This window comes from Malus domestica, chromosome 08 (assembly GCF_042453785.1).
Source record: "Malus domestica chromosome 08, GDT2T_hap1".
NCBI classification, from domain to species: Eukaryota; Viridiplantae; Streptophyta; class Magnoliopsida; order Rosales; family Rosaceae; genus Malus; species Malus domestica.
This window is the reverse complement of record NC_091668.1, coordinates 29,472,024-29,531,602: the sequence shown is the minus strand read 5'-3', so window position 1 is coordinate 29,531,602 and position 59,579 is coordinate 29,472,024. Positions and strand designations below refer to the sequence as shown.

General features: G+C 36.6%; 4 protein-coding genes across 4 annotated transcripts; 3 read left to right on the top strand and 1 right to left on the bottom strand.

Moving 5' to 3' along the window:
- Positions 1 to 1,067: 1,067 nt before the first annotated feature.
- LOC114826653 (probable 2-oxoglutarate-dependent dioxygenase AOP1) lies at positions 1,068 to 4,592 on the bottom strand. The gene is made up of 3 exons (XM_029107370.2): positions 4,184 to 4,592; positions 3,680 to 3,998; positions 1,068 to 1,663 (listed from the first exon to the last, which is right to left on the bottom strand). The coding sequence occupies exons 1-3, from the start codon at positions 4,552 to 4,554 to the stop codon at positions 1,418 to 1,420; spliced, it is 936 nt and encodes a 311-aa protein (XP_028963203.2). The 5' UTR covers positions 4,555 to 4,592; the 3' UTR covers positions 1,068 to 1,417.
- A 22,906-nt stretch (positions 4,593 to 27,498) lies between these two features.
- LOC114826652 (uncharacterized) lies at positions 27,499 to 31,110 on the top strand. The gene is made up of 7 exons (XM_029107369.2): positions 27,499 to 27,772; positions 28,691 to 28,790; positions 28,889 to 29,009; positions 29,156 to 29,277; positions 29,594 to 29,715; positions 29,800 to 29,959; positions 30,670 to 31,110. The coding sequence occupies exons 1-7, from the start codon at positions 27,646 to 27,648 to the stop codon at positions 30,800 to 30,802; spliced, it is 885 nt and encodes a 294-aa protein (XP_028963202.1). The 5' UTR covers positions 27,499 to 27,645; the 3' UTR covers positions 30,803 to 31,110.
- A 1,197-nt stretch (positions 31,111 to 32,307) lies between these two features.
- On the top strand, positions 32,308 to 37,738 carry LOC114826651 (kinetochore protein NUF2 homolog). The gene is made up of 11 exons (XM_029107368.2): positions 32,308 to 32,803; positions 33,189 to 33,407; positions 33,603 to 33,693; positions 33,782 to 33,961; positions 34,736 to 34,825; positions 35,647 to 35,754; positions 36,411 to 36,464; positions 36,663 to 36,777; positions 36,922 to 37,079; positions 37,167 to 37,262; positions 37,368 to 37,738. The coding sequence occupies exons 1-11, from the start codon at positions 32,640 to 32,642 to the stop codon at positions 37,416 to 37,418; spliced, it is 1,326 nt and encodes a 441-aa protein (XP_028963201.2). The 5' UTR covers positions 32,308 to 32,639; the 3' UTR covers positions 37,419 to 37,738.
- Positions 37,739 to 55,196: 17,458 nt separating this feature from the next.
- On the top strand, positions 55,197 to 57,382 carry LOC114826650 (NAC domain-containing protein 43-like). Its single transcript, XM_029107367.2, has 3 exons — positions 55,197 to 55,531; positions 55,661 to 55,941; positions 56,134 to 57,382. Exons 1-3 carry the CDS (start codon positions 55,345 to 55,347, stop codon positions 56,860 to 56,862), a joined length of 1,197 nt encoding a protein of 398 aa, XP_028963200.2. The 5' UTR covers positions 55,197 to 55,344; the 3' UTR covers positions 56,863 to 57,382.
- The last annotated feature ends 2,197 nt before the right edge of the window (positions 57,383 to 59,579 follow it).

Below are 59,579 nucleotides of genomic sequence, written 5' to 3'. Positions count from 1 at the left end.
AAACACTTCTAGTAGATATGATCGGTGTGCTTTGGAAAGGTACGATAGCGCGATCGAGGCGAGAATCGGACGATCTATGCACACTTTCACGTTGCAGGTCAAACAGGTAATTATGCACCCTTGGGAAATTACTACTTGTTTATCGAGACAACAATGTGTTGTCGATATTACGGGTTGCAGACTGTGATATTGATAGCTTATTCGTTTGGTTCATTAAGCAAGTGGGCAAGTCGACCCGTCTACGATAGATGTTACTAAGTAGTCATTGTTGAGGCTCGATCCAAAGACAACTTTTCTCGTAGTGCGTGATGTTACGTATGTTTGGGCGAGACCCACTTTCGTTTTTCGGTTTTGACTTTCAGTACGAGTTTTTCAACCTATATGTTAGTACATACCTATGTTGGTGCGATCGTATTTTGCGTACTTATTTTTTACCTGACGTCAATATATGTTTTCGACTTTACATCTTTATAAAGTATGTTTTCCACTTTTGCACTGACGGGGGAAGAAAGTATGAGCCTGGAGGCATGAAAGAGGGAATCATTGCAACCAGAGTGACGAAGTGGCATTTCCCTACGAGATATTTCCCTACTAGTGATATCGTGCCATCCTTTCTGCTTTGACATCGTTGTAATAGCACCTTCCGCTTGTATTCTCAATTAGACGTATGCTCTGAACATGTCATGCATTATCACTATGTTTTCATTGTTGGTAGATGAATATTATTTTAGCAAGTTGTATTTGATTATTACTATTAGTATTTTGAGTGAAATTTATATGCATGTTTCACATATTCTCGGCATATGCATTTATTAAATGGCTTTCGTCATCCCCAGGTGTCGGTCAGCACATGACCATCTCGATGTCCCTTGGACATCTGGAATGGGGCGTGTCATGTGCGGGAGGTGAAAATGGCTCGCAAAAAACATTTTCCATACTAAATCGTTGTTATGTTGTGTAGACAGTTTGAGATAGAGGGAATGTGAGCACCATCTCCATTGAAACAACAGGCTTTTGTATTGATTCCATTTGGAAACAACACAACGCAGCATAGCAAGAGTCATGCATATATAAAAAAGTATAATTACTTTACACGAATACAACCTCAGTTCAACTCCAATAAACTTCGTATGAAGTATTTATAGAGAACATGATACACGTCTTATTGAATACACAAATGTTAAACTGACAAGAACAAGTGAACCTCGGTTCAACTCCAATAAACTTCGTATCCGTAGTTATAGAGAACAAGATACACATCTTATTGAATAAGCAAAGGCTAAACCCACAAGAATAAGTGAACCTAAGTACGAGAATTTTTCCGTTATTATTTTCCAACACCCCCTTTCAAACTCATGCTCGTGGCATCATGATTTTGGTGAGAAGAATCCCTACCTTGTGCCTTCGACCAACAAAATCAAACCCCACAATATTCCTTGACGGAAAAATCAAATCCCACAGTGGACATATTTTCATAATAATATTGAAAATATTCCACTAGGTCTATTGGCTTATACTGCATGGGGTGGTCCCTGTCCGTAAGCTCATTTGGTACATATATCACTCCTTTGTTCCAAAAGAATTGTCCGAACGAGTATCTTACCTTATTTTCCTTCAAAACGACTCTGTGCATACAAGATTTTATTCTGTCGTTACTCCAAACCTAGGCCAAATAAACCACGCATGTAAACAACATCAATAAAGTATAGCTATCAAAAGTTTAAGTTAGGTTGTTAAACACACTTCATCTGTCCCTTTGTTCTTGAAACTTACATTGCCTTACAGTACAAGGAAAAAAAAAAAATGTCATTTAGACACACATAATGCATTCAAAAGTAGTCCCAATGGCCCCCTGAATTGTACTTTACTTGGTAGGAATGCTTGGCCCCGATCATCTTAACGACAAACGATATTGTCATAAAAAATAGAATGGTTATTTTCGAGGGTATATATATTCATGTTGTCGTAATTAGTTCATTATTTTTTTATGAGAAGTATGTCCTCCCGATAATGCCTTCACATTTTTGAAGGATTCGTTAGGAATTGGTCATTAAAGAGTATTTTCAATTTCTTTTTTTAATTTAGTCAATTTGTGCACTTATGATGTTTTTTTTTATTATCATATTTAGACTTTTCGGAGGATTTTCTATAGTCAGTTGGAAACAAACTAAGAGGATGAAGATAGTTGTGTTCAACTTTCATGTTTTTCCATGAAGTCCAACGTTCCAATTTTGCAAATCAATCATGTGAAAGTTACTTTCTTGTCAAAATTGTGCAACTATGGGAGAATGAAGATTTGAAGGCTTCTTCAAAATTTTCAAGTGTCGTGCCTTATATGCCTAGACATAGAGCTACAAGTTTCCTATTTTTCAGAATTCTACATAACTGAAGGTGGAACTACCCCAAATCTAGCATGAAAGATGGATGACATTTTTCCAAGTCAAGAAGAATTCTTTCTTAGTTTGTGTCCAATATCGTTTTGGATTTTGTTTTTCTAGGAGACTTTTTACCAGACTTTTAGTGTTTTTTTAGTATAAATATATGTCCTATGATCTCTCTACATGTCACCATACACACAAATTTGTCCAAAAGAGAAAGGAGTGCTTAGGAGCACATAAATACTACAGCTAATTTGAGGCTTGCTTCTTGTGGTTAAGGGTTGTAATTTTTCTAGGGTAAACACCGTATTCCTAAGGTTTGCATGATTTTCAAGGTTTTCACAAAATGTAATGATTTTCTTTATGTTCATAATTGTACTAAACGCCATAGACAAGTTGCATGTAGAGATATACGGGTGAGCCTAGATACCATATAGTTAGTTTATGTGTAAGGAAAACTATTCAACAACATCAATTGGATTAATCAACGGATAGGTAATATAGAAGCTAGATTGGATTACTAGTGGTGGATTTGATGTCCTAGCGCCTTCACATCTTAATTTTCAAATTTCATCATTGCCTTTGTTTAGTTTATCTTTTAATTTCTCTTGTTAATTTTAGTTTTAATCAATCCTTAAATTCAATTCGTTTGTATAATTAAGTTTGGCGTAATTGTTGGTTTAATTGGTTTTAACGCAATTCCTTCAAATAAACCTTGTACTTGCATATCTATACTACTATTGAGTCGTGCGCTTGCAAGTTAAATTTGGATTAAGTTAATCTATTATTAGGTTAGTTTAAATATACATCAATGATTAATCACATTTTTAGAGAAGCCAACAGGACCGCTTATTGTTTTGCTAATTTGGCACATACATTGCTAACTTCCGTCATGTAATAGTTCTTAGGTTATATATAAACTTCTGTTATCCCTCAAATGAAGCTTGTTTGATTGACATCTTGTGATGACTATTTCATAACTTTTTTTTAAGGCTCCGAATCATTTATATTTTAATTTATTATTCATATATTATCATTCCCAAAAAAAAAGAAAAAAATTAGGCAAATCTAAAACAATTAAGAGATTCAATCGTAGTCAAGAAAAAAGATGAATATAGTTCTTCAAAAAAAACACTAAAATGACTATCATTTAATCCAACGATCATATGGTTTCGGATTTGGTTAATTTTTGGGAGGAACTGAGCCCTACAAAAGTGATGCCTGAACGACATATCCATGAAGAGAGAGAGCTAAAATCCATGAAACTAAAGCAAGATTAATGAAAGGGTGTGTTGACGTACCTGAAGTCCATCACCCGCTAGGAATAATAACGATGAAGGCAGAGGATCATAACCAATCCACTCGTTATCTTTTGAGCGTAGCTCAACACCATACGTATCTTGATGGAGTATGCCAGTAAAACACTTGTCTGTATGATTGTGTTCAACAGTTTCAGTTTCATCTGTCTTGGGTTCATCATCTTTTAGAAGTACGGTAATGGGCATGGTCGATTGAATGTGATCATCGTGGTATTTCTCTACCTTGTAGTTTTCAAATACCATTTTCGTCACAACTTGATTTAATTCTGTGATCACTTTTGAATACAGATCAGCACTCTCACTGCCCAAGATATAAAGAACAAATTATTATTATTATTAGTAAGAACAAGCATAAAATGTTTAAGGACAGATTCGCATTAGCTTGTTGATAAAGAAATCAAAAGTGTTGATAACAAAACATATAGCAGTAGGTATCGAGATGTAGAAAAAACTGCTAAAACTATCGAAATGTGCAGTAATTTATACCGAAACTGGTCATTTCCTTCCGGCCAAAGTTGACGTGTAACGTTCTTTATTTTTTCAGTACTTGAATGAAATGACATGTATTCACGGGTAGGCAGCCTTACGTAACCCTCAACTAGAGGTTTTTCCTGAGGAAATTGCGCTTTAATTTCGTCGGGGAGATCAAACAACTCGTTGAATGTCCCAAACATGGTGTCATTAAGCTCCCGGGAAACTTTGTTGGGAAGGACTGCCAGGAAACAGCCAAACTCTTCGAGAGCATTACAAATGTCTCTGCGTACTGAGAGCCAAGAACTTGTCCCTGACTTCCAGCAGTCCTCTTGGGAGAAATCTACTACGGGAATTTTGGCCGCTGTTTGGGTACTGGAAGCCATCTTTTTCTTCTCACCAGCTAGCTAACTGGTAGGTTTTGAGGCTCTACTATTTAAGGATATACATATACATATATATATATATATATATATATATTGAACGGCAAGCTGTATGTTTCTCTCAATTAATTATCAGATAACGGTAAGGGTGTTGGTTCATCGATCACCATCATCTGCGTGTTGTTTTCTTCAGCACTGTACGTACACTGCTTTTAGAGTCCAAAATGGCGTGCGTGGCGGAGCTAATATATGGGAATCTGGTGGGCATTGAATTTTTATATGAACCCTGTAGTTTTTATAATAGGGAGACCACTATATTCTCAGACCCACTCTATTTGGCAGGAGAAGAACGAATCTTGTTCAGCACACCGGGCGAGGATCAAATGATATTTAAAGATTACAAATATTTTTTCCCATCTGCCTCACCCACCCACCCCCACCCGACACAACACCTCTCCATTTCTCTCCAATAATTCATCCAATTCAGAAACCCTCCTCACTGACCCTTAAACATGCAGTTATCAGATAACGATACTGGTGTTGAACAAAGGGCGTGAACCTCAAATCTTTCACCATCATGGCATCATCTGCATGTGTTTGATATATATGGTTGAGCATGCAGGTTTATGTTTATAAATATTGCTTTTCTTACCCTCCGTAATGGCTGCAACATATTGCCACTTGCGGTCCATATGCTGCGAGTGACAATGGATTAGATCCCAACAACTTATTGCCACTTCCGGACCAAAATATTGAATCTGTGCCATGTAGATTATTTAGGAAGGTTGAATATTCTTGTGCTTATAGATATGAACTTTGATTTCGTCTTCAAAGCTCGCATTGCTATGCAGGGCACGATAGTACTTTGTTATTCGGGTTCATATGTATGAGTATGGAGATGCATGACTACACAAAAATGAATCTATCACCTTCTAGTAATTGTTCAATAGAAGGAGATATCCCTTGGTCCACTTGAAGTTCCATCTCGGAAATCTCTGCTAGAGTAGTTGTTGATCAAGTTATATTTGTAAGAATTGCTTCAACATGAGATGCATCATGGTGATTGTAGATATCTATTACTGTCGGTTTTAGTTGGAACCTAAGAGATCGCACACCTATGATAGCTCTAGCAACGATAACAAGGTGATAATTAGAAATAATTAACTGGTAATTATATTGAATTAATTATCTAGGCTTGTTGGACATGATTTTAATTAAAATAAGCTTTGAGCTTTATTTAATTAAAAGGGGTTTAAGTCATAATCCTAAGTGGGCAAGTGAAAGAGGCTTGTCGCATGGACTAAGCTCATGGCATCAAAACCCTAAAAGGTGCAGCTACGGGGTCTATATATACCCCTTGTGTTCCTCTCATATGTCCCTAATGCTAAGTGCAATCAGTTTTGTCCCTTGGAGAAAAGAGAGAAAAACTAAGCCAAACACACCTTTGTGCCGCCTAAACCCTATTGATCAAAGTGAGGGATATTGGTATCCCATTTAAATCAATCACTCCATCATCCGTTGCTAGTTTATCAGTGAGATACTCTTAGAGGCTCAACACTTGGGGAGCTTCACATGTGTAAACGCTCAAAATTGAGAGGTCAACAAAGGCCAATATGGTCAACTATTAATGGGCTTGGGGCAATGACTTTAAATGATAGAAACAAGATTTAAGTGGTTCACTCTTGAATACCGGTTTGTATGGATGGGTTGTATGTATGAGTTGTCATCCTCACCATAGTTTGTCATTCACCTTACATCAACCTTTCTCCATAGCTTGTCATTCACCAATCACTTTCCATAGCTTGGTCATCCTCACCATAGCTTATCATTCACCTTACATCAACCTTTCTCCATAGCTTGTCATTCACCAATCACTTTCCATAGCTTGTCATTCACCTTACATCAACCTTTCTTAGTTTCTTGTAAAAGTTTCTTTACTTGTAATTTGGTTTTTGCTTTTCCACTTGTTAGGGCAGATTTTAGGGATTGTGTTTGTGTAGTTATCCTACAATCTATTGTAGCTTTCTTTTGGCTCTCTATAAGAGTTTCCTTCACTTTCTTGTAATCTTTATAATGAAATATACAACAAATATTGAAACCAAAACTCAACATGGTATCAGAGCAGGAACCATAGGGTCCTGACTCTGTTCATTTTTTTTACTTTTTCATTTGCTCATCATCGATAGAGATGGCAGAAGAAAATGTGTCTAATGCTGACAGTGCCTCATCTTCTTCCCCAAACTTAACCTAAGGGGTTGAGAACAATCCAAATCAACGACTCTGTTAGGTGATACTGAACGAGTTCAACTACCTTCCTTGGTCAAGAGCTGTGTCACTTGCTCTAGGAGGAAGATCGAAGCTAGGGTTTATCAATGGAAGCTCTGAGCCCCCAGAATCCACTTCACCAACTTACGATGCATGGCATGCTACTGATCAGCTGGTCATGTCCTGGTTACTTAACTCCATGGAGCCAAAACTGTATGAGCTTTTCAGCTACTCAGAGTCTTCCCTTCTCCTATGGGAGTCTGTCAAAGATATGTATGGCTAGTTTAAAGCAACGTGGTCACTCCTTTGTTCAACACCTTGGAAGTATGAAATCCAAGTGGAATGAACTCGATATGTATCGTCCACACACGACTAATTTCGTTGTGCTACTGAAGAGGGCTGATGAAGACAAGGAGTTTCAACTCTTAGCAAGCTTGGGAGAGGAGTATGAAGACCTGCGTAGTCACTTGTTAATGACTCAAGAGCTGCCCTCTTTTACCAGTGTGTGTCATGCAGTCCAAAGAGAGGAAACTCGACGAAGAGTGATGAACGTTGAGCCCAAATCCAACTCTGAAGCTAGGGTTTTCACAACAAATCACAAAGCAACTAGTGATAGGGTGCTTGGCAAGAAAGCAGACTGGAAATGTTCTTATTGCAACATGAAGGGACATTTGAGAGAAAAATGTTGGATTCTTCATCCGGAGTTAAAGCCTAAGTTTGATAGGGAAGGCAAGATGATCAAAGATGGGAAGGGTGGAGTCACTCTAAAAGCATTTCATTCAGCTTGTTCATCAACTGATAGGATGGCCAATTTCTCAACAAATCATGTGTCCTTGATCAACGAGTTTGCTATTTTTCTTCAAAAGAAGCAAGGAAGCACTGAACCTGATGAAATGACACCTGAAAACCCTACTACAATGCTAGGGAAATTTGCTGGATTCTTGGCTGACTCGGAGAACACATTGAAAGGCAATATTCCAGGTATTATCAATGCCATTTCCACTGCTCTTAATGCAAATGTTACACATGATTTTTGGATTATTGACTCTGGTGTCACTGATCATATAACTAATAAACCCTCTAGTCTCCACGATTTTCAAAGAACTATTGATCCAATTCATGTATATGTTGCAAATGGGAAAGGGGAACCTATTCTAGGGAAAGGAAAGATTAGATTGCTAAGTGAGCATACTGATTCCACTGCTCTCTATGTACCTTCTTTTCCTTTTCAGCTCTTGTCAATAGGAAAAATCACAAAAACCTTAGACTGTCTTGCCATATTTTCCCCTCACAATGTTGTGTTTCAGGACCGAGTTACTCAGAAGAAGATTGGTGAGGGGTTCTTCTTGAATTGACTCTACTATCTCTCAAATGAGTCCAATTTTGTCAAAAAACTCAGTGTCAACTTAAGTCAAGTTCAAGAACACCAACTCTGGCATCAACGCCTTACCCATCCCTCAGAACATGTGATGACCAAGTTGTTTCCCTTTTTTTGTAAAAACACACTGGAGTGTGAAACTTGTCAAATGTCAAAAGCCACTAGACTTCCTTTTGTTTCCTCTAATTCTAGAACTAGTAAACTTTTTGAGCTTCTTCACCATGATATTTGGGGTCCTTCTCGTGTAGAATCCTTTGATGGGTATAGATATTATGCTACATTTATTGATGACTATTCTAGAGTAACCTGGTTGTATCTTTTAAAACTTAAAAGTGATTTGTTTGATGCTTTTAAGGACTTTCACAACCTAATCACCAATCAATTTTCATCTAAGTTATATATGTTAAGATCAAATAATGGTACCAAGTACATTTCCAATAACATGAGTAATTACTTGAGCAATCATGGCATTTTGCATCAAACTAGCTGTGTTGGTACACCACAACAAAATGGTGTGGCAGAGAGAAAGAATCGAGACTTATTGGAGAAGACTCGATCATTTATGATCCAAATGAATGTTCCTAAGAAATTTTGGTCTCAATCCCTACGCATTGCCACGTACATAATTAATAGACAGCCAACTCGGGTGTTGAATACTAAATCTTCTTTTGAAGTCATGAAGGGCATGTGATAGGAGCATATTTATGCGATTAAGTTAGCTTGTTCTCATGCATTTATGTTGTTATTTCTTAGTTAATTATGTATTTTAAGCTATTTTCGTGTGTTTGTAGGTCCATAGGCCTTATAAAGTAATAAGGTGCATTTTGGTGCATTTTGGAGCAGTTTTGGGCTTAGAATGGATAGCACATGCATGAAGCAAGGTGGATGGACGAAATTGAAGACTAAAGAGGCTTGGAATGTGTGAAAAAGAAAGAAGAATTAATGTAAAAATGATAAAGAGCTCAGCAACCAAAGAAGAAACATGAGTCAAGATTACCTTATCATCATCCATGTTCCCTCCTTGCACTTAATTGCTACACCATTCCTTGTTCCCTCCATCATTTCAGATTTCATGCATCATTACATTGAATCATTGCACTCAATTGCTACACCATTCCTTGTTCCCTCCATCATTTCAGATTTCATGCATCATTACTTTGAATCATTTCAACACCACTCCATTTTACCCATGCTTTGCATCATTACTTCACTTTCACCTTTGAATCATTTCAACACCACTCCATTTTACCTATGCTTTGCATCATTACTTCACTTTCACCTTTGAATCATTTCAACACCACTCCATTTTACCCATGCTTTGCCTTGCACTTCATCTATAAAAGGAAGTGTGTGTAACATAAATTGAGTTCATGTTTTGTTAGATCATTCACTCCCATTTCAACACAACCTTCATCCAAACACATCCATTCATCTTCACATCCATTCCTCCATACAAACAAACCTTCAAACACTCACCAATACCTTGTGTCGTAGCAAAGGAAGGAAAGGAAAGTGCTTGGACGTGCTTGCTGTCAACTTGGATCGTTTGAGCGTTTAGGTGTTTTCTTTCTTTTGTTTCCAATGTTTAAATTCATTTTCTTTCTTTTGTTTCCAATGTTTAAATTCATTTTCTTTTGTTTTGTTGTGAATATGAGTGGCTAAACCCCTCTTGGCTAGGGGTGATTTCAAAGCCATGATTATGTGTGTAATATGATTTGATAAATTCCAGTTATGAACTCTTGAATTGTAAATGCAATTGGCTTAACTATTTGATTGATAACTTATTTGTATTTGTCGACACTTAATTGGCATGCATAAATCCGTTGCTAGAATATAAGGAAGTTTCACATAATCGTTACAAACTTATATTCACATGTAGTGAAGGTCGCTTATAAACAATCGCGTTAAGTTCAATTCCTAGCATAAGCGACATGATGTCATAGTTGCAAGTGCTTTGTCAATGCTTATGATTTTCATTAAACGTAATGATCTTTGATTGTATCTCTATTATGATGTCATGTAGGGAACTTTTGAAGAATGTTTTGCGTTGTAGAATGATGTCATCCAATCCAATAAAACAAGGAAAATTTGAGAGTTAACTAGTGATGTCACGGTTAATTTGGAGCATTGTCGTTCATAATTTAATGAAGTAGTAACTGGAAATCAAGTTATTTGCATACATGTCATGTGTGGAGAAAAAGCCTCTAGCTATCCCATCCATCATCTTATTTCTCAAATTTGTTTTACAATCTGTCTAGTTTTTCATACTTGTTTGTTTGTTTCAACTTTGTCCAAAACTCAATCCCCCTTTACTTTAGTGTGTCTAATTAGTTAGAATCTGTTTTAATTTGTGTTTTTAAATGTTTTGATTCAAGTAAAAGTCAATTTTCGTCCAAAGTCATTCCTAGTATCTAGTTTAAGTTTATTTAGTTGTTTTAAGCTGTTTTGAGTATTTTAAGTTTGCTTTGAGTCTTGTGAGTCTTGTTAAGTATTTTTAAGTTTAGTTTTATGTTTTTGAGTCAGTTTAGAGGTTATTAGCAAGCCCTCCTAATCCCCGGTCCAGAACGATCCCTACTTATAATTATACTACAGTTGTCAAAAGAGGGTTAAATTTGTGTGTTAAGTTAATTTTCGCATCAAGTTTTTGGCGCCGTTGCTGGGGATTAGCAACTTTGCTAATCCCTTGTTATTTCTTTTTGTTTATTTTCATGTGTTTTTGTTCCTAGTTGATGACTTTACTTGTTTTCTTATTTTAGGTGGTTTATGACTTGAAGTTCTCAACCTATTCATAAGCACATCCTTGACTTTGACGACGATTTTGAACGAACTTTGAGACGAGCAAGGAATCAACAAGAACCCCAACCATCTCAACCGGCTCAGATTTTTTAAGAAGTACAAGACATGGCAGCGAACAATCGAACAATAAAGGAGCTTTCTGCTTCGGGATTGGACAATGCCGCACCACTTTGCATTCAATACCCCGTGGCTGCCCAAGGAAAGACCTATGAGTTCGAATTAAAGTCCAGTTTATTGCACCATATTCCTAAGTTCCATGGGTTGTCCATGGAAGATCCTAATAAACATTTGAAGGAGTTCGAGGTTGTTTGTTCAAGCATGACCCCTGTGACTGTTGATGGGAGCATTCTGAAAATGAAGGCTTTTCCCTTTTCTCTCTTGGAAAAGGCTAAAGATTGGTTATATGAACTAGCCCCCGGAACTGTCACATCATGGGAGAGTATGAAACGGGCATTTTTGGAGAAGTTTTTCCCAACTTCTCGAGTCATTCTACTACGCAAAAGGATTAGTGGCATTCAGCAAAACCAAGGTGAATCCTTTCCCACTTACTATGAACGTTTTAAAACCCTTGTTGCTTCATGTCCACAACATCAAATGAAAGAGGAGCTTCTTCTTCAATATTTCTACGAAGGGCTTCTACCAATTGAACGCCAAATGCTAGACGCCTTAGCAGGAGGAGATTTGGTGGACAAAACACCCATGGCTGCCAAGACTTTAATTGCTAACCGAGCATTGAATGCTCAACAATATGAAGGCGTTGGTCAAATAGACATCTCATGGCAGCAACATGTTAATGAGGTAAGTGTTATTTCCGAACTTAAAAATCAAATGGCTAATCTTACTACACTTCTTTCACAGGTGGTTGAAATACCAAGGGTTCAAAGTGTAGCTACTTGTGGCGTGTGCTTAATGCAATGACATCTCACTGATAAGTGCCCTCAATTGATCGAGAGTGAAGGGTGGGAATCTGCCAATGCCGTGGGTTTTCAAGGCCACAATCAGCAACATAATGACCCCTACTCCAACACTTACAATTCAGGGTGGAGAGATCATCCAAATTTTAAGTGGAGAGAACCACAACAATCTACCAAACAAGGAGGATTTCGGCCACAAACCCCTGGGATGTATCAAGGGCCATATGTACCCACTCAAGTCCAACCACAATCTACCCAAACCAATTCAGGTACATCCATGGATAATGATCAAATTGTTCAATTACTAACTTCTTTAGTGCAGGGGAAGCAAAATCAAAATAAAACAATGCTCAATCAAGCTAAGGATGTGGATGAATTGAAGAAACAAATGGGCCAAATGGCGGAGTTCATGGGGTAAATCAAAGAGCAAGGCAAACTGCCTAGCACAACCATTGTGAATCCAAGGGGATGATTTGAATCCGTAAAGGCCATTACTTTGAGAAGTGGAAAAGAAGTTGGAACGGACCCCCAACCATCAAAATTTGCCCAAACGGAGGACGAGAAGCTGCAACAAGAGGATGATGTCCAACACACACCCACAGCAAGGAAGGAAACAACCTTGCCGTGCACTCCTACACTCCCTAATCTATCCAATTTGTCCACCACAGGTAAGAAAGGTTCCAATTCGGTTAATTCTAACGTTATTCCACCAAATGCACCTTTCCCTCGCAGATTCATGCAAACACATAATGAAGAAAGTGAAAAAGACATCCTTGAAACATTCAGAAAAGTACAAGTCAATATTCCACTCTTAGATGCCATCAAACAAATCCCGAAGTACGCTAAGTTTTTAAAGAAGCTTTGCACAACAAGGAACCGGATTCGGGAGAAAGAGGTGGTATATGTGAATGAGAATGTCTCTGCAATGTTGCAAAGGAAGCTGCCACCCAAATGCAAAGATCCAGGTAGTTTCAATATCCCTTGTGTTATTGGAAATACGAGGTTTGAACATGCTATGCTAGATCTAGGTGCATCAATTAATGTCATGCCATATTCTGTTTATGCATCTATGAATCTAGGAGAGCTTAAACATGATGGTGTTGTTATTCAACTAGCCAATCGATCTAATGCCTACCCGAAAGGAGTTTTGGAGGATGTTTTGGTGCAGGTAGACCATTTGATTTTTCCTGTAGATTTCTATGTGCTTGACATAGAGGATGCAGCCCACTCTCCACCACCATCAATATTACTTGGACGACCTTTCATGAAAACAGCTCAAACTAAGATTGATGTGGCCAAGGGAGCATTAACAATGGCATTTGGTGGTGATATGATTCACTTTAAAATTCCTGAATCTAATGTGAATTTTACTGATGTTCGTTCTTGTTTTGCCATTGATGTAGTTGAAAACATAGGACAAGAACCTTCAGCACCAACCAAGAAGGATGAATTTTCAACCACCAACGAAGAAGAAATTGGAGTGGAGCACAAAGAACACACCACTAACCTTCAAATGCATAATCTGGCCGAAAGCACATTTGGAAAATCTGTTGACAGTGCTGCCACTTCATTGCAACACATTGGTAAACCACCTATTCCAATTTCGATTCCCATTTCAACTAATAGGTTGTTACCTTGTATGGTGCAGGTCCCCAATCGAATCCAAGCTGGTGGGAATGATTACATTAACTTAAGGATGCTCAACACCCTAATCGGGAAGGATTACTATCCCCTTCCATTCATAGAGCCAATGTATGAGTATTTTGAGGAGCATGTCGTAGAGGACATATCCCTCCATGTCGTGGGCCCTATTCAAGCTTAAATGGAGGTATCGTCCGGTTGGAAGACGTTAAAGCAAGCGGTTCTTGGGAGGCAACCCATGTATTCAAATAAGGAAGATTCTTGAATCGCTCCACAATCAGTTTTGCGTTTCTAAAAACCTTCCATTTTCTGCAGTTTTATTTTGCCATGATTGTCATTTTTATTTGTTGCTTGTTTAATTGTTTTTGGTGTGGGTTTATTTTTTTTAAACACTGACAGATATGCAAGGTATTTTTACATTCATTTTCATAAAAAAAAAAAAGACAAAAAAAAGGGAACATTAAGCATAAAAAAAAGCTACAAGAGGGAGCCTTCACAAAGGCTGCTTAGGAAAAGTCTCAGTAGTCGGCGGAGCCTCAGCAGTCGGCGAAGCCCAAGAAAGAGGAAGCATCGGAGGTTGATCATTTGGAGCTTCATTACACGGTACAGCCCTAGAAGACGAAGGCAAATGCTGTTGGAACAAACCCACAAACCTCTGATGATCAAGTAAAATCTAACCATCAAATTCCTGCATCTGGTCAATCTTCCTCTTCATGTTTGTAGCATAGTTATGTGCAAGCTTGTGCAACTGTTTATTCTCATGCTTAAGCCCTCTAATCTCTTGTTTGAGACTCATCACTTCAGCCGCCAATGATTCAACTTGACGGGTTCGAGCAAATAGGCGTTGGGCCATATTAGACACAGAACCTGCACACTACACATTGAGAGCCAGAGAATCCTTAACAGCCAACTCATCAGACCGTTTGGCAAGTAGTCTGTTATCTTTGGGAGTGACAAGGTTCCTGGCCACCACCGCAGCTGTCATATCATTCTTCATCGCCGAATCCCCAACGGTAAGGGGACCAGTAGGGGATATGAAAGATGGGCGCCACATGTTGTCTGGAGAAGGCGAGGCTGCCTCTTCACCAAGGTTCAAGTCAAAACGACGGTCGGAGGGGCCAGACATTTTCAGAGGTGTTAAAGAAAGAAGAGGTAGTATAAGTCAAGATCGTAGAAGTGGAAGAAGGGAGTTTTTACAGGCAGAAATTCAAGTGTGCTTTGAACATCCTACGTACCTCTATAAAAATCAGCACGTGATGGGATTTCAGAGATCGAAGAGGCGAGCTCAAAAATCGAAGAGGCCAACTCAAAAATCAAAGAGACGCTAGCTTTTTCAAAAGCTAGGCTTGCTCAGAAACCACGGCCAATCTTCTTTTCCAGATTTGTCCGCATCTGTCATATGCAGAGAAGTTTTGCAGAAATCACGGGCAGTTTGTCGAAGCGTCGATTCCAAATATCGAAGAGGCAATTATTTTTCCAAACGTGTCAGCATCTATCACATGCAGAGTCAGCTTTGCGGAAATCACGGGCAGTTTGTCGAAGCGCCAATTCCAGATATCGGAAAGGCATCTGCTTTTCCAAACGTGCCAGCATCTGTCACATGCAGAGAAGCTTTACAGAAATCACGGGCAGTCTGTCGAAGCGCCGATTCCAGATATCAAATAGGCCATTGTTTTTCCAAACGTGTCAGCATCTGTCACATGCAGAGTCAGCTTTGCAAAAATCATGGGCAGTTTATCGAAGCGCCGATTCCAGATATCGGAGAAGCATATACTTTTCCAAACGTGTCAGATCCTGTCACATGCAGACTCAGCTTTGCAGAAATTACGAGCAATCTGTCGAAGATCTCTTGTGAAGTAGAAAGCACGTGAAGTTCACTATTAAATCATCCAACGGTTGCTAACAAGAGTGAAAGAATAGTACTGGTTATTAATTCCTATAAATGACACCCTTCACCCTTCATTTCAAGGCAAACATACATAACCCTTATTCTTCTCCAAAAATGCCTTTCCAACAAAGCCTCTCGAGTCACTCAGTGTTCCTTATTCCCTGGGATACCTCTGCAAACAACTTATCCAAAGCAAAAGTATTTCATATCATGAAGGTTGAAAACAAGAGTATCTCATATCATGCTTTCTCCCTGTCATTCTCCTTGTCGTTGTTTTAGGACAAGGAGAAAGAGAGCAATCATCCAGCACTTGGTATCAATCTTCCAATCTGGAACCGACTGCCTGGAACCCCTTTCTGATTGCTTACCTAGCCTTGCTCTCGAGTACTCATCTTCATCATTTTATGCTTCCTCTTCGTCTACCACATCTGCTTGGGGAACAGATAAGGGAAGTGAAAATGATACCTCGAAGCATGTGGAGACAATTTGCCAATTCATCCTCAGCTAGGGACAAGGAGAAAGAAAGAAAGAAGTGGGCACTTGGAAAGATTGAAGAAAGAAACAGACCAACACCTCTACCTCGTGCCTGCCTGCCGTGCATAAGAAACAAGCAGAGAATAATGCAGACTGCACAATCAAATCAACCCAGCAAAATGAGTCTGAATTGAAACCAAGGAACTCTCATATTCCTCGCTCAGAATTCCAAACCAGTTCGAGATCAAAGTTGTGGAAAGTCAAAAAGATCATCTACCTCCATAACCAGATTTGCCTTCCTCAACTCTACTCTTTCTTGTTTTTACCTTGCTATACTTGTCATGTTTGATTAGTTATGTTGTTTGTTTGTTTGAGTATAAATCTATGTTTGAAACATTGAGGACAATGTTTGGTTTAAGTGTGGGGGGGTAAACGGGTTTTATTCACCTATCACTTACAATGTTGTTTTTCACTGTTTTTAAGTGTTTGTAGTGTGTTTTGAAGCATAAGTGTGTTTTGGCATAAAAATCCAAAAATTTGATAAAAATTTGAAAATTTGTTGAAAAAAAAACCAAAAAGAGTTGTTTTTGTGTTATTGTTTGTGTCTTAGGATACCTTCCAACACAGTGATGAGGATTTGGTTTTTAAGTGCATGACTGTTAAAGAAAGTTACAAACATGGATGGAAGTTTGATATGCTCTTTGGTTTATGCTTGGTTGTAATTATAATTTATGAATTCACATGTAATCACAAAGGATAAAATCAGTTTTTGTAACATGCTTGAAAGAAGGAACTCAAACTAACGCTACATCCTTGAGAGACTGGAGCCTAAACGTTTATTTGGAGAGTTATTAATCTGTGCATTTTTTGTTTTCTAAAGTCATTGCATGATCTCATTATTCTTTGCTTGGTTGCTACCTAGAATGCGTTCATCATTATAGATCCAAATACTAGAACTCATGCCCGTTCCATTCAAAGCATGACATTGATTTGCATAACACATATTCAAGATGAAGTTGTTTAGTGAACCAAAGCCAAAATATCCGAACCCACCTTTGTCATTTGTTTTGTAGGTTTAAACCCCGTTGAGCCTTGTTTAGCCTATTTTCTTTGTTAAACCACATCATCTCCACCTAACCTAGAATAGGAATATCCATACCCTTGTTCTTGAAGTATAGTGGAGCATAACTTAGAAAGAATTCATTTTGATCAACATTATTGCAGAAAACAAGTGTGAGGGAATTTAGATTTCAAAGTTGTGTTTGTTTTATGTGCCAAAGAAATTGGGCACGGCAGAGAGAAAAATTCGTGGAAAAAAAAAAGAAAAAGAAAAGAAAAATAAATGCATGAGTTGCATGAATTTTCCCTTGTGTTTAAAAGTAGATTTCTGCATTCTAAGAGAATTCTAAGTACCTGAATCATTACTTTGCTCACTATTGCTTTAAGAACATTTGTTTAACCTTACCTTCTTTGTTAGCCAACGCCCTTAACCCCGTTACAACCCTTGACTTCCATCTTGAGTGTTGTGTATTTCAATATGTGGAGTTTGAAATTGGTATGAGCATATGATATCACTGGTTCTCGCTTCTAAGTAATGGCAATCCGTTCATGAGATCATATATATACATGCATTAATAATTCCAGAAATTGTTTCTTTGTTGAAAAACATATGTGAGTACTAGTTTTCTTGTTTACATCAATCTTCTCACATATACCTAGTATAGGGAGTGTAGTCAGAAATTCTTGTGTGAAAATAAGAGTGTATCTGGTAAGGAACTGAGGGAATTCTCTAAGGCATGTTACTACATTCAAAATGTTGTTTTAATTGATTAAATGTGAGCTAGTGAATGGTGACTATGATTAAGTATGCTCGAGGGTAAGGATCGCTTAAATCTATGTGAGTGGTGATCTTTGGCATGTCATGTTTCATTGAAAATCCCTGAGGCAAATGTTGGAAGGTATAGGTTATATTTTGTTTGTTTCGTTGTTTTGTTTTGCTCAAGGACTAGCAAAAGCTAAATGTGGGGGAATTTGATAGGAGCATATTTATGCGATTAAGTTAGCTTGTTCTCATGCATTTATGTTGTTATTTCTTAGTTAATTATGTATTTTAAGCTATTTTCGTGTGTTTGTAGGTCCATAGGCCTTATAAAGCAATAAGGTGCATTTTGGTGCATTTTGGAGCAGTTTTGGGCTTGGAATGGATAGTACATGCATGGAGCAAGGTGGATGGACGAAATTGAAGACTAAAGAGGCTTGGAATGTGTTAAAAAGAAAGAAGAATTAATGTAAAAATGACAAAGAGCTTAGCAACCAAAGAAGAAACATGAGTCAAGATTACCTTATCATCATCCATGTTCCTTCCTTGCACTTAATTGCTACACCATTCCTTGTTCCCTCCATCATTTCAGATTTCATGCATCATTACATTGAATCATTGCACTCAATTGCTACACCATTCCTTGTTCCCTCCATCATTTCAGATTTCATGCATCATTACTTTAAATCATTTCAACACCACTCCATTTTACCCATGCTTTGCATCATTACTCCACTTTCACCTTTGAATCATTTCAACACCACTCCATTTTACACATGCTTTGCCTTGCACTTCATCTATAAAAGGAAGTGTGTGTAACATAAATTGAGTTCATGTTTTGTTAGATCATTCACTCCCATTTCAACACAACCTTCATCCAAACACATCCATTCATCTTCACATCCATTCCTCCATACAAACAAACCTTCAAACACTCACCAATACCTTGTGTCGTAGCAAAGGAAGGAAAGGAAAGTGCTTGGACGTGCTTGCTGTCAACTTGGATCGTTTGAGCGTTTAGGTGTTTTCTTTCTTTTGTTTCCAATGTTTAAATTCATTTTCTTTCTTTTGTTTCCAATGTTTAAATTCATTTTCTTTTGTTTTGTTGTGAATATGAGTGGCTAAACCCCTCTTGGCTAGGGGTGATTTCAAAGCCATGATTATGTGAGTAATATGATTTGATAAATTCCAGTTATGAACTCTTGAATTGTAAATGCAATTGGCTTAACTATTTGATAGATAACTTATTTGTATTTGTCGACACTTAATTGGCATGCATAAATCCGTTGCTAGAATATAAGGAAGTTTCACATAATCGTTACAAACTTATATTCACATGTAGTGAAGGTCGCTTATAAACGATCGCGTTAAGTTCAATTCCTAGCATAAGCGACATGATGTCATAGTTGCAAGTGCTTTGTCAATGCTTATGATTTTCATTAAACGTAACGATCTTTGATTGTATCTCTATTATGATGTCATGTAGGGAACTTTTGAAGAATGTTTTAAGTTGTAGAATGATGTCATCCAATCCAATAAAACAAGGAAAATTTGAGAGTTAACTAGTGATGTCACGGTTAATTTGGAGCATTGTCGTTCATAATTTAATGAAGTAGTAACTGGAAATCAAGTTATTTGCATACATGTCATGTGTGAAGAAAAAGCCTCTAGCTATCCCATCCATCATCTTATTTCTCAAATTTGTTTTACAATCTGTCTAGTTTTTCATACTTGTTTGTTTGTTTCAACTTTGTCCAAAACTCAATCCCCCTTTACTTTAGTGTGTCTAATTAGTTAGAATCTGTTTTAATTTGTGTTTTTAAATGTTTTGATTCAAGTAAAAGTCAATTTTCGTCCAAAGTCATTCCTAGTATCTAGTTTAAGTTTATTTAGTTGTTTTAAGCTGTTTTGAGTATTTTAAGTTTGCTTTGAGTCTTGTGAGTCTTGTTAAGTATTTTTAAGTTTAGTTTTATGTTTTTGAGTCAGTTTAGAGGTTATTAGCAAGCCCTCCTAATCCCCGGTCCAGAACGATCCCAACTTATAATTATACTACAGTTGTCAAAAGAGGGTTAAATTTGTGTGTTAAGTTAATTTTCGCATCAGCATGCCTATAAACTTGTGTCACCTCAGGACCTTTGGTTGTACTTGTTTTGTGCACATTCAAGCTCTCCATCATGACAAACTCGACCCTCGAGCTGCCAAATGTGTGTTTAAGGGATACATCAGTTCTCAAAAGGGTTACAAAGTGTACAACCTTAACACGGGGAAGCTGGCAGTCTCTAAAGATATGTGATTTGATGAATATTCACCTTATTTCCACAAAGGGTTGGAGACTAATGCTAATATAGAAGATCTTATGGACGTATTTCCACTACCTATTCTAGCAGAAATTCATGAAGTCACACCTGCTCATATCAGCACTGATAATTCTCAACTCACTGAGAGTGTAATTAATGCAGTGCCAAGCTTATCTGGACCATCAAAAGCTCAACCAAATCAGCAAGCTATAAGTGCACCAAGAAGAAATCCTACACGAGATAGACATCCACCAGTGAGGTTACAAGAGTATGTTACTTACACTGCAAGGCATTATATCTCTGCAGCCATTTCATATCACAAATTCTTTTATTCTCATACTTCTTTCCTTAACAAATTGTCCTACACTTTCGAACCAAGGAATTTTCATGAAGCCACATGCATGCCTGAGTGGCAAGATGCTATGACTAAATAGCTTCAAGCTCTAAATGACAACCAGACATGGAGTGTGGTGGATCTTCCAAATGGAAAGAAGGTCGGTGGGAAGTAGGTGGATATATAAGACCAAATTCAACTCCAATGGAAGCATTGAAAAACACAAAGCACGGTTAGTAGCTCAAGGCTTTACTCAAACCTATGGCATTGACTATAAGAAGACCTTTGCTCCTATTGCCAAAATGATCACAGTGAGGGTATTGTTGTCTGTGGCAGTCAATAATGCATGGCCCTCATTCCAAATGGATGTGAAGAATGCATTTCTTCATGGGGACCTTGAAGAATAAGTGTACATGAAGTTGCCTCCTGGTCATCCAAGAGAAAATGAACCCAACAAGGTCTGCAGACTTCACAAAGCCATATATGGTTTCAAACAGTCCCCTCGAGCTTGGTATTCGAAGCTTAGTTCAGTCCTTGAAGCTGCAGGGTTCAAAATGAGTCATGCTGACTCTTCTTTGTTTGTTCGAAGTAGTATTGCTGGCAAATTGGTTATGCTTATATATGTTGGCGACCTAATTATTACATGTGACAATATAAGTGAAATCAAGATGCTTAAGCAGTCACTTCACCAAAAATTTGCCATTAAAGACTTGGGGCCCTTGAAATACTTTCTTGGAATTGAGGTGGCTACCTCTTCAAAGGGATTGTTCTTGAATCAAAGAAAGTATGTTCTTGATCTTCTAGATGAAGCTAATATGATGGAATGTAAACCAGCTCGGACACCCCTAGCTAGCAAACTTCAGTGGCATGAAAAAGGTGAACCTCTTTAGACCCTAGTGTTTATCAGCGAATGGTTGGGAAACTTATTTATCTCACCATTACTAGGCCTGATATCTCATATTCAGTTAGCCTAGCCAGTCAGTTCATGCACTCTCCTACTCTAGTTCACTAGGAAATCGTCAAGAAAATACTTCGATATCTCAAGGGCTCAATAGGAATGGGAATAATTATGAAGAACAATGGATCAAACACATCTTGGCCTACACATATGCTGACTGGGCTGGAAATGCCCTTGATCGAAAATCCACAACAGGTTTTTGCACATTTGTTGGAGGGAACCTTGTCACTTGGAAGAGCAAGAAACAAACTATTATTGCTCGATCTAGTGCCGAAGCTGAGTATAGGGCTATGGCAGCAACAACCTGTGAACTCATATGGTTGAAAGGTCTTCTTTCTGAGCTCGGATTCACAAGCATGGCACCTATGTCCTTGTATTATGATAACCAAGCTGCCATGCACATTGCCTCCAATCCAGTATTCCATGAAATGACCAAACATATTGAAGTTGACTACCATTATATTCATGCTCAAGTTCAATCCAAGGTGATAGACACCGTGTTCACATGCAGCCACGATCAACTTGCTGATTTATTCACAAAAGCACTATACTCTACTCAGTTTCAACGTTTGTTGTGCAAGCTTGGATCAATCAATCCCCTTGATCCAGCTTGAAGGGGTGTATTGAAACCGGTTTATATGGATGGGTTGTATGTATGAGTTGTCATCCTCACCATAGCTTGTCATTCACCTTACATCAACCTTTCTCCATAGCTTGTCATTCACCAATAACTTTCCATAGCTTGTCATTCACCTTACATCAACCTTTCTCCATAGCTTGGTCATCCTCACCATAGCTTGTCATTCACCTTACATCAACCTTTCTCCATAGCTTGTCATTCACCAATCACTTTCCATAGCTTGTCATTCACCTTACATCAACCTTTCTTAGTTGCTTGTAAAAGTTTCTTTACTTGTAATTTGGTTTTTGCTTTTCCACTTGATAGGGCAGATTTTAGGGATTGTGTTTGTGTAGTTATCTTACAATCTATTGTAGCTTTCTTTTGGCTCTCTATAAGAGTTGCCTTCACTCTCTTGTAATCTTCATAATGAAATATACAACAAATATTGAAACCAAAACTCAACACAACGAGATTTAAGTGGTTCACTCTTGAAAATGGGCTACGTCTACTATAAGGCTACGTATATATATGATATGTGTTACAAGAAGTGCTTAGTAATAGTGTAATCCTTCTTTCTTGTTTGGATCCGACTCTTTACAGGTACTTATCCCTCTTATATAGGCCTCCAAAAAAGTCCAGAAGTCTTGGCTCTCAAGTACTCCACTGCCATGGCATTAAATGAACTAAATACACAGCCTAATTTACTGGCTATTCCTCCAACATCGATCTTATTGACAAGTGGAAGCAAAATGATATTCATTCGGGGTTGATTTCAGCACATCGGGCGAGGTTCCCATCATATTTATAGAACCCATGTTGACCAAATCTCAATGGGGAGTAATTTTTGCATGCCCTCTAAATTTTGGCTTCCGGTTCTTTTATTTGTTCAATTCAATTGTTAGAAACAAATGAAGATTGTGCAGAAGGTGAAAAAATGTTGTGCAAAAATCATTTCCCATACTACACCGTTGTTATTTTGTAGAGGCAATTTGAGATAAGAGGGAGTTTGAGCTCCATCTTCTTCTTTGAAACAACAGGCTTTTGGATTGATTCCATTTGGAAACATCCAACAACACACCACAGCACAGCATAGCAAGAATCATGCATAGCAAAGTATACAGCACAATTACTTAAGAAGCAGAATTGCTTAGGGTACTCCTGATAACTATTTGGTTTTTGTTTTTATTTTCGGAATTTTAATTGGCATTTTAAAATTCTAATGATTTACTTTTTGTAATGCTCTCTGGAACTCGATATCATCTCACTTTGTCCAGATTCTGTTAATTTCGTCAAAGTTGGTATCCTGACTTAAAAAAAATATATGTGGCTTCTAAGTGGTAATTTAGAATGGAATAGATTCTTCCTGTCCAAATTTCCCTCACTTTCAGTCTCCCTCTATTTGAACGGTCATGATTGAGCAACGCTAGCATCTTTTGTTGATTTCTTTATAGAAAGAAAAAAAAGATGAAGATAAAAAACATTTGTCTGAGGCTTAACTTGCCACTGAGGCAAAATGGCACTCTCATACCATTCATAACTTGCCATGCGTTAAGCATTATTGCATTAGTATAATTTCTTATTTTCATTTCATATCATAACTAAAAAATTAGTTATGCCAATATCTTTCAGATTTTTAACCATGACAAGTGGTCCAATGAAAAAGTGCGAACAACAACTCCCTAAAGAAAATAATGGGAGGTCATGAGTTCAATACTTGGTACGCAGTGAATTTGCTTGATTTTGGCCACAGGTAGGGTGCAACTCCTAACTAGCCTTTTCCGGGTTCGGAATGAGTGGATAACAATGGTTCGCCACCTATTTCCTTTTTTTAAGAGAAAAAAAAATTAGTTAAAAATGTAATGAAAAAGTTAATTGTTAAAAGGCCTGACTTTCAAGGACACCATAAGCACAAAGTTATTAAGTTATCTTTAAAAAAAGAGAACTTTAATGAAAAGCACCCGGTACTGTTCATTTTAACGAAAAACCACATTTTTACACTAAAAAGTCAATCCTGGTACTATTCACTTTACCCTTTAATTTGTCCTTATCATTAAAACTCAAAGTTTTCAAGCCCTTTTCATTAGTTTTCCTTTAAAAAAATAGGTTTATTGTCATTTAATATTATGGTTTAATGATATTCCTCTTCACTTGTAAGTGAGAGGCTTAGGTTTGATTCTCGCCAAAAACGAATTTAAACCACATTATTGCTAGCCCATTGTAAAAGTTAGTCCACTCTCTCACATTTTTAATATAGATAATATCGTTTGTTAAAGTTACACTACCGACTTTGATGATTACACCACGTATGTCTTTTTACAAAACATAAGTAGATTACTACTAGCATACAACGTCCGAATTACAAGAAGAAATATACTGTTACATTATAGTCGTTCAATATTATATTACAAGGTAACGTAATTATGGTAAGGTTGTAGTTAACAACACAAAATGATTTTATTATTACCATGACAAAGTCGCTCGTTATGTTGTAGACGTCCTTTACACTGTCAAGGTAGATTATTATACTTAAACGTGATTAAATTACAACACCAACGTTGATGATTATTATATCATGGACGTCATATTATAGTATAGACGTAGGTTAATACTAGGAGATGTCATGAAATTACATAATATTATAGTGGTGTTACAACATGATGTTAACATTCAACGTATGAAGTACAATAGTAGAAATACACTATAATTGTTCAAATGTATACTCTAATTCTGTATCGAATCGTCATCCACGAGATTCGAACAAAAAACCTCTCATTTACAAGTGAAAAGGAATATCACTAGACCATAGTATGAATGACAATTATAGTAATGTAATTAATTATGCAAAATGACTTTGGTATTAAATGGTACTGGTTCCATTTGTTATTATATGAGAAATTGGAGCAATAACCCTTGAATTATGGCCGAATTGAAGCTTTGGTCAATGAACTAAAAATCTAAGTATTAGTCCTGAATTTATTATAATGCGAAGCAATGGTCATTTTAGCTAACTTCGTACTTCGTACTTTGTTAAAGCTTCCATTCATTTTTTGTTCATTTAAACCCCTTATTTTAGATGAAAGTTCTAACATAGTTAACCAAAATAACAATTGACACACCCCGACCGAGATCAAGGCATGCTGGCCGTCACGTGAGGGTGACGTAGTCATGTGCACAGTGCGGAAGCAATAAAGATAAGAAGTATACGAATAAATAAAAACCAAAAGCTACTAAAGTGCACTAATAAACAGGAAGTGCTAGGAGTGAGATACAAGTGTAAATACTCCTAATTAGAGTATAGAAAGTCTAGGTACAGTCCAGTAGGACAAATACTAATTATACAGTACCAGAAAATGTCCTACAATTATTTTATTATGTTAGAACAGCCGAAATCCTCGTACGCCACCAACCGCAAGTCTACCTAAAACCTAAGGGGCGCAAAACAGAAAATGTGAGTGGGCAAAAACAAATGTTTTCAAATTCATTTCATTTCTCAAAAGTTCTAACCCCTCGTCGTAAAACATGTATAATTTTCCCAGAAATAGAATATAAACATATGCATAAATATATATATATATGTAAATATCTCAATTCAAATCATGCTTCACATAATCATATTCATAAGTGAATAAGTAACTCAGGTGAGAATAAATTCATGGAAAATAACATATTAGCTGGAACCCCTACATAAGTCTGTACGGCTGAATTCATAGCTCATTAGTCAATATAGCCGGAGTCACTACAATTACCTATACAACACTACACTGCACATAAGTCGGAACCACTAAAAGGGTCTGTACGACAAGACTAGGTGTAATATAATTATGCTCAATACTACGCTTTCATGATAGCTGGGCGATAAATCGCTAGTCACCTACGAGTCAGAACCACCTAAATTGGATCCAATGTGAGCATATGGTGTGGGAGGTGACATTATAAACATGCATGTGTCATATCTCTGGCTAAATCACAATCACCCTAGGTACATGTTTATGAGCTCAATGTTTCTCAATCACAACTTTAATCACATTCACAGTTCATAACTCACCTGGGCTTACCTGAGCGTCCACAGCACCACAATTATATAATATGCATCATATACCAATTCATATACAGAATATAAATTTATATGCATGGCATTTCAAGGCATACTTTCATTTAAACGCATTTTCTGGGAAAATATCAAGTATATAAATATATACTGAAAACCAAAAGCCCACTCACTAGTATGTCGAAGGGTCGTAGCCCCCGAGTCACTCTTGCATGCGCTCGTCCTCGGGATAAGTCTCCCCTATATGCGAAATAACTATAAAAAGGTTAATTTAAAGCACATAACCAATACTAACTAATAACTTATCATACAATGCTCAAATGAGGTATTTGAATATACCAACGGGATCTACACAACCTCATGAACATCCCCATATTTTTAGAAAAATTTTCTGACCACCCATGTGCCGGCCAAGGCACGGCTAGACGTGCCGCCCACGCGCGGGCACGTGCCAGGCGCACTGACAGCGGCAGTTAACACCGTCAGGAATATTCCGTCCAAAAACAAGCATAGACTGTTAATTATTAACGGCGTCATCTAACGTCGTTAGCATATTCCGTCAAAACTGACGGAATATGCCCTCTTCTTCTCCGATGAGTCGCCAGACGCCTGTGACTTTGCCGATTTCTGGATTTTATTTCAAAATTTTATATCTTTTTCATTTCTTAACCAAATTCTATGAAACTTGACCCATTTTGAAGATCTCACTAGGACGAACAAAATCATACCTGAGTCGAGTCCTGAAACCACCGGAAACCCGCTGGAAAAAGCCTCGATATTCCAGTAAAACTTAAAACTCATCGTTCTCGATAATCCAACGTCCAAATTCTTCCAACGAACCACTCCGAGCCTCGTGAGGACCTCCTTAAGCTACCTATAAGCTTGAAATCCTAAAAAACACACGATTTTACGATTGCATGAATAGTGACATAAATCGGGTTAGGGTTTTCACGAGTTTTCGAAAAAGTTCTTACCTAAAAATGGTACCATTCAACTCGTATGAACCTCAGGAACACGATGGTGTCCTTTAAACCCTCGATCTGCAAACTTTCCACTAGTTTTGTTGTTAATCTGTACGGGAGAAAAGAGAGAGAGTGAGTCCGAGGGAGAGAGCACGGGAGAGAAGAGAGAGAAATGTACTTGTGTGTGTGTGGGGGGGGTCCACGTGGGTCACCAACCAACCAAAGAAAACATTTAAAGTCCTAAGTGTTCCAAAACTTAGGAAAAATCTTAGAATTTGTCCGAATAAAACTTCACCCACATAACCACACAAAACGTCCAAGGGTAAATAACTAATCTCACGCAGTCGAAATTATATATCTCGGGACGGGCTGTGACAACAATTGTTCCACGTTATAACAAATTCGAGGGTCAATACTAACAAATATTTAGTTTCAAGGACCAAAACTTTAATTGAGTTAAAATTTAGGAATTATTACCCAATTACCTTTTAATTATAAGAAAAATTAATGAAAAGAAATTGAAAACTAGTATAGGAGTGACATTTTAAAGTAAAAATATGTTTAGCGTTAAAAATGAACATGAATGTGTGTTAAAACTATCGTAATATACGGAGACGTACAGTGGACAAAAAAGAGCAAGGGAACCAAACACTGTAAATTTGGAGGGGACGATTGGAGAACCAGAGAAGAGGAGGAAGATGAAGAAGAGGACAGCGTACGCTTGGGGAGTAGCCATTCTTTGCTTTGTGGTCTTGATGATCGTCACTCCTGCCATCCCCCAGTCTCAGGCTTACCACGATTTTGCTGACCAACGCGAGTTTTTCGGTATCTCTCTCTCAATTTAGTTATACACACACACACACACTGCAGTGTTCGTGCTGTGCATCTCTAACCATTTGTGATTTCATAGATTAGCTCGTTCTGAGATTGGAAATTGAATGTTAATTTTGCCCCTTTTTGCAATCAGAAGAGGGTTTTGTTTTGGGTATTGTGGAGGCAATCAAACTTTGGTTGAGATTGAAATTAGTTTGTGGAAGTAGATGGGTTTCTGATAAAGTACTCTAATTAGCGAAATATTTAGATGGTAAAGCTTCACAATTTCATTTTTTGTTTAAATTCTTCTGATTAGCGAATTGTAGTTATTTTCTAAATAAATGGTAATGGAAAAATTAGAATTTGCAATCCGTGCTTATGTTGTAATGATCGCTGGAAATTGCAAGGCAGTGGCTAAGCTAAGTGGTGCATCATATGACTATGAACAAAGTCATGAACCTGTATTTAGTGCAGAATAGAAATTCGTGAGAGATGACTGAAAATTGGGTGTTGTTAGTAATTTTTCTTTTCCCGTTTCAAATTCGGACTGATTTTCTAGGTTGATTTGATAAGGTTTTAGTCAACGGCTCAGAGTCAAACTGAAATGTTGATTATGATTCATACTTTGAATTTGATAGTAATTTGAATTTGTAATAGAGTTTTGTTATTTTTAAGGTGCTTCTACTGTGATTTAGTGGGTTGTGTGCGAAATAAAGATTTTAGTATAACTGATACTAAACACACTACTTTAACTCATGAACTTATGACCTTGTGATATGCTTGCGATTCACTTGGCTATTGGCAAGCGTATTACTTTAACTTATTCTAGGATATGTTAAGTCTCACCATTCCTTAAGCTTGATCATTATTTAATGCCTTTGATCTTTTTTCTCCATTGTACTCAAACTGAGATCTTCATTTCATTTCCAGGTATTCCAAATACACTTAACGTGGTTTCAAATTTTCCCTTTCTTGTTATTGGTCTCATCGGTCTTTTCCTCTGCTATTACAAGGATTATTTCAAGTTCAGGTACTGTGGTTCTTTAATTCGGGCAAATTACAATGCCTTGAATGGAGTAAAAGCTTTATTGTATGATTGGTGATAATTTTTTGTTGTTATAAAAATAGCTTGCAAGGAGAGCTTTGGGGTTGGACATGCTTTTACATCGGCGTAGCTGCTGTTGCAATTGGATCATCATACTATCACCTGAAGCCAAATGATGCCCGTCTTGTGTGGGACCGCTTGCCAGTGAGTTTGGTTTTGCGATGGAATACAATTGTTATATAGTATCAACTAATGTTTTTATTTTTTGATCGGTGAATATCAACTGCTGTTAAGATGTCATATTTTACATCGATTAAAATTATATTTTTTCTTCTTCATGACAACTATAGATGACAATTGCATTCACATCGATCATTGCAATCTTTATCATTGAAAGGATTGATGAGAGGAAGGGAACAATTTCCATCATACCTCTACTTTTGGCGGGTATAATCAGCATATTGTATTGGAGGCAAGCACCATATTTAATTTCTTTTAGTGATAATGATTACTCTTTCTTGAGCTCTATTTCTATTGTTGTCACCTGGATTCCTTCATTTTATGTACTGAAGTATACTTTCTGGAGTATGGCTAGTTTTCCGTATGAAATGGGTTTGGCTTTTGTATGCCGTTTTATTGGCATGCAGTGAAATTGGGATTGTAGAGTTATGAGAGAAATAGGCTCTTGGTACTTAAATCACTTTTTGACTTGGGCTGAATACAGACATATTTGGGAGTCTATGGTGTACCCTTATATCAAAAATAATTTCTGTAATTTCGTTCCACAGGTTCTTTGATGACCTCCGTCCATATGCTATGGTCCAGTTTCTTCCTTGCATTGCCATTCCTCTGATGGCTATCTTGTTGCCCCCAATGTACACTCATTCCACATATTGGCTTTGGGCAGCAGGTATGTTTCTATGTTCCTTTGTGATTTTCTAAATTTTGGTACCTTTTTTACCGTGTTAGTTATGAAATCTTCCTGTTATTGCAGGATTTTATCTTTTAGCTAAGGTGGAAGAAGCTGCTGATAAAGTGATCTACGATTGGACTCATCATATTGTCAGCGGGCACACCCTTAAGCATTTGTGCGCTGCAATGGTTCCTGTATTCTTGACACTTATGCTTGCAAAGAGGACTGTTGAACCAGAGAGGTATGTCTTATTATCCCTTTTAAGTTAAATATATTTTTGTTTCATGTATTGATACATGAGATGTCTTAAAAGTAAGCATCATTATGGAATTGGTTGAACTTTTCCACATCTGTTTAGCTTGGATGCACATTCTTCATAGATGTGCATATTAAATTTATAAAAGTTGACCGATCATGTACTTTTCTAGCTCCTCTGCTTAATTGCCTCTTTTTCTTTGTCGTGAAAACTGACTATATCATGCTTAGATGCTTCGACTTGTACGATATTTATTTGCCTTCCCTGTCACACACTCATTACTGGTGCATATGGCCTGATGTCATCTCTGGTGTTTTGTATTTATGGAGATGAACACCACCATGGGGTGGTTCAAACAAATCATTCTTTCAAATTTACTGAAAATTGATAGTGCCTTAATTGGCAAGTCAAATCTGTCGGTAAAACATGCCTTTCTGCTAGATTGGTCTGATATATTTGGGAGAACCATAGATAACTGTACGATATGTTTACTTATATTTTAAGCAGATGCAGTTTCTTTTTTGTTTTTTTTCTTGTTTTCCGAGTATTGTTCCGTCAGAGTTGATTCTATTTGAACCTGCAAAGGAAATGTTCTGTTAGCCCCAAACACCATACGTTCATTTAAAGACCTACCTGGTTATGTACTCATTTGATTTGACCCTCGTAAAAGTTTACTAACATGAGACAATGTACAGGCAAAGTTTGCTCAAGGTTTGGAAGATTTCCTGGACTAATTTTAGGAAGAAAGATGGCACAGTGGAGAGTGATGGCACTGTGGAGAGTTACACTTGTACCTACTCAACAGTTCCGGTTGAGGAATCACGATAATCTTGGTTTCCGATTCCCATTTCATTACGTAGATGATAGCTTTTCACCTGTATTCGGACAGAACACAAGAAAGAAGAAGAAAACACAGCCGCACACTGACCTACTTGTCGGCAACACTCAACAGTCAACATGTAAAAACGATAATTGTAGGTTTGCTTCAAAGTAACAAAGGTATCGACACTTCTCATATAGTATATATAGAATTGGATAATCATACTAGTGATTTCCGCTGTGTTCATAGTGAATGATATATTTGCTATCTCTGCACTGTGTTTTCTGTTTACATGGATGAAGGTTTTTGTTCGGAATGTGTCGTGTTTATAAGCCGGGTTTACGTTCAGATGTGTGCGCGCATGACCAAAATGTTTTCGCACTAAGCAATGCTTGTTTTACTGTTACTTGTCTGTGGTGCATGTGCCTCCACAGTCAACAAGAAATTGGTGGTTCAGGAACTTTGGTTCGGTTTGGTAACTTCAGTTCAGTTCGATTGTGGCACCCCTAGTGGCTATGTTGCCAAACAAATTGTTAATCAAGAGGAGGAGAGATTTTTCAGTGTGCTCGAAACATTGAATGATATGTACGTGTTATTACACAAATGGACGGAAACTTGGAAAAAAATTTCATCTAATTGTAGGGGTGGGTTCGGTTCCGTTCGGTTCGGTTTTTTGCCAAAACCGAAAACCGAACCGAAATTACTGTTCGGGTCGGTTCGGTTCGGTTTTCAATCGGTTTGTATTCGGTTCGGTTTTTCTCGGTTCGGTTTCGGCCTGGTTCGGTTTGATAAAGCATTAAATATTAGAAACCTATAAATATATTACTGGTACAATTATAACAACATAAAGCCTACAGTCAAGTTGGTTTGAAGCAATTTTCCCCAGCATAAGGTCAGGGGTTCAAACCCTGCTGCCAAAATGTTTTTTAGTATTTATTTAATTTTAAGTTAAAAGGTTTGTTGATTGCTCAAAAAAACTAAAAAAAATTTCTGAAACCTTGGAGGCATGAGGATTCGAACCCATGCGCAGGGGGTTGAAAAGTTTCAAGCAAACCAACTTGGTAACAGGTTATGTCTTGTTATGATTGTATCACTAAATTATTTATAATATTGAAAAAAATTAAATATATATCTGTTCGGTTCGGTTCGGTTTCTGAACCTTAAAAACCGAAACCGAACCAGCCAGATTCGGTTCGGTTCGGTTTGGCAGTTTCGGTTCGGTTTTTTTTCGGTTCGGTTTTTTTCGGCCTCGGTTCGGTTTGGTTTTCGGTTTTTTTCGGTTTTCGGTTTTTTGAACCCACCCCTATCTAATTGTATGATGACATGGTGTGTACTACCTCATGTTCCAGAAACACTGAAAATTTTCTCAATCAATGAAGCTAAAGATTCTCAACCAGAATAAAAAGACATTAACCAAAATTTTATCCGAATTTCGAAAAATACAACACTTCTTGTCACATGCCCTTTTATTTTGTAACTTCAAATTAACATTATGAAAAATACAGTACTCTTTGTCACATGCCATATCATTCTTCAAATTTGCATTTGATTCATAAATTTTTTTATTCTAAGTGGCCGATTGATAACCATTTATTTTTTATTTTTTCAATGTATCAAAATGAAAAGGTTATAAAACGATATCTAATGTTTTGTGTTTTTTGGTTGGAAATGGAAAACGGTTGTTCATCAAACTGGCCCATAAAAAATAAAAAAATAAAAATTTCAATTATCCAAAGGGGCGGGAAAACATTCAGTTCCATTTCAGCTTTGTATCCCTTGAGCCTTTTCTTGCCTCGCCACTCGCCGCCAGTACCAAGTTTCTGAAAGATTTGGGGAAGGAAAGAAATGTCGAAGTTTGAGTACCCGAAGCTTACTCGCTCCGACATCGTCACAATCCTCGCCGACGCTCACATCGTCGCTATTTCCGACCGCGATCTCGTCAACCCCAACCCTGATTTCGTCGCCGACCTCTACACCCGCATCCTCGTCTCCCTCGACTTCTTCCACGAGTACTTCTCTCTCCTTATACCCTCAATTTCCCGCTAATTTTTCCACTCCGTTAGAAATTCAAATCCCTAATTTTCGTGTTTTTAATTTCAATGGGTATATGTGGATTTGCATTTTCCAGTAATTTTTTGTATTTTCAGTAGCTAAGGAGATGAAACCCGGTTTGATTCGTGTTCGAAAAATGAAGCATAATCAATGTTTAGAGCCGTTGGATAACCATTTTGTTTTCAGTTTTTTATTTTTATTTTAAATTGTGAACTCGTTTGGTAACTATCAAAACGAAAAGGCCATCAAACAGCTTCTTATTTTTTTTCAAAATTTTATATTTGGTACTGGAGAAGAGAGAGTCTGAGCTTCAAACTTTCATGGGGTTTCTGATTTATGCAGGGAAGATTTTGGGCAGGTTGAGTTTTCGGCCTTGGAGCAGCTCGAGAACCCTGATTTTCACATGGATTCGGTCCGGACCATGAAGCTATACAACAGAATCAAGGAAGTGGTGGCTTTAGTAGATTGTCCGAAGAGATTTACCTTAAAAGATCTCCTAAAACCTGAGACGGATCGGACTGAATTTTTTGTCAGTGCACTTCTCAATTTCTCTCTTCACAGGTAAGAATTGGCGTTGTTAGTTATTCGTTTCAAGGAAGCACAAATCAAACTTCTCCTGAAGGACAATAGTTCTTCTGATTTCAAACATAATGGAAAAGAGAACATGTTTCACATATGAAAAGCTCAACTGTCTGGTTTAAATAGTCTTATCATAATTGCTTCTCACACATGATAGCTGTTTATGTTGCATATCAGAGAGACAAAAATGAATATCCTTACGCAAGTCGTGGATCAATTAACTGACATAGATGAGCGACGCAAAGGATGGGAGGATAAGATTTCCCAGGTAACTTGAATATAAAAAAGGTTCCTTTAATTAACTAAAAGGTTTAATATCGAAGATGCGTCAATTTCACTAGATTTTTGTGTTGCAGTTGAATGCAGAGATTGCGGACTACAATGAAGCAAGAGAAAAGGAGTTGCCTCTTGTTCAAGAGGTAGATGCAAAAGTTAAAGAATTGCACCAAACCGTTTCAGGCCTTAACAATCAGCAAAAGTCACTGAGAACTTCTCGTCAGAAGTTGAAGGAGAAGATCGGAGAAATAGAGGAAAAGGTTAGATTATTGCCTGCTTGGCTAACTCGTATATGCTCTAGATAACATAAAAATACACAAATATATTTTAAACCCTGGTAGGTTAGCTTTTGTAATTGCTGCAGATTAAGTAATTGGTAGTGTTGAATTGTTAAGAATTTGACGAGGAGCAAATTTAAGAGGTGAGTTATTTTATTACGAAGATTCACAGGCAGGCATTAAAAGAACTATAAAGTAAATTGTGAGATTAGAATAAAATTACTTGGGTCCTCTTTACTCTTTGTGACATCCCACCAAACGTAATTTAATGATCTTCCACTCTGGTATTTGTTAGCATGGGTTTCTTATGCTTGATTGGGCCCTTTATTTGACTGAAGTTGGGCATACTTTTTAACTGCAACTGTTTCCATTGTCCGTGGGTGCGTGTGCGTGTGGTTGCTTCCCAAAACTCTAACCTTATGTATGTAGGAGGGAGAGTAGATGGGCCAACATAGATCAATCCTTCCGAAGTGTTAAGATTGAAGAAGGGATACAACAGAAATGTTTTAAAACTTCTTTTTAAAGTACAATTACTCCCACTGCTTATTTTCTTTTCTTCAGTTGAACATAGTATCAAGTCTCCAACATTGTCAGACATTATTCTGTATTTGTAATGTTTACTCATTTAATAAAATTCTTTTTCCTTTTAAATGATGCCCGTGTTAAATTTTGATTTATTGTGATCAACTCTTTATGCAGATGTATTTAATTATAAATGTATGTAATCATTCTTCTGGTTTATTCCTTTTACTACAGGTTTCGAGTGCAGAGTTTTCTTTGGTACAAAGTGTCCAAGAAAATGCAAATTTGCGCTCAAGAATTGTTCAGTCACCAGATAAATTGCAGGTATCTTCTCTTCAAGTTCTATTTTCTGAATGACATTTCACCAAATAGTATTACTACATTCCTGTTGATTGCATCCCTACTCTAGGTGTTACAAGGTTCATGAAGTTTTTCTAGTTTTATTTGCTGTAGTTAAGCAATTTGTAGATTTTATATGGTCATGCTTTGGAGATCCATATGACAACCTTAACTTGTTACTGACCATGATAGGCGATGCAAGAATTTGAGATAAGATTATTAAGTAATTTTTGCTACTTTTGCCTTATTCCATTGCAAAAATATTGGCAAGTAGTACAACATAGAGTAACTTTTTCTTCAAGATAAGCCTTGCAAGGGCTTACAAGAAGTTGGGCCACTCCACTATTGCCTATCGGTTTTAGTGTGGAGCCTCAATTTCTGTCATGCTAAAATATTTCACATATCGCCACGGAATCATTCTGGAGGAATTGTTGTAGTCAGAATATTTATAGTACCTGCACGAATTGGATTGCCATTCTACTACAATTCTACAAAAACTGCTAATAACAAATAAATCGTTGTACCCTTTCGACTCCCTTATAGCCCTGTTCTCCTTTCACTTTCTAACTTGAAATTTTTCTTAAGTATTTGTTGTGTTTCCTGTTTACCTATGATACTCGATTTCATCTTATGGGTGTTCCTAATGAGGGTTTAAAATTACTTGTTTCTGTACCTTACTAGGTAAAAGTAAGCCTATTATTTTGTCGATGGTGGTCAATGTTTCTTTACTTTTCTTTCATTGATTGCTCACCAGAGTTTTGCTCATTTTGCAACTAAAAGAAATGATTTGTTTTTTGGGCTCACAGAGGGCTTTAGAAGAGAAGAAATCAGTTCGTGAGGAGGCGAAAAATGCTGAAAGGTCAGCGAAGCAATCTTTTGAGGAGAAGACCGCTGTTGATGAGGTTTATACAAAGGTAATCTATTACGAAATTCAATGTTAATTTTTTGTTACTATTCTTCATTCTGTCCTTTTATTTGTTGATCCATTTCTGTAAAGTTATAAACACTGTTTTATCTGTATCTACCAAAAGTTGTATCCTGATGATATCTAGCATATCCAGAAATGTTATAATCTTTGAATGTTGGTAGGTATTCAACATTTTTTGTCAGAAATGAGTATTGATTACAAAAGATTTACACTTTGAAATTAAAGATAAAATTGTATGCGTGGTGATCAATAGCTCCAATCCTTAACAACTTCGAGGAAATGCTTACGTGATTGCATCTTTTCTCAATCCAGCATATAAAAATACAAACAGCCACTATTATTACATGAATCTACAAATAGTATGCTATTGATCTCTGGAACCCAGTCTTGATCCATATATGATACAATATGTCCTGATACGATTTGCTGAAAATAGATGATCGCGAAGATGCAATTTAAACAATTACTAAGTTAATGGAAGCAATACAAAAACTGAAAATTACATGTTAAAAAATAATTTGTAATTTAGTAATTGCTGATGTGTGTGCAACTGTGCATGCAATATATCAAAAAACATGTGTGCGGCATCCATGTAAGGATATACTTTAGTATAATATAACATTGTAAGGTTTTATTGGTCAGGTCTCTAAGAAATTGTCAAAGCACTTGGCCCAAATGCAGGCTATACAGGAACAGGTATGCATACCTTAATTTTGTATCCTTTAGTGTAATGATCTCCGTAATGTGAAGTCCTTGTTGTAGAGTGTCTTCTATTCATGAGAGAAAACATTCTTTGCGATAAAGGAGTTCCATTGTCGACATTCTTATTCATGCAGTGCAAGTGGCATTGCTTTAAATGTATTCTTTCAAAACGTTCAATTGTTTAAATATTAGGTCAATTCTGCTAAATCAGTCGACAGAGACGTTAAGGCTGTAAAAGCTAAACTAAGTGATGATGGAGTTGTAAGCAAGTCTCTTCAGGCCAAACTGGTTGAACGGGAGGGAAAAGGTAGATTCACAAAACTACATTGAATCTCTTTCCTAACATATCGATAGGACTTTTATCAAAAGAAAAAAATGTAGATAGTGATAAATGTTGGGATAAATTGATAGTGGTTCTACAAAGTTCAGAACTCTTTTTGTTTTTCTCCAGTGGAACAGTTGAATGAACTAAAAAAGCAGCTAGAAAGAGAGAGAGATCTAAAGTTTGAGGAGGCTTCTAAAGATTTGAATAATGTGGAGCTGGAGGTGGAATCTAGGAGGCGTGATCTAGAAGCAAGGCAAAAAGCTGTTGAAGCTGCAGTGGAAGAGGTACTTTCTGTGTTTTAGATTATAAATAGCGAGCTTCTCTCATTCAATCTGATGTACAAATTGATATTTAACCTTTGCAATTGTTAGGTGGATTCTATCACTTCAAAGACAGCATCGATAAAAGAATCTGGAGCAGCGGATCAGAAAGAATTAGCTCGTAAATGTGAGGAGATCATGAAAGAGGTACCCTACCATGCCACTCATTGGTTCCCTTTCATGCTCGGCTGGCTTTAGGATTACTGAATTGTATTTTCCTCCACCCTGAAACACTGGTTCCTTTCCTTGCAGTTCCACCAGTACCAGAACTCAATTAGGGTCCTGCTGCTGGAGAGCCAATAGTTCGTTCAGCACGCAGCAGGTTCTTTTGGATTTTGTTGGCCGGTTTGACTGCAGAAAGTAAGCATCGTGCATCTCTAAACAAATGAGCTGCAGAAAGTTAAGGTATATATTTTCCAGTTGTGTTTGGTTTGCATGTATATTTTGCAGAGACGTACTTTGTGTTTGTAATGGGTGTAATTGTTTAGGTAGGCACAGAAAGAACTTACATCTGGTTTGCCACACTTTTTCATTTGAAAGTTGGACCTCCATTGCTACATGTAGAGTCGCTCGAGTAGGGTGCTTTACGAAATGAACAATACTTTGGTGCATTCCCAGTTGCATCTCCTTGTCTCCACTCCAGTTGTGATTAACGAATATTAACCGTGCACGTCATATTCAGAATTGATAATTTACCAAGCCCCAATAAAAAGATCATCTTTATAAAAAAAAAATTAATCAATTTGGAGATCGTTTGGTAACGTATATGTAAATGATGGTTTTGGTAACTAAATAATCTCCAATTTGGTTACTTTTTGCATAGATGTTTTTTTAAGAGAATTACTCCAAAGTGGTCATTACGACCTCTTCTCTTTTAAGAACGAATAAGTGTATGATGACTTTTTTGTAGTGTGTATAGTGAGATAGTGATCAAGAGCATCTCTAACGGGATATCCTATTTTAAGGTCTTCACCACCATACTCGAGGACTTTTTTAGGGGCTTCAAGGGATATTCAGGTCCCTTAAGAAATATTGTCTCTAATTATTATAGTAGAATTCATAAATATAGGGACTAAACGATTACAAATTAAGAAAAACTAATGAAAAAGGCTTGAAAACTTTGAGTTTTAACGATAAAGATAAAATAAAGGGTAAAGTGAATAGTATCAAGATTGACCTTTTGGTGTAAAAACATAGTTTTTCGTTAAAGTGAACAGTATCATGAGCTTTTCGTTAAAGTTCCCTAAAAATTATTGGTAATTTCGCAATCGTTGATCGAAATGGTAAAATACAAAAGGAGTAGGATTCTCTCTTCTCTTTTTTCCCTTCCCCTCTTTTTTTCCCTCCCCTTCTCTCCTCTTTCATTTGAAGGGTCATAGTTAAGTCACGTTAACATTTTATATTAATTTTTTTATAGAAAGAGAAAGACAAAATAGAAAATGTGAGAAGATGAGATAGAAGGGGATGGAAAGAGGAGGGGAGAGAATCCTAGTCCATAACAAAAAACAACCAAAAAACTATTAGGAAAGTTGATTTTTCCATCAATAAACAAAAGAAAAGGTAGTGGGACTCGCTCCTAATGCTGCGCCGGGCAAGTAAGAATTATTCACAGGGCAAATTTCTTTGCCGCATATCCTGATCGTGGAAGACTCAAAGTAGGGAATGGATGAAAAATGAAGAACGGAAAGATCGAAGGGGATCCATGCTTTGGTTTGAAATTCTGAAGAAAAGGCTTGGGAAAAATACGACCAAGTCTATGGTACTTGAATAAGAGATGCTGAGTGATCGCGTCGTTGAATTTGGAACACCTCGCCTCAAGATTCGTGTGTTCGAAAGCCAAAGTCATCTGATAAAGCAAAGTGCCACCTCTTGTTTATTATGCACAAAAAACATGGCAACTCTCATCATTTCTGTCTTCGTGCAATAACTTTCGAGGCCGTACGTTTGAATAAGAAACGTCATGGTTCGCGGGTTACAAAGTCAAGTTGCCATGCGTCAAAAAGATTTTAAAGCAGTATGTCTATTTTATTCTGAAATGTAGATCTTTGGATAACTATCCACCGTCAAGAGGAAAAGTCCTTTCGGATAAGTAGTTAGGAGCAATTGTAAGACTATGATTTTTAAGACCCAAAGTAAGACAAATTGGAATATGAGTACCTTAGAAGTCTGGTCATGGACTTAACAATTTCTATTGCAGAGCTGAATAGACAGAGCAACGATGTCATCATCATCCTATTCTGGAGCAGTGCGCGATGTACTTCGCTGATATTGACTATTCTTGGAATTCTCACAATTTAAGGATTGACGTGCGTCTTAAGTAAGCATACTCCTAAGATGATGCAATATCTATTCCTATATATCCTTTAGGATTATCCTGGTTTAGTAAAGATTGCATATCCTAAAAGGTCCCTACCACAACTGGTATAAATAAACTCTTATAGGGTTCATCTTTGGTAATGCAATTATCACACACTTATTCACTTACCTACTGCTTGACTCCTTTATATTTGCTTACTAACTTGACTTTTAGAGAACCTTTAGCCGACACCCTCCCTTTGGTCCTTGGCTACTTACGATTGTTTGTTGTTTTACAAGTTATTCAAGTTTGTGCATCTCCACCCTTCATGGTAGTGCTCGATTTAGTTCCAACACACCTCTTTAGTGTAAATATCTCGTGTTTTAATTTGTATTATAAAATTTTAAAAAAAAAAAAAAAAAAAGCTTATTGCATGCTTTCTAAATAGTGGCATTAATAAAAACGCCCTCAAAAACCAAATATTGTGTAAATAACAAGGCTTATGCACAAATGCGTCCTAAAACAAAGTCAAAAAATCTGAAAAGGGTAGAAAGGTACCAATATGACAAGCCAACCATGTTCGAAATTTCATTGATGACGAACAATGGAAGAAAAGATGGGCAACAAATTCTTTAGAATCATGAGATAAACAACGAATAATAATACTCGTTACTGAATATATACAGCGTCAGTGAAAAGTTTATCATTAAAAATGCCATCAAATCAAAATAGAAAGTTTGAGGAAGGGGATGAAATGTTGTCATATAGCCGAGCATAATCAATATGTTTACTTTACTTTGAAGAATATCATAACTAGAAGAAAATGAAAATTGGACGACAGAAGATGGCTCCCATATCATCTTGTCATCCTTCATGGTTAAAGTGAGAGGAAGGTGTAAAACCTGTTGCACTATTGACGAAAATAATTTCACAAAATAATTTTATTAAATAAAAACTTCGAGCATGAATAACATTTAAATCCAAGGAAGAGTTATAAAAAAAATGACCAGAGCTAAAGAATGACTAATAATAAGTTCATCCAACCACTAATCAAAATCACAAGAAAATTGTCCTTCCATTACAGATAATCAATGACTATTTCTATTCAAGAGCAAGGAAAACACGTTTCAAACCATTCCACACTTAAAATTATCAGGATGGTGAATAATTCATATTTTTCAATTAATTAGTCTAACCAAGTAACTAAAATTGAAAGAGGCGGCAGAATTAGTTAATTGTATCACTATTTCTCAAACCCTTCATGCGTTCCATCTTATGATTATATATATGCACTAACGACAAAGAACATTCTTTAACATATACAATATATCTATGTTCAACAAACTACTTTCTCCCAACCGCAATAGCAAAATTTGAAAAGGAAGTAAAAGATATGGGTATCAAAAACTCATAAAAATAAATGCCGGTTAGTAACTAAAGTATAAAGTGGTTGCTCTGTCATTTTTCATGAACAAAATATAATGATTTGAGTCTAGGAATTCCGAGAAGCTTCAATGATTAGTAGAGAGACCTCTAAAAGTTTCCCTAACCAATTTATATGTCAACCATTGCCGACGACAGGGAGAGAGTGAAATATATTTTTAAGTAAGACATACGCAAAGCCTTTATGGGAAAATGGCACAATTCAACCATTTCATCAGCTTTTATAGTTCTTTCTACGTCCTCTGGAATGGTTTTCTTTTGATCTTCGGTCTCCCAACCACCTCCCATATCTTCTTTTGAATTTCTGTACACCGTGGATTCCTTCCATCACAATAAAAGCCTCTATATTATTATAAGATTTTGATTTCAGAGAAGTACTATGTCATTCTTTGTATTGTTTTACTGTATTTATATGGGTTTTCAAGAGTTGAATTTCTTTGTTCAAACACGGGGAGAGAAGGATGACATAAGAGATGAAGACCCACTTCATGGTAGTTCCTTTTACTATATTTTATATTTTGAATTATTTGTCAATTTGTCTCTCGAACTTGTATATAGTTGTTAATTTCTCCCATGAATTTTAATTTTAGTTGATTACCCTATGAACTTTTATAAATAATCAATTTCCCCTAGCTTTAGATTTAAAAAAAAATATTCATCAATTTTTCCATCCATCTTGGTCATGCAGATAACACATGGCAACTATAAGATAATTTTGTTTTGGTAAATTGGGTGCAAAGCCATACTTTCCAGCTGCTAATTGGACTCTCATGTCTAATTCAAACATAAAGTGTACAGAGTCAACTAGGATAAAATTACTTTCTTACCCTCAAACATTTTTCGTGTGACCAAAATGGGTATAAAATTGGATGAAAACTTCAAAATCTATTGACTAATTATAAAAGTTTAGGAAGGTACTTGGCATAAATTAAAATTCAGGAGGAGAAATTAACTTCTTACAAGTTCAGGTGGGAGAGGGGGGGACTTCTATGTTGCTAATAACCTATTGTATCATAACCTGCAGTTTGCAAAGATAATGATATCCACCATTTATTTTTATTACTAACACACACCATTTAAATTTTGGGCGTCAAATCGAATGAATTGAAGAAGATTAATGAAAAAAATTAAAAAAAATTGTGTGAGAGATAAAATAAACGTTCGAATAGCACTATCCTTTACAAAATTTGCATTGAGAAAATAGTTATAAGCGTGCAATTTGTTTTCTTGTTTTGTCTTTAGCCTGTGTACCCCCTCACTTGAATTGTAGGAAACGTTTGTTAAAGTGCCTTTGTGGAGGCGAGTCAACAATTCCAACCAAAAGCCAAAATTGCTCAACTAGTGAGTTAACGGGTAAAAGGCATTCAATTGTTGTTTTTTTTTTAGAATAATTTTGATTTCGGTTCCTAATCAACCTAATTGTTAGACCAAAACTTTATTTAGTTAAATATTTTGATCAAAGTCCTTAACATAATTTGAGAGATTTAACTCATGCAATTATGCGTCCCACAAATTATGAAATTTAAACGAATTCAAATAATATTTTTAAAATATAATAAATACTTAAAAATAAATATTAGAGTAATATTGTTCTTCACATAATTATAGCAAGAAATAATGTACCCACATAATTTATTTTTTTTTGTTGCGAAAGTTCGATATCCATTGATTCATAAAATCGAAACACTTACACATCAGAGGATAGGGTGCACAACAGTAGGCCTCGATAAAAACCTAGCCATGGGTATCAACCTGGTATGAGGGAAAAATTGTGTCCTACACCAACGTTAAATAAAATTACTATCATCGACTATAAATCACTGATTACATCAGGGGATTCCTCAAACCATGAAACTTGATGAAGCAAAGATAACCCACATCTCGCTAGTCGATGAGCCATCATGTTGCCTTCTCTACGAACTTGAGAGAGTTTAATCTATGGGAATGCTCGAAGAAAGTAGGGGTGCAACTCGGGCGGGTTGGAAGGTCAACCTAATCGTAACCCAACTTCGGGTTCGAGTTCGGGTTCGGGTTTGGGTTGGGTTTCATTCAGGTTCATTTGGGCTCGAGTTTAATTGGGTTAGAGTTCACTTGGGTTGGGTTCGGGTTGCCAAACTTTTTCAAGTTTGATCTTGTAACAACTTAGTTTCTAAGAATTCCTAAAAAAATTAAGCCAAGTAGCATCCAAGCTAGCTAACTTTAATTTATAAATCAATCAAAGTTGATGAGCAATTTCTTCAAGACACAAAGAATTTAGGTTTTGGAGACTAACAATCTACTATAAAGCTTTAAGATTTAGAGACTACGAATATCGGCTGACTAATCAAAGCCTCTTATTCCCTAAAAGCTTAAGTAATTATAAAGGTTAATTTATTAAAAAAAATATTAGAAAGGGCGTTGGTTTTTAGACTTGGCTCACTTGGGTATAGTATGAGCATTCATTGATATGGGTTACAATATGGTTATATTGGGTTTGGTTAGTCAGGTTGGGTTGAGTTGGGGATGGACATGCCAATGATCAATCAAACTCAATCCAATCAATGAACAATGTTGAAATTGGGTTGGGTTTGGGCGGGTTATAACAAAAAAAAAACCACTTGTTCGGGTTTAAAGTCGAGTTGGACATGGACGGGTTCAGATTGGCCCAACCTAAGTTGCACCCCTAGAAGAAAGTGTCGTGCATCATTTGTCACATGCCCCAAAGGAGAAAAATCTGAAACCTCATCCAAATTCAAAGCCACAATAACCATACTTGCATCTGTTGTGCTTTGGCCTGTTATCTCACCAACTTATAAACCACAGTTGAACAGTTTAAAATACAAGAAATAAAGACACCAAGAGAATTACGAGGTTCGGCAAAAATCCGCCTACGTCCTCGGAGAGATATTGCTCTTCACTATGAGAATAACTAGTACAAAATATACATGAGTTAAATTGACATAACCCAAACCCCAATCTCTTGTACACTCACAAAATTTTTCCAAGAGCCTCACTCTCCCCAAGAGTTTCTCACTCTCACTCTATTTTCTTTTCCCTCTGTGTTTTCCGGATGCACTCTCTCACTCTTTCTCCACTTCGGCTCTTTGTAGTTAAATGGACAGAAAAGTGAATGAACCTCTCCTTTTTTGCACAGACATAATGATGATGCATCATGCTCCCTTTGCCTTTTACTCAAAACCCAAAGCCACTTTCGTGACATGCAAATGGGAAATCAATAAAAAGAAAACCTAGTCTATAAAGTAGACCTTTTTCATGCATAGAAAGCATACATATTTACGTGCAAACAAACACAAAGACAACACTTTACTACAGCCATTTCCCTGTAGCACATAAAGCTAAACTATCAAAATTGTTGCCAACTCAAACTATGAGCCAATCACAACAGCATCACCTTCAAACTCAACCATATTGGCTTCCCATTTTTGAGCAAACAGCACCACCGCCCTTGCTGCTTCCATCTCTGCATGCAGGGGTGAGGTCACTCCAAGGATTTGCATAGCCATTGCCACCACAAACTTACCCAAATGGTCACGAACAATAACTCCCACCCCGCCGATTCCTTCATTCTCCACCCATGCCCCATCGAAATCACATTTAAGCCAATGATTCTCCGGTTTCTTCCACTTATGTACCCACATAATTATTAACGTATTTTAAAAAATAACTATTAATATATTTTAAAACATAAAACAAATACATATAACTAGCATGGGTACATTTAGCAAAATAAAAAATGGGTACAAATTAAAAGTAAAAAGAAAATTGGCACAAATTAAAATAGGGTTGCAAATTAAAAATGGGTACAAACTAAAAATAAAAATATATGATAAAAAACTTAGTCATAAATATAAATATACCAAATGTACCATTTCTAACATTAAATGAATATATTTAGAAATAAAATATATTTTATTATTAAAATAATTAATAGACGTTTATTAAAACTCGATGACCTTGATCAAAAATTGAAAAAGAATAAGGTTTTATCAATGAAGAAGCAAAAAAAGAGCTGAGAACCTAATTTCTCTCTTTTTTTTTCTTTTTAAATCTGGGGTTTTATTTGCATGCATATGGTTTTTCCATCTTATTATAATGAGTTTTAGTGCTGTGCAAATTATATTGTAAGATTATAATTGAAGTTAAAACAGCATTTTTCCTTTTTTTTCATGTGAATTTTGTACCCCAAGAAAACCAGGTACACGTCTTCATTTTTTTTCCTCAAGTTCGATACATGTGGGAATCCTGTCAATTTTGTGTGCTTTCTGCTCTAATTTCCCGTTTTTCTTTACCTATTTATTTATTAGAATTACATGTACTGGGTATCCAAGATTTTGGGTGTACAATATTCCAAGAGTCTATTGAAGCCAAGTAAGCCTCTCCATGTAAGAGTGCAAATATCAAGTCGAATACAGGAAATGAGGACGATCAAAGATTTCTAAGGGGTAGGAGGGTGTATTGGTCTATGAAATTTTTATACTTGATATTAATGGCTAATGCATACATGTGGCAATGGTTGTTATAAGGTCGTTATGCATTGGTTGTTATAAGGTAGTGATATGGATCAAGTTAGTTAGAAATAGGTGGGATTGTAAGAAAAGGTAATGTGATAATTCTAGCATAAGTTAGCCTACTATAAAAGGAAATTAGTTAGGCATTGGGAGTGGTATCTTGTAATTCACTTTCCTTGTATTGAAGTTAGTTTTCCTCTCTCTCTCTCTCTCTCTTCTCTCTCGAACTGCCTCACAATTCTTCTCAGAAAACCTTCAAACCTCCCTAGTTTTTCTGCGAGATATCCATTATTATCTACAACAAAGTGGACGTGTATTGTTATAGTAAAAAAGAAAAAAAATAAAAAATAAAAAACCTCTTTGGGACGACTTGCGAAGCTACTTTACCACAGTAATGTGTCCAAACCCGTATAGAGAAAGCACAGTGTGCCATTTTCTATTGGAAACTCACTATGTACAAAATATTATCTAAAAATTATAAAAATCTGACTATTTTCATAATTCGTATAGATTATATTGCTACCATGCATACTTTTTTAAACATGAATGGCTCCAACGATTAATCCTAAAAAATTGTAATACGTGAGCATGTAGCATGTTGTGATTAAAAACATACATTTCGTGTGTTAGGAAACATTGTGAACAAAACTAATTTCTTATTAAATAATAAAAGCGTAATATTGAAATTTTGATAAAAAACATTAGCAGATCCATTTGGGTTTAGTGGAGGGTAGCATGTTCGTATTAAATGGCAGAGGCGATAGAAAGAGAAAGACGATGGGAAATCTCCTTCAAGATCTGATTGTACAATGAGCATAATGATTTAGGATATCATGCAATACAAACCTTCCCACGAAATTTTGGTTGGCCTGGCTACTAGAGGAATTCAAGCGAATGTGTCACCATATATTTCGTTACCAAACTACGGAAAAAAAAAGTTACGTAATAAGATGTAGTATTTTATTTATTTATTTCCAAACTTGTGAGAAGCTGTCAATTTTTCATTTTAACTTTAACTTTAGACAATTACAAAACCCAACCCCTCCCCCCCAAACCCAAAAAAAAAAGAGTTAATAAGATGTTAATTGGCTAAAGTTCAAGGGTAAATTGGTTACAAAAGTTCATGGGTAATTGGCTAAAATTAAAGTACATGAAGGAGATTGGCCAATTATAAAAATTTAGAAGGTAATCGACCAAAATTAAAGTTTATGTCGGAAATTGAAACTCCTTACAAATTCAGAGAAAGAATTGGCGAATACCTTGTAATAAGATATATTAAAAGTACAACTTGTTTCAGTTTTCACCACTACTGTTAATGTCTAAGTTAAAACGTTTTTTTTCTTCTTCTTTTGAACAAAATAAATCGCTGGAATACAAGATTGTAAATCGATTACTTATAACGATCATGCCATAAATACGGGTGATAAATGAATTGAATCATGTTTTAAATTGTAGTGACCATTTAGGGATTTTAGGGTTTAAAGAATTTTTTGGGTGAAAAAACAGTTTTCCCGTGGAAACCTGATTTGGGATTGTTAAGCTGGAGAAGTTTTATGCATACTTGAAATACTTTTCATGTGGTGTATCATTTTTTTTTTAAACGTTAAATTTGATCATTTTTTTTAAACGTTAAATTCGATCAGTTGACTACCCTTCAGTTACTAAATCATGCGAACTGGAATAGATCCATGACTTTTTTATAAACCCTGTCTGTTATGTGAAACAATATGAACTCATGTAAATTCAATTCCTGAATAGTAAAACTTGTAATATATATGAGCAATTTTATAGCAACCAACGTTTGTTTCCAACTTTATTGCTTGTCATCATATACAGTGTCTATAATATATTTGGTATTGTCTACTAGCAATAACTTAGCACACTTGTTATTAGAGAATAGATTAATATGCATGTACGTATACCACAGTGGATGTTTAATTATCATGCATGTGTAACTGTAAGCTCAAATAATATGGGAAAAATATATGAATAATCGTCGGAAGAGAAGAAAAACTGGAGGAAAAAAAAAACAGGTGTAGAATTAACTATATATGCAACTGTACCTGACAACCTTCAACTACACGACTAATACGTATATAATATTACCCTTACAATTAAATATACCACATGTTTTTTATTATCTTACAATTAAATATACGACATGCTTTTCATTCGGTCCCAATTTTTAATTTCTCTGATCTTTATCTGTTCCATGATGAGCCTGAGTAAGTTCCCACAACCACAAGTCCTGAAGCTACTAATATCCCTCATGCGTCAAGGAAGATTAAATGAAACTCGAGGACGAGTTTTTTTTTAGAATAGGAGAATGATGCGGGAGACAGACCTTGAAGAAAACAATTTGAAGACCACTAGCATGCATTGGAATAATAAGGCTGTGTATTTTAATGACATAGGAACTTGTCAAGTCTTTTTTAGAGAGTTTCTTAGGAAGTTGTAGTATATTTATGTTCCTTTAAATATTGATGTATCAAAAGTCTTTGGGGAAGCTTGAATGAATTAAAATTGTATTTGCCTTGTGCAAGAGAGTGATTTCTCCTTCTAAAATCAAGCATTTGGCTTAGTCGTTTGAGCGAATCCATGATTAGCGACGTGAGCAAACTCCGTTGCCCCTGGTTAAGCGAATCCCAGGTTATCTATCCCCCTCTCCTCGATACCCTTAGTTTTGTCCTGCATCAAAGAGTCCCATTAATTGGTAAATCGTGTACGTACTAGTGATCCCACCAATCTGTCTACAAGTTCTTTAGGTCTCGTTAATGCAGTACGTCTTAACAGTAAAATACAAATGTAATGTTCCTTAGTTGGTTAGTTTCGTGCTTGATATATACTTAATTATAATTAGTTGAGGGCTTGAACCATGAATCTAGCTTGAAATTTTGATATTCAAGCTCAAATTGAAATAGCAGTTTAACTAGTTTATGTATGAGCTGGTTAATTTCTGTATATCTCAAGGCTCTCATACCTGTGCTGTCATGTTTGAGTAGATGAAGAAACAAATAAACGGGTTGTGTTTTGACACGTCGATATTCTATTATAATACAATGTTAAAATGAGCATTTAACTAATAAGTGAAGAGACTTAACACTTCGTATTCTCTAATATGGATAGAAAAATGGAACTTTAACGAAACACTCTCGGCACTGTTCACTTTAACGAAAAATCACATTTTTACACTAAAAAGTCAATCCTGGTACTATTCATTGTACATTTTATTTTGTCCTTATCGTTAAAACTCAAAGTTTTCAAGTTTTTTTCATTAATTTTCCTTAGAAACAATGAATAACATTATAAATGATAATTCATAGCACATGCGCACTGGTTTAACCAACTAATTAGAAGGCTAACGAACCAATAACAACCTAATTAAACAGGTAAAACTAAAATTTTGATGCGCCTTTATGACAAAGCAATAATGTAGTCTTAACTTCTATAACTTGAGTTTAAATTGTGCACGTGTCATAATGGGATGCTCATTCTCTAACTCTTTCTCGGCTCTCCCTTTCTCCGATGAAACAAACCATCATCATCACCAAAAATTTCGGCTTGTTCAACATCAAAACCACCATTATCTGCATGTCTTCACCACCATAAACCCAGTATTGACTTTCGTTTCATTGAAAACGAATCCTAACCTGGAGTTCGAAGAACAAGGTTTTGGGCCGAGATTTCTAGGCGTGATTCAGACAATTACCAGTCATCTTTTGAACTCAAAACAGGTATAAATCGATTCCTCATGTTGTGTAGATGAATTTTCATGTGTGGATCGTGTGATTTGGTGGAGAAATGAGAAAGTTATAACGATTTAAAGTTTGCCCAGTTTCTGGCTACCTCCGCCACTTTCGAGGCGTTTTCCGGAAAAATCATGGCGAGATAGTCATCGTGTAAGGTACCAATCTCTTCATCTCGTCGAGAAATATAATTTCCGTTTTTGAATCACTTGATTTCGTTGAGTATTAATAAAGTTATGGACGTTGAAAGGTTGCCCAGAAATTCTGGCGAATTTCCCTGTTTTCCTGCGGACAGCCGTCTTTCAGGCTATTTCCTGGCCTTCTCCGGGGACCATTTGGACTCCAAGTATGTATAATCGTATTATACTTGTTTAGTTTCGTTTTAGTATATTATGGGTTGAATTTGGTTGACAAACAAGTGAGATATGGAGTTCCAAAGATTGCCCAGAAAATCTGCAGAATCCGGCAAAATTTCGTTAAGGTCCACCACTGGAATATTATAGCAATCGATGATCCGACCGTTGAATCATCACTAAAATTTAATATGTTATAGTTCGTAATATTTGAGAAACGTAGGAACTTACGGATTGGGAATCCAACGTACGGATCTTCCTGAATTGGATTTGTAAGTTTATAAAATAAAACGTTAACCGCCACTTGAATTTGCAATTGGTAGAGATCTGGCCATTGGATCGTAATGAAACATTAGTATGTTGTTCTAGAAGCATAATGTGGATCTTTGGAAGTTACGGATCGGAAATCTGAAATGCGGATCTTCCGGATCGAGTTATGTAGGGTTGTAGATCCTACCGTCGATCTTTGACCGACGGTTGACTTTTGGTCAATGGGTCTCAAATCATTCTAGATCGTCCTTGGGGATGTGTTTTATGTAAATTACGTGTTCTATCAGTAAGGATTCTGAGATGTGATTTGATAATTGTTCTAGGCATCGATGATTCGTGACGCCTAGAAGTTTGTGCTAAGAAATTGTAGCGCATGCTCCAGGTGAGTGGGCTTTTGGTTTTCTATATATACGTATGTATGCTTTACGTTTTTCTCAAAAATTGTTTTAAATGAAATGTGATTGAAATGCCATGTCATACTTGCGTTATATTTTAGTATATGTATTAGTGTAGTTATGCATAATGTTGCATGACGCTGCGAACGCACAAGTAAGCTTCAAGTGAGTATATATTGATGGTAGCAATGGTGGTGTGTATGATTATGATGAGTTGCATTTAGTGATTAATATCCTGCACCCTGGTGTTAGTGCTCCGTCCATGGCCAGGACCTAGCCTTCACGTGATCGTTCACCTCCCGCACCATAATCTCACCTTTGATCCAAGGCAGGTGTCAGCCTGTCGTACAAACCACATTAGGTGGTTCCGACTCGTAGGTGGCTTGCGATACTTTGCACAGCCTTCACGTGATCATAGCACTTGAGCGTATTTATTTACACTTAGCCTGTTGTACATACCACATTAGATGGTTCCGACTCATGTGTAAGATTTGATTGATGAGCAATGGACTCAGCCGTACAGGTCACATTAGGTGACTCCGGCTGATATGTCATTTTATATTGATTCATTTCACCTGGCTTGCTTATTCGTTGTTGAGATGATTGACATGGCATACACCTGGTTTCACTCCTCTCGAGCATAGTTCTTATATATGTATGTAGTATTATTTTCTGGGAAATTATATAGGTTTTACGGTGAGGGGTTATTACTTTTTGGAAAGATAAATAGTTTTTTTTAAAAGCTTTGTTTTTGCTCACTAACATTTTTTGTTTTGCGCCCCTCCAAGTTTGAGTTGCTGAAAGTTCGTATCGACGAGGATTCATGGCGAATCTAGTATAAGTGGCTACCTCTGAGGGTATGATCTTTACCCACACTACTGTACTTTATTTATGCTCAGACGACACGTGTGAAGTGAGTGCATACCCGTTCACCAGCGCACTCTGATATTTTAAGCACTCTTAGGTTTAAATTTATTCACATATTCCATATAACTGCACTTTATGGCTTCGTCACCTTTCTGGTGTCGGCCAGCACAGCTTGTTTCGGAGTCCTAGTGAACATTCCGAGTCGAGGTATGTCATATATCTTACATAGCAGAATTTCACTATACCCCTTGAATAGATATAATATCTTTTTTGGCCTTCAAGACAAGGTGTATGTGAGGCAGTTCTTGAGTTTTTAGTGGCCTAGGGCTAAAGATTAAATTGGGGCATTTTTTGACCCATTATTTTCTCAAGAAAAATAAAAAGTACAAATTGTCTGTCTCCATTAGGGCTGGGTTCGGTTCTTATCGGTTCGGTTTTTTGCCAAAACCGAAACCAAACCGAATTTTCGGTTCGGTTCGGTTCGGCCCAAATTTTTTTCGGTTTTTTTCGGTTCGGTTTTTTTTTCGGTTCGGTTTTTCCGGTTCGGTTTCGGTTTTTTTTTTTTTTTTTGTTCCTCCAAAAAATGCAAAACAACCACAACATAAGATAGAAATAGAAAATATGACATGTTTCCATCTCCCCGAATGCGAATCATATGCAATATGCTTAAACAAACATCAATTATTTATACAGAGAGAGGATGATAGCATCAATCCTAATCCAGATTCACAGGATTTACCTGAAGAATTGGACCAGCATAATACAGTACACTTGGTTGTCCAGTTATCTGCAATGTAAGGTAGTAAATTGGCTTACTTATTCTTAGTATTCTCTCAAGTACATGTTTTGAAAATATAAAAGCAAAAGAGTTATTCTCTCAAGTACTTATTCTTAGTATTCTCTCAAGTACATCCTCCCTTGAATTGATCACTTCAAATAAATGTTCGGCTGTTGCTCTATCAACTGATCTTCCTGGTCTTCTCCATATTCTTATTAGGACCTTATCTCTTAAATGACCATAACTATCTTGCAACATAGCAACAAAGACACTTCCCCAAGCACCTGCACCTACACCAACTATCCGAAGCTCATCAAGCTTCTGCTCAACAGAATCACTTGAGTGGTGAAGCAACCCATTTGAGTAGACATTATCGGTCACTCCATCAGTCCTCCCAACCATTTTCTTCTTCTTTTTCTTCGTCCAATTAAACGCGTCTCCAAGCAACTTAATATATGCACAGCCAATTACAACAACAAATGCTCACAGACACTACAAATGTTTCCAATATTATACTCACTGAGAAGCGAAATCAAGATCAAACTGGCAATGATCAATCGTAAAAAGATCTCTTCGCTCTTTGAAGCTGCAAAACCTAACTTCCTAATTCCTAAATTCAAACAAACATACAAAGTTTGAAACAACTCACATCTGATTTTGTATCATAGATTCACACCACCCTCAACTGCACAGCTCAGATCAACAAATCACAACAACAAAATCGATTCGGAAAAAAACTTTAGATTTTCTTGGTGGGGTTTTCACCAAAATCTAAACAACCCCTTTTGTCAAACTTCCAGCTACCTTTTTCCCCTACCTTTTTGATCATATTAAATCACTAATCATCAAAACAAAAAACGAAAAACATAAAGCTGAAGGTATACCTGTAAAGAGAGGGAATTTGTGGGTCGAGACTCGAAATGGCGAGAGGAAGTCGTGGGTCGCGCCCGGGTCATGGGTCACGGGGGTGAGAGACTGATAGTGAGATGGCATCGGCGAGATGTGAGACAGGTCGCAGGTCACAGGTCGCTGGGAAGGAAGAAGACGAAGCGGAGAGAGACCCAGCGAGAGAGAGAGGAGGCTCGGCTGCACGAGATGGTTACTTGGTTAGGGTTAGACTGGAGGCAGGGAACGAGAGAGAAGAGAAGAGAGGAATGAAAAAAATAAAAGGTGCGGCTGCTAGTGGCTAGGGTTAGAAGAAAGGGTTTTGACGATTTCTCAAAAAAAGTTTAAAAACTCTTCTGAAATCCTGGAGGCATGAGGGTTCGAACCCATGCACTGGGGCTTTAAAAATTTCCCGGAAACCAACTTGACAACAGGTTATATTTTGTTATGATTGTATGACTAAACTATTTATAATATTGAAACAAATAATTAAATATATATATATATCGGTTCGGTTCGGTTTCCGAACCTCAAAAACCGAAACCGAACTGACCAGATTTGGTTCGGTTCGGTTTGACAGTTTCGGTTCGGTTTTTTTTCGGTTCGGTTTTTTTCGGTCTCGGTCCGGTTTGGTTTTCGGTTTTTTTCGGTTTTCGGTTTTTTGAACCCACCCCTAGTCTCCATAGATATGTCTCTTTTCAAGGCCTAAATCATAATAGTTCGACTAATATAAATATTAAGCGTACATTTATAAAAATTTATTCTTTTAGTGTTCCTAGAGGCAAAATCATCATTCAAATTTTTAAATCAAGCATTTCCAACAAATTTCCTTCTCCAAGATGGCCGTCCATTTAATCTTTTCTATGTCATAGTAGACTGCAAGTAATTTTTCAACAACTTCAATCGAATAACATATTTATTAGTTTCTTATTTTTCGCATAACTAAAGAGAGCTTCATGGATATATGAAAAGCAAGATTGAAAAAGAGAGAATGGAAGATAAAAAAGAATAAGGAATGTTAAACGCACGCTAGGTTTGTGAAAGAGAGAAGTGTATATTATAGTTAATTTTTTTTAATTGTTCTATTAATAAATAACTAGTTTGAGATTACTACAATCTAGTGATATTCTTTTTATTTGTGAATGAGTGATTTTAGGTTCGAATCTCGAAAATGGTGAGTTCGCAACTAATTTCTTCTTCATCCTTTAGTGTAAATATATCATTGTATAAAAAACTCTAAAAAAATTCTAATATTAAATATTTACATGTATACATATTAACAATAAAAACTTTGATGCCCCTTGAATAGAGGTTATGGACAGTTGCACTTCCTACCCTTACTCAAGAGCAACCACATACCATTTATAAAGGATAATACTTGGTTACTCACTAGCGAGTACTCTATTTTTAATTCTATCCAATGATATTTTAGCATGTTTGATTGTTTTAAAAATAATGGACATCTTATGCATTTATCTTGAACCTTAAAAATTAAGAAACACATTACATTTTTTATTAGATTTTAATCAGAAAGTGAGTACTTAGTAGTAATTAGTGAGTACATAAGTATTATTGGTTTATATGAAAACTATAGCAGCTTTGAGCTAAGGGCCGTTTGCACGTTACAATATGAGATTTACAATCATAGGGTTTTCTCTAGAAGCTCGGCTAATGTCATTTCTTCATGTCACATTTTTATCTTGTGAATTTTAATGAAAAGTTTCTGATATTGTTTATTTTAACGAAAAATTATATTTTTACACTAAAAAGTCAATTATGGTACTATTTACTTTACCCTTTATTTTATTTTTATCATTACAACTCAAAATTTTCAAATTCTTTTCATTAGTTTTTCTATTTATCTTTCTCCTCTAATGGGCAATGAAAGAGCAATCCCTACTGGAGGCAGATTGTCTGCCCTTGGGTGCTCTTCCCATCCCTTTCAATTTGTGCAGTTACGGTTAAGTCACGTCAATATTTTATATTCTTATTATTTTTTGTTTTATTATATATATAAAAAAAATTAATATAAAATATTGACGTAATTTAAATGTAACCGTACAAAATAAAAAAGAATGAAAAAAACATCTAAACAGAAGTGGAGACAATCTGCCTCCATCCCTACATACATACCCCACTATCTTTGTCACAGTGGTTGCACAAAAGAAAAAGGGGGCGGGAGAGAGAGAGATAGAGAGAGAATGGTCCGTGGCTGTTTACGACGTAGTTTTTTAAGGTCGAGGGTCACAGTTGTAGAGGGTCTCAGTCGTGGATGTGAGTTTGCACCCTACACTAAAGCTAGTTTCCAACACGGTCCTATATGTGGGACCCCTTGTTGATGCCCACATCCATGGACCCCACGTCTTTCCACTTCCGTGTAATGCAAGGTGAGAGGCCCTTCTCATAACATAATGAAACAAACCCTACACTTTGAAAAAATCATCTGTACACGTGTCCTATGAGAACCAAAAGCTTGAATTTTTTTCATGTATATTCTCACCACAACGTATATATATAGTCCTCCCCACATTGTTCTTTGCGTACACCAACTTACTTTGTTGTTATTACCTCCTCTCTCTCTCTCGCTCTCTCTCTCTCTTCAGTATTACTCCATCGCTTTAACTACTTTATATTCTTTTGGATTCTTCAAAAAAAGATTTCAGAAACCTTTAATATTTGTTAATCAAAATGGCGCCTGAAAACATGAGCATATCTGTAAATGGGCAATCTCAAGTCCCTCCTGGTTTCAGGTTTCATCCAACCGAAGAGGAACTCTTGCAGTACTATTTGAAGAAGAAGGTCTCAAATCAGAGGATCGATCTCGATGTCATACGTGAAGTCGATCTCAATAAGCTTGAGCCATGGGATATACAAGGTACATATATACATATATACATATATATAAGTATATATATAATAAGACGTATACATCTATGTAGCCATTTTATATTTGAAACTAATTGCTTATTCATATGAACCAATGTTTTTAATGGAATTTTTGCAGAGAAGTGTAAGATAGGAACTGCACCACAGAATGATTGGTATTTCTTCAGCCATAAAGACAAGAAGTACCCGACTGGAATACGAACAAATCGTGCAACTGCTGCTGGATTCTGGAAGGCAACTGGCCGTGATAAAGTGATATGTAGCAACTGCAGGCGGATCGGTATGAGGAAGACTCTTGTGTTCTACAAAGGCCGAGCTCCCCATGGCCAAAAGTCTGATTGGATCATGCATGAATATAGACTCGACGACAATAATACTAGCAATTGCAATATCACTAATGTAAGCCATTTTCAGTACCCTACAATTATTTTTAATGAGAAATGATTTTCACATGTTCATTTTTTTCTCCATGTAGATGTTCCTTGTTTTCTAGACTACTACGAGTAATGAAATGTGTGGTTCAAAAACTGGAAATTCAACCATCTATCTGACAACAAAAGATGCTTATGTATGTTTTATTCATATGAACAGGTACCCACTGTTGTGGGAGATGCAGCACAAGAGGAGGGATGGGTGGTTTGCCGAATTTTCAAGAAGAAAAACCTCCACAAAATTTTGAGCAGCCCAATCTTGAATACTACTACATCCATCATAACAGAAACAAGAAATGGCCAATCACTGTTTGATTCGTGTCCCGAGGGAGCTTTGGAGCCAATACTTCATTACATGGGGAGGACATGCAATGAAGAAGAGAATGAAGCCTACATTAACAATAACAGCACAAGATTTAATCTCCAACCAATCAACATAGGCATTAGTAATACTAGTAATCACAATGGCTTCCATGAGAAGTTCTTGAAACTTCCGACCCTAGACAGCCCAAACTCCACAAGCAGCCAGGATTGTTACCAACCAAACATTCATGAGGGGATGATGGTCACAGAGAATAATAACAACCCGGTGAGTCCTTTTACTGATCATCACCAAAATATGGATTACCATGCACACCACATGGACTCAGGAATCACCAACTGGGCAGCTCTTGACCGCCTTGTGGCTTCACAACTCAATGGACAAACTGAGACCTCTAGGCAGTTAACTTGTTTCAATATCACTGACCCTTATGACAACAATGATCATGATCATGAACGCCAGTTACCAAGTACCCTACGAGGATCGTTGTCTTCATCCAACACCTACCATGCCATACACGACTACAACAACAGCGAGATCGACCTGTGGAATTTCGATCGACAATAATCATCATCGTTGTCATCCTCAGACACGCTTTGCCACGTGCCGAACGGTCCTATATAACTGAACAACCCAATATCATATAATATATATTATCATATAAGAATGTTATCAGTCCGTCCAAGTCAGAGAAATATCTATTTACAAGCACAGTAGTATATATAAACATGTATGTTAGATAAATAAAGTTTGTTTTGGAGTTTTAAGTGGGGTGGCATTGTCAAAGTACCATTATCTTCGCTTAATCACGATATCTACTATTAATTTTTTTCACTGTTCATGTCTAGAAGTATATATATATGGCAAAGGGTGTTGGAAAATATTAGTATTTTGGTTTATTTGAATGTTTGGTTTTCTGGGTTTAGCCCGTTAGAATTAGGTTTTGTTAGAGATTAGGGTTAATTTATTATAAATAGGATTCTTTGTTATTTATTAGAGAACAAGTCATTCACAATGTAGTCTCTTAGAGTTTTGTAGCTGTTTCGGCATTCTCAGTTAATTTAATAATATTCTTATTATTTTGTTAGTCTTGTTCGTTCCGCACTCTGATATTCAACTTGTTATCAAAGCAAGTTCAATCCTTCAGGATTTAATTTGCTTGGTTGGGTTGGTATCTGTTTGTCAGTACGTATGTATGCTAGTTTATTGTTGTTGGTTTAGTTAGCAGAAAAACAAAAAGAGGATTGTTGAAGCTTTCTTGTACTTTGCCGCACACTGTTCCTATCCTACATCAAGTTACCACCGCACAACCGTCGCTCCACCTCGCCGCCCTACAATCACGACTCCACTACTTGAATCGATTCCGCCATTGTCCACCGCCGTCTGCACCATGACCTGCTGAATCCGCTGCTACATTGTACCTGCATCCCCGCTGCCACATCTGGCTAGCCCAACCCTTGTCCTGTTGGAACCACCACTCCATCATCAGAACCCAAACCCGTATGCCGTTGCTACTGATCCATCCTGAACCACGTCTCTAAGATCTCACACCAAATCACCGCCATTTGTTGTTCCTGCAAACTTGTTGTTGCAAACTTGCTGAAATCAGTCTCTGCTTGACTAAGATCATCATTGTGCATATGTTGTTTAAACCATTCACCACTGCTCCCTGCGCGTCACGTCAGATCGGATATGATGAACCTCCCGCAGCCTTGGACCCAACCCTGTCACGTCGCCAAACTTGCATTTGTTGTGCTGCATCTTGCGACTCGAACCCACCAAGCCACTAGTTGGATTGGCCCGAGAGAATGAATTTGTTGATGGGCCAAACTTATTGAGTTGGGCTATTGTTTTATGTTAGTTTGAGGCCCACACGGATAACATGAAAATAACTTGCTCTTGATGTTTGTTGTTGCTAATGGGGTATGGGAATTTGTCTGTTTAGTGATGAAGTCCATACTCCCAACGTTTGGTTGCCATAATTTGTTGATTGCTGGAATTGCTTGTTCGCTTGCTCGCCTACTCGCTTAGATTGTTCGTTTGCTCACTTGAACCGCTTGCCTGTCTATCCGTGTTGCAGAGCCTACCTGTCTGTCTGTCAGCCTAACAGAGCCAGATGTCCGCATCTGCTTGTTTGCAAGCCCATGTTGTATACCGCCATGAGTTTGACGGGGGGTGTTGGAAAATATTAGCATTTTGGTTTATTTGAATGTTTGGTTTTTTGGGTTTAGCTTGTTAGAATTAGGTTTTGTTAGAGATTAGAGTTAATTTATTATAAATAGGGTGTTTTGTTATTCATTTGAGAACAAGACATTCACAATGTAGTCTCTTAGGGTTTTGTAGCCGTTTCGGCATTCTCAGTTAGTTTAATAATATTCTTATTATTTTGTTAGTCTTGTTCGTTCTACACTCTGATATTCAACTGTGGTGACTATGAGTGGAGTACTACTGCTAGTTTTTTGATATTGTAAGATGATATTCAAGTTGGTGATGGACCATATAATCATCATCAATTAATCTTCGTGTCATGTGGCTTGTCGGTTTGTTTGTGGATATCGGAATTGGATCCTCCTGACCTAATAACACATGCTGTTGGATTTTGATCAAATGGCTACAAATAGGGGACCCTCTAAAAGTTATAATAATTGTAGTCAGTGGATCAAAATCCAACGGTCCGTATTAGTGGGTCAGAAGGATCTCGAAGATTTGCCTCGGAGAGGATCCTATTCCGTGGATATCGAGCCCCATGGCTCAACTTATCAATCGTCTTATCAGGGAGTTGAGTACTAATAATGGTAGGGATAATTGCATGCCGACTTGTGGGAAAATTGTATGTTTTGACTCTTTCGCTTTGTTGAATGAAAACAGGTTTTGCCTTGGACTATTGCGTGTTCAAGCAATCATTAAAGTTTTTTTTTGGGTCATCTTGGTTCTGGTCTTTAATCAACCTAATTGTTAGACTGAAATATTGTTTGTATAAATATTTTGATCAAGGTCCTTAACATCATTTAAGAGATTTAACTCATGCATTTATGCATTTAATGTTCCACAAATTATGAAATTTAAACAAATTCAAATAATATTTTTAAAATATAATAAATACTTAAAAATAAATATTAGATTATTCTTCAAAAAAGTATAGCAAGAAAATAATGTACCCATATAATTTTTAACATATTTTTAAAAATAACTACTGATATATTTTAAAACATAAAATAAATACATATAATTAGCATGGGTACATTTAGCAAAATTAAAAATGGGTAAAAATAAATAAAAAATAT

Bases quoted from the DNA above. Each gene is read 5' to 3' on its own strand.
- LOC114826653 (XM_029107370.2), bottom strand. From the start codon at position 4,554: ATGGCTTCCAGTACCCAAACAGCGGCCAAAATTCCCGTAGTAGATTTC. The intron at 3,999-4,183 runs GTATAAATTACT...TATCTTGGGCAG, and splicing joins GAAGGAAATGACCAGTTTCG to TGAGAGTGCTGATCTGTATT. The intron at 1,664-3,679 runs GTACGTCAACAC...TATTTGGCCTAG, and splicing joins TAGCGGGTGATGGACTTCAG to GTTTGGAGTAACGACAGAAT.
- LOC114826651 (XM_029107368.2), top strand. From the start codon at position 32,640: ATGTCGAAGTTTGAGTACCCGAAGCTTACTCGCTCCGACATCGTCACA. The intron at 36,465-36,662 runs GTATGCATACCT...TTTAAATATTAG, and splicing joins TGCAGGCTATACAGGAACAG to GTCAATTCTGCTAAATCAGT. The intron at 37,263-37,367 runs GTACCCTACCAT...CTTTCCTTGCAG, and splicing joins GTGAGGAGATCATGAAAGAG to TTCCACCAGTACCAGAACTC.
- LOC114826650 (XM_029107367.2), top strand. From the start codon at position 55,345: ATGGCGCCTGAAAACATGAGCATATCTGTAAATGGGCAATCTCAAGTC. The intron at 55,532-55,660 runs GTACATATATAC...GAATTTTTGCAG, and splicing joins TGAGCCATGGGATATACAAG to AGAAGTGTAAGATAGGAACT. The intron at 55,942-56,133 runs GTAAGCCATTTT...TCATATGAACAG, and splicing joins GCAATTGCAATATCACTAAT to GTACCCACTGTTGTGGGAGA.
- LOC114826652 (XM_029107369.2), top strand. From the start codon at position 27,646: ATGAAGAAGAGGACAGCGTACGCTTGGGGAGTAGCCATTCTTTGCTTT. The intron at 29,278-29,593 runs GCAAGCACCATA...TTCGTTCCACAG, and splicing joins ATCAGCATATTGTATTGGAG to GTTCTTTGATGACCTCCGTC. The intron at 29,960-30,669 runs GTATGTCTTATT...GACAATGTACAG, and splicing joins AGGACTGTTGAACCAGAGAG to GCAAAGTTTGCTCAAGGTTT.